This window comes from Amia ocellicauda, chromosome 12, assembly GCF_036373705.1.
Source record: "Amia ocellicauda isolate fAmiCal2 chromosome 12, fAmiCal2.hap1, whole genome shotgun sequence".
NCBI classification, from domain to species: domain Eukaryota; kingdom Metazoa; phylum Chordata; class Actinopteri; order Amiiformes; family Amiidae; genus Amia; species Amia ocellicauda.
In genome coordinates this window covers 26906569-26978657 of record NC_089861.1, presented here as the reverse complement: position 1 = coordinate 26978657, position 72089 = coordinate 26906569, and the positions used below count along the sequence as shown (strand labels likewise).

General features: G+C 41.0%; 2 protein-coding genes and 1 pseudogene across 2 annotated transcripts; all 3 read left to right on the top strand.

Annotated features, from left to right (window-relative positions):
* The first annotated feature begins 8241 nt into the window (after positions 1–8241).
* Positions 8242–20383, top strand: LOC136764802 (sialic acid-binding Ig-like lectin 14). Its single transcript, XM_066719124.1, has 8 exons — positions 8242–8339; positions 10370–10432; positions 11581–11952; positions 14305–14574; positions 18038–18322; positions 18616–18715; positions 18878–18923; positions 19099–20383. The coding sequence occupies exons 1-8, from the start codon at positions 8321–8323 to the stop codon at positions 19189–19191; spliced, it is 1248 nt and encodes a 415-aa protein (XP_066575221.1). The 5' UTR covers positions 8242–8320; the 3' UTR covers positions 19192–20383.
* Positions 20384–24922: 4539 nt separating this feature from the next.
* Positions 24923–38028, top strand: LOC136764801 (sialic acid-binding Ig-like lectin 14). The gene is made up of 8 exons (XM_066719123.1): positions 24923–25082; positions 27143–27205; positions 28354–28725; positions 31070–31339; positions 31957–32241; positions 34678–34792; positions 35044–35122; positions 36281–38028. The coding sequence occupies exons 1-8, from the start codon at positions 25064–25066 to the stop codon at positions 36593–36595; spliced, it is 1518 nt and encodes a 505-aa protein (XP_066575220.1). The 5' UTR covers positions 24923–25063; the 3' UTR covers positions 36596–38028.
* Positions 38029–38796: 768 nt separating this feature from the next.
* On the top strand, positions 38797–55981 carry LOC136764039 (uncharacterized; annotated as a pseudogene).
* The last annotated feature ends 16108 nt before the right edge of the window (positions 55982–72089 follow it).

Genomic DNA, 72089 nt, shown 5'->3' with positions numbered 1-72089 from the left:
TTTGTTAGAAATTGCTGTTAATAATAAAAGATGGCACTGTGCCAAAACAGCCCACAGCTGTTTGTTATAAGTTTGTTTGTGGACTTAAATTGCTTCTCCAGATTGGCAGGAACTGTCTTTTATAATGATTGAGGGACAGTTGTAAAAGATGACCGTGAGACCGGACTTCTCGACAAAACATCCATTTGGTTTGCGGAACCCACATCTCCCCCCGGGAAGACAGATCGTAAATGGACTCGGACTTGTACCTTTTGATTGGATGAACGGCCACAACATTTTAGGTCATCTTCTTATAAAGCTTCACTCATGTTTGTAAGAACAAAGTTCTCACTGAAGGAATTCCCTGACGTGGTCCTTCCAAGCTAGCTTATGTAGCGTAAGGTACACTTATAAATTTCAATTAAAGAAGTGAATTTATAGTATCACCTTATCACGAATCCTGGAATCTTGTAGAACTCAATTTCTGTAATAATTGGACGCAGACACCAATTCCAAAGATATAAATTGTCAAATTTATTCAAAACAAAGACTAAATGTAGCACTACACTAATTATACAAAAGGGAAAAACTAATTAAAATTCAACTCTAGATCAAGAAATCAAAGACAAATCACTTCCGTGACCAAATCAAAGACCATGGGATCGCATATGATAACACAAATCGTTAAACAAAAAAGGTTATAAACACATTGACTACAATACCGGTTAGTAAGACGAAGGTGAGTCTCTCGTTAGTATTATTAGTCAGACATTAAATAACTACGCAGGTTAGTATTTATGTCAGGTAACTTCTCGTTATATATATATCAGTCTCATTTACGTTTAGGTGCCGAGAAAGATCCTATCATTACTTGTTACCACAATTTCCCTTAACTGATTATTATTCAATGATTAAGGATAGGCAGGGCCACCAATAATCTAATGTCTATTAACGTGTGTCAATTTCAGACTAAACAGTTAAACACGAATGAGAAGATATTTCTCGGCGTTGACAAATTTTATTTCTAAAATTATCAACAAAACAGTTTAATGCAACACACATTTATATTTAAGAAAACTAAATGATATTACACATTCTAGAGTTATGAATCACAGATTAACATTTCTAATTGATTTCTCAAATGTCATGAATCATCAACTCCAAACTGTTAAACTTATCTGAACTTCGTCGCAGAGAGGCCTCTCTGGCTTCGGGCTCAGATAACAGCACACGGCATGAGGTCCGTGTGGTTTGGAACAAAGGCAGTCCGGTTCGGCTTTGTCCAAGAACTTCCACTCAGTCGATGCACCTGGAAGTTGGGGTTTCGCGAAAGCAGAGTCGCTTCCAAACAGATTTTCCACTGGTTTGAAGGCTCCAAGGTTGTGCACAAAATCTTCTTTGTAAGCAGGGTTTCCACCGTAGTTACTTGAAGACAAAGTATTTGAGGAAAGCAGGGCCCTGTTTGTTCCAAGGGTCAAGTTTCTTAAGACTCAAATAGCTATTTAAATGATTGACACTTTCGTATTCAGTCGACTTAGTCAATTTGTCCAGCTGTAAAACTCCACTGATCAGGTGGGCACAGGCGGGCAGTGCAGTCTGTAAAGTTCTTTATTTAATAAAGTCCTTTAAAAGGATTCTTCGTACGGCTCAATCTCCTTCTCCCAGTTTAACTCTTCTGTTGCCGGCAAAGACTTGGTTGGTTTCTGGTTCCGGTTCTGGCAACAGAGCTACAGGTTGAGCTGTGGCAGCGAGTTTCTGGTTCAGGTGAGAGAGAGAGAGAGAGCAAAAGGCCGTGTTCTGTTCCTTATAGTCTGTCAGATCAATAGGTGATTGGTCCCTGAGTTCTTGAGATTGGATTTCGGTTTCAGCCCCCAGTGTCCTATTGGAGGGGGGCTTGATTCATGACTGATGTCAATCCACGCCATCTTTTGGAAATGCCGGTTGGCCTGGGTTCGTAGCTCTATGTCGGGATTTCGGCTCTCATCCACTTCAAAGAGTTTTTATCACCTACAGGCCCCTTTCTCCAGACATCTCATAGCAGAATTCCAAACTATTTGGCCTCTTCTCGGTACCATCCTCCCCAAAACTGTCACTTTGATGCAAACCAGTTCCAAGCTGATGAGCTAAGGAAATCTGATAACTTTGGGGGGGAGAGGTCTTCTTTAGATCAGTGCTTCAGCCCAGAGCCCAACATGCTCCTCTCAAAATACACCCAACATAACGCTACACTTATTAATAAAGTTTCAATTTACTTTATCTCAACAAACTTTTCCAATTATTTCTGAGACGGGTTCAATAGATTGAAACTAAACTTTCAAACCTAGCCTTGGTATTTCCTGACATTCGCTGAAATAGTAAACTGCCTATACTGATTGGAACAAACACACTTGATATACTGTACGAACAGTGCTATGAAAAAACTATTGGAACAAAACTCGGCTCCCTATGGCTATAGGGAAATCCTGAGAATTCTTGAGCTGAGAAGGAATCAGAACAGTAGTGGCAGACTTGGATGGGTGCAGCTGCGAGGAAAGGAAAGGAAGGTCATTCCAGCAGGTCACAAAGTTCTTTTAGAAGGCTTTGCATGCGTGAACAGCATAAACACTGAAAAGTGGGCATTATTAGAACAGCCATGTTCGTTTTTTAACCAGGTGGACTTTTCCCTAGTAGCCGTCTCCTCTCTCTACCAAAATACTCTACATATATGTCACAAGAGGTGCTGGGAGGGGTGATTGGTGTTGCCTATTAATTGGTGTTATTTATTATGTTTATTTTATTATGGAGTTCATGGGTTTTTATTTTCACTTGTCATTACTTTTGTATTTGTAATATTGCTTGTTAATTTTCACTTGATTTGCTTTGCTTTTTTCACTTAATTGTTTTCACTTAAAGGCAACATTCTCACCAACTGCAGACACCAATTAAGGACACACCATTCTGATTGGGCGGTGTCCCCCACTCCTTTAATTAGCACAACTGTTTTCATTCATCTCCTGAACCCTACTGAAAGACCTGACCTGCTTTAAAAAGAGTGCAGAGAGCAGGAAGAGGAGACCTGGGACTGAGAAGGAAGGAGGACAGCACTGTGGGTGGGGAACAAGCCTAGAAGAAACAGAGGAAGCTGCAGATGGGAACAGGGGAATTGTTCATGGCAGGATAAGTACTCTGATGTCTTATTGGAAAACTCTCCTTGGTTTTGACAGGCTTTATTTTTAGAATAGTTTTATTGGGGATTTTCTTAAGAATAGTTTTAGTATTTTATTTTTGCCTGTCTTTTAAACCTTTCCTGTTTCCTTTTTTTTTCGATTTGCTAGCGTTAGGGTTTCTAATTTTAGGTAATAAGGCCTCTAGGCCGGTGGACTTCGTGCCCCGCCTGGCAACCATTGTAATAAACTTGTGTTTTAATTCCAAATATTGACTCTGTGGTGTGTACATTGGGATCTTGCTAAAGCCTGCGCGAGGGAGAGGGGGGAATAGTGAGACCCCCTCCTCACTGGAATAAAATAAGGGTTGCGTGGTCACGTGACGGTGGCAATTGTTCCCCCCTTTGTCATCGTCACACTTTAGTTGCCTGTCTTCTTAAAAAATGAAACGGACCATGATGTAATTCTACCTGCTAATTGCATCATTGCTGACTTAAATATACCCTACTGTGTGATCAATGGCACTTTTGATAAAAGAAGCCAAGTTCATTAGCTGAATTAAATTTTGATTTTGGTGACTCTCCTTTGCCTGAGTGTTGGAAAACAAGAATTGCACAGAAGCTGGATGAGATGTCTACGGTGGCCCTGAAGTGCAAAACAGAAAAGCAAAAAGAAACCTGTAACTGCAAAAATAAAAGCACCCTGCAAATGCAAAAGGAAGAACAGAAATGCAAAAGAGAAACACAAGAAGCAGAACACAAATGCAAAAGGAGAAAACAAAAACCAGAACACAAATGCAATAAAAAAAAAAAAAAAATAGATTGCGTCATCTAGAGTCCTACCACTAGAAAAAGTGTCCCGCCTCTTCATCCCAAACTGCTGTTATGGGCAGCTACACGACCACACAGGACTGAAGCACTGTTATTGGTCAGCGTCTCTTCTCGCTGCTATGTGCTGCCTGCGCTAGAGAAGTGCTCGATTTAAAGTATAGTATTGATGCAGACCCGGAAATCAGACGGCCCCTGGAATTACAATTATTTTGAATGTCACTCTCGCTTCACTTATTAAAAACACAAAATACGAATAATGACTCTATTGACTATAAACTCTTTACAGGGAAGTATAATTAGAAGTGGAGGTGCACTGTATAGGGAGACAAATGTAGGTCCTGTAGGTTAATTTCATATCTCGAGCAAGACCTATATTTGTTAATACAGAATTAAAAAATACCAGCTTTGGGACCAAATCTCTTTTAATATCAGAAATAAACACTGTAAACAGAGAGCTTAACTCTCATTCATTGCACCAATTATGTGTGTGTTCCCTGTAGTGTTTACAGTGAACACTGTCCTCATATGTATTAAATGTATGCGCACACACAGAGACACACATACACACAAGCAGTATTGTGTGAACTGAAATGTTCTAGTGTTCAGCTAATAACAGCATGATGGTCTTCATTAATGAGAAATCAGTCCACTTATTTCTGTCTTAAAATCTGTGTTTAGTTGTTTCTGTTAACTTGCCAACACTCCATGTGCATGGAAATAGCATTAAGAAACCCTTAAAGGAGGATAACGTCACTTTCTAAGCTTTGTAATATAACCTGCATCAACACTTATACTTGAAATCGATCGTTTCTCTCATGCTCAGAGCACAGAGACGCTTCAGTCCTTTGTGGGTGTGGAGATTGCCCATAACAGCGGTGGGCTTCAAAATAATGCGGCTGGTGGATGAAGAAACTAAAAAAAAAAAAAAAAAAAAAAAAAGTGATAGTGTTTTTCTTTTGGCATTTGTGTTCTTCCTTTTGCATTTGCGTGGTGCTTTTTGCAGTTGCATTTATCTTTTTGCATTTGTGTTTCTCGTTTTGCAATTGTGTTTCTCGTTTTGCAATTGCGTTCTGCTTTTTGTTTTTGTGTTTTTCTTTTTGTAATTGCGTGTTTCTTTTTGCAGTTGCGGTTTTCTTTTTACTTTTGTGTTTTGCACTTCAGGGCCACCGTAGATGTCTGATGTTTTTGCATGTCATGATATGGATTTTGGACACACATCTAAAGTGAAACATCACATTAAACCTAAAGATGAGACCCATTTAAACAGAGAAGACGTCCAATCCATCCCCAAGACTTTGAGGTTGTCCGAAAACATCTGCAGGAGCTGCTAGATGCAGGTGTAATTCGAGAATCTCCATTCGTATCACCAATTGTGGTTGTTCAACAAAATGAACGGAGATGTCAAACCGTGCATCGATTACAGGAAACTGAATCTGCAGACTATAAAAGATGCATATGCCGTCCCAAATTTAGAAGAAACCATCTCTGCTCTCACTGGATTTAGATGGTTCTCCGTAATGGATTTAAAATCAGGAAATTACCAGATTGAGTAAGAATAATATGACAAGCCAAAAACTGCCATTGTATGCCCCCTTGGATTTGGGGAATTTAATCGCATGCCACAAGGAATAACAAATGCTCCCAGTACGTTCCAACGGTTGATGGAGAAGTGTATGGGGAACATGAATTTGAAGGAGGTATTAGTGTTCTTAGATTACCTCATTGTTTTCTCCAAGACACTAGAAGAACATGAAGATAGACTTCTAAGTGTTCTGCATCGCCTAAAGGAATACGGTTTAAAACTATCACCTGAGAAATGCAGGTTTTTCCTAACATCTGTACGCTATTTAGGACACATAGTAACTCAGGACAGAGTTGAAACTGACCCAGAGAAGGTGTGTGCTTTAAAAACATGGCCACGGCCCAATAACTTGAAGGAATTAAGGTTCCAAGGAATTAACCATTCCTTGGTTTCCCTCCAAATAGAAAAATAATTTTAAAAAACTAAAACCTAAATTGTAAATACTTCAATCCCAAAGAGCTGTTTGCTGATCACTGGACACCTGTCTGTCAACAAGCATTTGATTCCATCATTGAAAAACTTACCTCTTCTCCTGTCCTTGGGTTTGCTGATCCGAGACTGCCCTACATCCTCCATATGGATGCAAGCACAAAGAGAGATTGTTAAGAGAGATTAGGAAGAGCTAAACATGTATAGACAACATTTTATTCAGACAAGCATTACGTTACCGTAAGAAAACGTTTCGATGTGCAACAATAAAATAAAATATTTGCTATTTGTTATTATTATTGTAATCATCATCAAGATATGTGCTAGTAGATACACGGATCAGCCATAACATTATGACCACCTGCCTAATATTGTGTAGGTCCCCCTTTTGCCACCAAAACAGCCCTGACCCGTCGAAGCATGGACTCCACTAAACCTCTGAAGGTGTGCTGTGGTATCTGGCACCAAGACGTTAGCAACAGATGCTTTAAGTCCTGTAAGTTGCGAGGTGGGGCCTCCATGGATCGGACTTGTTTGTCGACCACATCCCACAGATGTTTGATTGGATTGAGATCTGGGCATTTTGGAGGCTAAGTCAGCACCTTGAACTCATTGTTGTGTTCCTCAAACCATTCTTGAACCATTCTTGCTTTGTGGCAGGGCGCATTATCCTGCTGAAAGAGGCCAATGCCTCAGGGAATACCATTTCCATGATAGGGTGTACATGGTCTACAACAATGGTTATGTAGGTGGTACGTGTCAAAGTAACATCCATATGAAGGGCAGGACCCAAGGTTTCCCATCACACTGCCTCCGCCGGTTTGCCTTCTTCCCATAGTGCATCCTGGTGCCATGTGTTCTCCAGGTAAGCGACGCACACTCACCCCGGCCATCCACGTGATGTAAAAGAAAACGTGATTCATCAGACCAGGCCACATTCTTCCATTGCTCCATGGTCCAGTTCTGATGCTCACATTGTAGGTGCTTTTGGCAGTGGACAGGGGTCAGCATGGGCAACCTGACTGGTCTGCGGCTACGCAGCCCCATACGCAACAAACTGCGGTGCACTGTGTGTTCTGATACCTTTCTATCAGAACCAGCATTAACTTTTTCAGCAATTTGAGCTACAGTAGCTCGTCTGTTGGATCAGACCACACGGGCCAGCCTTCGCTCCCCACGTGCATCAATGAGCCTTGGCCGCCCATGACCCTGTTGCCGGTTCACCGCTTTTCCTTCCTTGGACCACTTTTGATAGGTACTGACCACTGCAGACCAGGAACACCCCACAAGAGCTGCAGTTTTGGAGATGCTCTGACCCAGTCGTCTAGCCATCACAATTTGGCCCTTGTCAGTCGCTCAGATCCTTACGCTTGCCCATTTTTCCTGCTTCTAACACATCAACTTTGAGGACAAAATGTTCACTTGCTGCCTAATATAACCCACCCACTGACAGGTGCCATGATAACGAGATTATCAATGTTATTCACGTCACCTGTCAGTGATCATAATGTTATGGCTGATCATTGTATTTCTGAAATGACCGCTGGTGTCTATATTGTAACCCAGAATCATTGAAGGGAGTTAATCTCTAAATATGTGGTATTTTTAAAACTTAACTCAATAGCTTTTTGCATTTAGAAGCACTTAACATGATCTCTGGAGCTTCTAAAATTTTAGTGGCAATCAGAGGTTTGAACACTTAACTTTTTCAACAAAATCAACTGGAATCTACAAAATCTATAATGGATAACTATAGTGTAACAAATAAAATGTATACAATCTAGTTTTAAAGGTCAAATGAAGGTTGTAATCCCTCTGGACTATAAACTACAACATGGGTGTGGAAGAACTGTAGAGGAAATGAGAAAAATACTGTAAGCAGTTTTCTGCTCCGTTTTTAGGTTAGGCCTATTTATATGAGCATCCATATATAGAAATACGCTCTACAGTTTGCTATGAAGATAAACCAAATAAAGCTCTAGACAGGGAATTTCAAAGCATGATTTTCATGTAAATAAACTGCTGTATTGTGAGAGTACGAGAAGGAAACTGCTACAACAGGCAAACAAATGAAAAAGGGTGAAAGATATGGAACAGCATTAGCTACAGTGAGAAAAAGAAAAATACTGAGAAATCTTATCCATGAAAGTCTTTATACTTTTCAAGATGTGTGACTGCAGGAGCTTCATAGTCGGTCAGTCGTGATGTTTAAAACTCTCGAGAAGTGGCTCAGCGTGAGGCCCAGCTGTGACACTCACTTGTGGACAGGAAGCTGTTTGAGTTCCTCTTTGCACCGAGAGCCACAGGAGCCTGGCTGAAGAAGAGCTGTGAGCACGTTGTCTCTTTGCACCCAGCAGATGTGTTGCTGTTATAAAGGTAAGGTGACAGTAAGTCATATTTTCCTTTTATAAAAAACATTATAGAATTTTTAAAGGACTTACGTCTGCACCAATTCAAAGTTTGATCCACCTACATTGCCAGTGAGTAATTGTACTAGACAATGGGATTTAATTAGGCAAAAGACAGAATCCATTGGTAACCAAAAAGCTGCCATTGTGTTTTGATATTAAAACTTCTGATTGGCTGGTGGGTCAGGTTTGGGCATGACCTTTTCACAACATACTCACAACATCACATAATATAATATATTGTTTTCATATTTGGAGAGAGAATGCACTTCTATAGTGCTACATCTGAAAGTAACAGGGCTGTTAGTATGGATGAAGCCCTGCACAGGTTTAACAAGATGATCATGCATTGTTTCCTGGAATTTTGTATATTGCTGATCTGGTTGTACAATGAAGCAATGCTTTCAAATCAAGGCTTATTAACAGAAATTAGAGGCATGGTGGTCATTGTGGTCAATGCTGTATCAGTCAAACACAACCCAGTGCCTGAATTTAGATTTAATCTGTACTGAAACAGCTGAATGTGTCCTGTGCAGATACATTGTCTTTAAACATTGAACCTGAAACTGTGAATAACTGTGTGGAGTTCAAGCCAGAATATAATCAATTTTAACCAACACAACAACGACAACAGAAACTACAATACATTGAACGTTACATCACTGAATGCACATGTACTGTACTTGCATGGTTTTGTATATGATACAGCAGGTTGTTCACTATTATTATTATAATGCCCAGAAAAATGTTTCTTAGCCAGGTTTCTAAATGTGTTGTGATATAGTTCTGTGATCCTTTGTCTAAAATTTGTGTTTAGTCATGGCTCCAAGGGCTGGGGTCAGTTTTAACACATATTACATTTGACCCCATATACAAAAGTTTTTTTTTGTGTGTGTGTGTGTTTGCAGATTTGTATTATGGTCCCCTATTAGATTAGCATAGGATCATACATTTCTTTCTGTAACACAATGTTGGACTTAAAACCGGAGAGAAAGTGGTATCCTTTTCATTTATTGAAACTGAACAGTTGGAAATGTGTTTTACTAGTTAAAAAAAATAATGCCTAATGGATAATGAAAAGCAAATGAAACAATATAGAAAAAGTATGTGTCCAGCACTGGACCCTTTAGCAGCTATATGTACATATGAACTGTGAGTCAGAATAAAACAAGATATCAATTAGGATTTTTAGTTTCTGAGTTAAATATATGGAGTGTCTCTTATTTCATGAATTTTGCACAACTTGTAAATTTGGTCCTGGCTCCTGTGCACCCATTCATAATGAATTATTGTCGAAATCCAAGAGGAAAAACATTAATTAACTTCTGCTGTCAATCACATGCATTGGCCCCAACCCCAGTCTGTAACCCTGACCCTAACCTTGTTACACATGTAAATAACAGCAGAGCTCAGGTGAAGTGCATGCAGTATTCATCTGTCACTCCTGTGGAATTCAGACATTAATTCACTAAGAATGGTTCCCCATTATTGTAAAGTGTGACCAAAAAAGACAAAGAGCTTATAGTGGGGCAAAACAGAAGGAAAAACTACTTGTGATTGGAAAACAATGTAACAGGTTTTCCATAAGTCTTGGTAACAAAGCAGCACTACATTAAAACTGTATGAACATGTTCCATATCTCAATCTGTACAAAAGGGTCCCCATGAGAAGAGCTCACACTGCAGGCTTGCTAGTTAAAGCAGCTATTGTAGATGTGAGGAACTGGGCTTCTTCCCCTGCCTCTCATGCCCAAATACAGTAACTGCAGAGCATCACAGATTCACAGCCTTCAAAACAAGAACAATGTGTGAAAGTAAGCGGTGATTAAAAAGTAAACCTATCAGATCTGAAATGTACATGAGCAGTTTCTAAACGACACGACTCAAACTGTGCAGTGAATGTGTGCAGAGGAAACAAAGAAACAAGTTATTTCAGAATCTGCTGTACGATGTGCCTCTGCATTGCCTCGCTGATGTACTATCTGCTTCATTTTCACAGATCGATGTCATTTTCTGAGAAGGATGCCTGCAGTGGTTTTCATATTGATCTTCTGTGTCACAGGTAAACCTGCAGGAGCCCCCTGCTCTCACAGCTCTACCTGTACAGGCCGTTAGTTCATCCTTCTCTATCCAGTGCCGACACTGAGAGGAGCTTTGAACACAGTCTAACCAAAATATCTTCATTTCTTTTTACATCTCTCCCTTATCTGTCACACATTGGGCTGCTAATGTACCAGATGACCATCAACTCTGCTCATCATTTGTGATTTTATTTTCACAAATGTGTATCTATTTGTGAATTCCAGTAGATCTAAAGCAATATCTCTAAGCCACTGCAGATTTCAAGATTCAGTCATCCTGCCCCAAGATGCCAATCTATCTTCTAACTATATTAATCTAGTAACTAGAAGTCACGTAGCAATCACATGGAGTATACATGATATTAATCTACATGAAACAGTATAAATGTTATTAATTTTGCCTGCCTGTTTGTTTGGTTGTTAAGTAGAAACCCGAAGATGTCAAACCAGCTACACAAATGAAATGGATATAGAGAATAATAAAGTAATCAACACATCAAATAATAATATTCCCCAATACTGAACTGCAGTTATGGCTGTTCTGTATCAGTGGCCTTTAAAGAGATTTACTACAAACTAGATATTTCAATGAACAAAACCCCTAAAGGAAAAGATTATTGCAGTTAATTATTTATAGAGAAACAAACAAAAAAACTGAAAACAAACACACTGAACATACTCCCAGAACAGTTTTAAGTCGATGGGAGTTTGTTTCATTGCCAATATCTTCTTACAGATATATGAAGACACACATTAAACAATAAAGTAATACATTAAAAACAATGAAGCTACCAAGTGTTATAATCCAAACAAGTGTAATAAACTGGGTGAATTCCTGCAGTGAACTGGTATGAGAAGTTTACTTACTTTGTGATGGTTGTGAAATGGATTTTAATTCACCACTTTCTTCCCCTGTAATGCCTGTTAAGATTAAATACAAGGATTGGATGCATGCCTGTATACTGCAGTTTCAGCAACAATGCAGTACATTAACAGTTGCACTGAAAGATATCCTATGGATAGGGAATTAATACATATAGAAGTGTCAACATCAACCCCAGCAGATCCTGACATACTAGATTGCTGAGGAATCTATTTATTTATGTATTTAAATGTCATTACTTTTCAGGGACACAGAGTGAAACCACAGATTGGCCTATCAATCTTCCTCAGAAGCTCACAGCAGAGGAGGGTCTGTGTGTGATCATCCCATGCAGCTTCAGCAATCCAGAGAATAAACTGCAGCCCCCCTTTACTGGAATATGGCTTAAAACAGAACAACCCCCCCAAAAAACTGTTTTTCACTCCAGTGGCCCCTCTAAAGTGAGTGAGGAGTACAGAGGCCGTGTTGCCCTGCTTGGCAACCTCACTGAGAATCAATGCACTGTGATCATCAGTGACCTGAGGAAGAGCGACGGGGGCACTTATCAGTTCAGAGTGGAAGAGAATGGGCAAAGTGAAAAATATACCTATCAACAGAGGGTTAAACTCAGTATAAAAGGTAAGCAGAAGAGAATAACTGATGGAATTAAAACCATTTAAGCAGTTCACCCAAAACCAGTGGTGTAGTCTACGGGGTACGCAGGTATACGCCGTATACCCACTAGCTCAAGGATTGCTGTATATCCACTTAAAAAAGCGCCAGGATATGTACATCGGTTAGTGACAGAACTTTCACACCTTCATTCATAAATTCACACCATCTGTGTTGCAAAGCGCTGACCTTTGGACCATTGTGGCTTCCGTGGCAAGTGACCTGGCTCTAACGTCACCTACCAAGGAACAACAACGCAGTTGCTTGGCGGTCATTCTCGAAACAAAAGCAAACTCAAACTCCACTCTTGTGCCAGATGAGGCTGATGCTATCCAACGCGCTACAGAAAACGAGCCCGATGCCATCGTAATGTTACTGTAAAAGTAGCATATACGTTATCATTAACGTAACTGTAACAGCAGGGGATTGTTGGTATATTGAATTGTATCTAGAACTAGCTAACTTCACTAACGTTAGTGTGGTGGATCAACGAATGTGGGAGCAGGGGAGAGATCACTTAGATACTGTGTGTGTGTGTGTGTGTACAGTAGTAAACGGAATACAATGTTTAGATCTCCTTGTTTCAGATGATGAGAGATGAGAACTCCTGGCCAGCCCTGTGGACTGAAAGTCAGGCTAGGGAATTTAAAAACAGACATCCTTGGTTAGAGTGGAAGGACAGAAAGTTAGGTAGATATCAGCACACATGCAAAGCTGATGTTAAAAACAATTGAAATTCATAAAGTCAATGACTATGCAAATGAGTTAATTCATGGTCATCTTAAATGTGCATTCATTTAAAACATTTACACCATTAAATTACTATATGGTAATGTTAGTTATCAATAGTTGTCAGATAATTAGCTATTGAAAGAGAGGAACATTTTTCTCCTTTGTTCTGCTTTTCATGCATTTGTTAGCCACAGTGTGAAACTTATTTGTTCATTAACCTTGTTTGTTTTTTCTTATTTGAAGCTTATTTGTTTTGTAGCAGTTCCTGGATGCTTTCTCATGCATTTAAGCTGATACAGTACATAGCCTAAGTTTGGCAATGGTTTTGGAAGCTAAGTGTGCTCGAGAAGATGTGGACCACTTCTTGTGTCCTCATAATTCAGTTCATAATATTCGGTAATGAAGGAGTGTTGGTGATAAAACTGCACAAATGTTCATTGTTAATATTGCTACTGATAAGCCTCAGCTTTCCATTATTGTTGATAAAACCTGTGCTCCAGGGACCATATTCATATAACATCTAAGGCTAAATGTGGCTTTTAACTGGCTGAGTTAGATGGTGATTAACACTAAACAGTAGAAAATCAGTCCAGTCTCCCCAGCAGTAAATGTCATTGGCTGTTAAAGTCTTGTGTTATAATAAACTGACATGTTGATAACACATAAGCAGTCTTTCAGAATGTTCTCAATTGCATGTAGATGCATACTGTATGCATTAGTGAGTGTGGTGGTGCTTATGGGGTGTCGCTCTGGGACGGGTGAGTATGAGGCTGGGAAGGAAAAATCACTGTATACTCACTACAAAAAACTAGACTACACCACTGCCCAAAACTGCAGTTTTTAATATTGATACTGACAGGTCAAACACTGCCATTATCACATGATATTTTAAAAAACAATTGGTTCAGCTACACATTACACAGGCAGACAAAGATGACAGTTCTCTGTAGAACATTTTTTCATTGAAATATTGTATTTGGAGAAAAAGCAGGTGTTCAACAGACGCATGAGACCCATGAACACTGCGGCTTTCAGGATGGCGAGTTGCTTTGGAGATCATGGTATGACTGCAATAACTGGAAAGAGAACAGGACCTCCGTTTCTTCCATAACAGCAGCATACTCGGATTAAAACTAAATGCAAATGAATTAACTTTGTTAGGTTCTCAGTATGGTTAGATTGTTTTAATCAACATTTGTTTTTATTTTACTTGTGATGCAGGTACCTGTCACATATGTTAAATACATGTCCTTTCAGATCTGACACGGAAACCCACTAAACTAGATAAATTAATAAATACATTTACACAAATTCACACACGCACGCACATGCACAACACATATCTTTATACATATGCAAATCAAACTTCCAGTTTCATTGGATGACACTCAATGCAGAAGTATTAAACACAAGACAAAAATATAAAACAGATATCACTATTGTCTTTGTTGTATTTTATTAAAGATTTCCTCAATTCAGATATCACTGATTTCTATAGCAATTGAAAGGCAAAATATTTGACACAGGGAAAGTATGAAATCTCAAAGGCAGCATTTACTGATTTCAATCAAATGTTCTGTATTTCAGATTCTCAAAGGAAGCCTTCAGTCAGTCGCAGTCCAGAAATGGTAAAGGAGGGTGAAGTTCTAACTCTGACATGCAATTTCTACTGCAATCCACCATCTACTATTTTCTGGATTAAGGCTGGAAGAGCACAGTCAATCATCAACAAGGAGAACGTCACAGAACTGAAACACACCATTAATGTGACGCATACGGATGCTGGGGAATACACCTGTATAGCACAAGATCATGCCAACAACACTGTGAATGCTTCCATCATGGTTTCTGTATATTGTAAGTAAACCGTACTGATCTTAGTACAAAATACTTGTAATAGATATTTTTAATTAACAACAGAACATACACACAACACCTAAATCTGTCATTAAATGTAATGTATACAACAAGAAAAGCATATCAGAGAAGTGGGATCCAACAGGGCAGAACATACAGGTGAAATAAGTCAAGACATTGTCTTATATTGGTTTTATGTAGGATAAGCTGGACATAATAAGCTGTATGAGTTGATGACAGTAAAATGTTTCATGACAAATCTGACCCTGAATGAAGGACAATGACACAGAGTTTAATTTCACTTAGGTTAGACTGGATGATGGTCAAAGCAGTGTTTCCCGACCATTTTACAAGGGGAGCGGCCTGCCCCGCCAAGCGCACCTTAAAAATGACAGCGCAATAGTGAACATGCTCCACCCGCTGCTCTCGTTCGCTACGACCCCCTCCCATCAACAATCTGCTAGCACCACCCCGTAGCACACTGGTAATACAACACACTGCCTATGCAAATGTCTGGGGGAAACACTTCATACTAGGGCTGGGCGATTTGGGGAAAATATCTAATTGCGATTTTTCTGGCAGATATTTCGATTGCGATATGATTTGAAGTCAAGCTTCAGCTCAAATATACTCAATAGTGTGCAGCACACACTCTAAATTAGAGAACAACATGCCTTTAACTGTAGACCCCTCCACTACCTTGTACAGTTTTGCATTTGCCAGACTTAATGTAACTCACAACAATAATAATTAAAAACTTGTATATATTTTTTAACAAGAGCAGAGTGCTTCACAGAAAGCAATGCAATTAACAATAAGTGAAATATAAATCATAAAGCAGGTAATTAAGTTTACCTTACAAACAATTCGTCTCAAAGTGATTATATTCAATCAATAACATCTAAAAGACAAAAGCAACACTTAAAGATAATAAACAAGAATAAACACTGCCTTTGTCCATGGGCAATACTGTGTCCCGTGTGGTCTACAGGGAAGTTGCCGTTTGCAGACAGCGAGTCCTCATTAATAAAAGTGCGCAGTGAGACGCGGGTGTTCATTGATAAAGTGCGCAGTGAGACTCAGACATATGGAGGGTGATCAGTGCCAAAATTAAGATGAACGTGATTATGAACATGAAGATGATTATACAATGATTATGATTATGAACATGAAGATGATAATGATTATGAACATGAAGAGGATTATGAGCACTGGATAGGACAATAAGCGCACTGGTACCGCCCACCAGCTCTGATTGACAGAGTTCAATGTTTTGTCATATGGAAAAAAAAAAAAAGAATTACAAGAGACGTTACGAAATGTAGAAGCGCATTGAGAAATGTGAATAGCAAAGAGACAAACGGGAAATAAATATATACATGTTGAAACGAATGAATGTATACATACATGTTGAAATAAATAAACAAACAAATAGACGAATAAATAAATAAATAAATACACCTAAAAAACATCATCCATACATCATAATTTGGACACAAAAAATACCACTGATGAAGATGCAGACTGTGCGCTTTTACAAAGTTGCCATTGAAAGTGGTCGGCAGTCAGACGCAGAGCTATGGCGACAGACGTGTTTCAATGGAAGTTAAAACTGAATAGTTTCCATATTGTGTTTTGTTTGTTTTTATTCGGGAAAACTTACAGAGACACATCTACTCGAACACACGGTATCTATATATAAAGGGAGGTGTTAGATTAAGTCCTAGATTTTACTGTATTGCAATAATTTAAGGCTTTATACAATGTATTGTGGAGCTATAGTACACATACATAAAGATATAGGAAGGCGGTATTCATAACGTAACGACTGGGCGGGACTCGAACCCCGCTCTCCCGCGTCACAATGCACATTCACCGCAGCGCCCATAGCGAGGCTCCAGAGTAGTGGGTAAGGCGCACCACTGTGAGACTGGTATTTTTGGGTCCGAATTATGATGTATGGAAGATGTTTGTTAGGTATATATATTTAAAATAAAATAAAAAATCATGGAGTTACACGGTTTCAGAGTATGGAGGACTATCCAAGCTTACATTTGAAATACATACACAGAGAAAATAAATACACGATTATACAAATACATGGACATTTAGGGCTATCTATTTATGTATTCATCCATTTATTTGTTTGTTTATTTCAACATTCATTCGTTTCAACATGTATATATTTATTTCCCGTTTGTCTCTTTGCTATTCACATTTCTCAATGCGCTTCTACATTTCGTAACGTCTCTTGTATTTCTTTTTTTTTCCCAATATGACAAAACATTGAACTCTGTCAATCAGAGCTGGTGGGCGGTACCAGTGCGCTTATTGTCCTATCCAGTGCTCATAATCCTCTTCATGTTCATGTTCATAATCATCTTCATGTCCATGTTCATTATCACGTTCATCTTCATTTTGGCACTGATCACCCTCCATCAGACGCGTCGCTCGTCCTGCTCGACCACAAGTCTGCAGCTGTGGGTCATATTGCACGTGTGTCAATTCCTCTCAACTGTATTCCTGCTTTCAATGCACAGATCTGCGGGGTTGCAACTCGGCTAAAATGTGGAGAGGGATTGTACATCTCCTGTCCAGCGCTCGGATGCGCTTTTTAAACCCTTCTTTGCTCACTGCATTAAAGGCACGATGTCTTTAGCGAGGTAGTGGGTTATGGCGCTAGTGATCTCCTGGTGCCTTCGTGGGGTCTTTTCAGATGGTGTAACAGCCGCAAACGACTCTGAAATTGTGCTTCGCCGTTGCTCGCTGCTGCACTGAGTGTCACTGGCGGGACTTCAGTCGACTTTTTGCGGTGTGTTTTTAATGGGGGCGTGTACGCTGTTGGCTGGGCAGCGCTGATTGGGCAGGACGGAGGTGCGCTCACTCTATTGGTTAGTAAGATGCCACACAAAGAGCGCAGTCATGCTTTTGCTCTGGGACACTCTCTGCATATTGTTCATATCGCATCCACATCGCAGCCTTTGCGATTAGCTAATCGCAACGTTTCAAATGGCGATTGCGATTCAATTTCGATTAATCGTTGAGCCCTACTTCAGACAATGGATTAGGCAGCACACTGTGATACAACCAACCACAGATGGGATATTATATGTCACATTCATTTCTTCATGGCATCTCTAATACAAACCAAAGGAGCTTGTTAATGTTATTACTAATATTATTATTATGTGAAAAGCAAAAGAGCCATCAATTCATACATCAAATATGGTCAAATTTAAATATGAAATGGAAAAGCGTGCAAACCTTACTGTAAAAACATTTTAAAAGAAGAAAGAGTCAAATATTGAATCAAGTTCCCAAGGGGATAAAACATGTTTGGAGTGTGAATTAACTGAGATCTGAACAAGAGTGATACCATTATTAACACACAGCCTTCGAACAGGACAGCACTGTGCAATGCGTGTTTACCTGTCAGTTCTCACTGTATACTTTCTCTCCTCAGATGCTCCTCGTATTCTGAACGGTTCAGGATGCACCACTGAGGGAGATCGGCTCACCTGTGTTTGTATCAGCCAAGGTCACCCCTTACCCAGTATAGAGTGGCGTGAAGTGACTGTATCCACAGATACACCCCTCAGTGTCTCTACAGCTTCAACTAACCAGAGCATTAACAGCACCATAGTCCTGTCTGCAAACGCAACAGCAAACAGTGTTTTGTGTGTCAGTAGAAATGAGATGGGTGAAGTGACGAGGCAGCTTTATGGCAGCAACACCATAAATGGATCAGGTGAGCTGGTAGAAAAGGGAGGGATGCTATTATAGTGTCACTTGTTTAGGAAATTGCTTGAATCAGGTGAAGTGGTTAACAACTGTAACCCTGGGGTTTACACCGCAATGCACAGTGAATTCACAGTGGCCTCTTAAAACATTCTCCTCATCAACCTTGCTAGTGAAGGGGACATCAGACAGTTGATAAGAATTCTTGGCCCGGGGGGGGGGGGGGGGGGGGTTATACAGTACTGAAAGCTAACCTTGACATCTAAAGCAGGAATAAATAATGTGCTTGTGTGTGTTTTGCAGGTAACAAGGAGTGTGGGCTGATAACCTGGCCAGGGGTGCTGCTTGGACTCTTCCTACCTTCAGTGCTCCTGTGCTACTGCATAGCCAGGGCCCGTAAAAGGTACACACACCATTTATAATAAGCAAATGATTTTGAAAGGTAGGGACTGGTATTTCATACATTCAACACAAACTTCACAGAGGCTTTGGCAAAGCTCAATGTCAAATTAATCAGATATGTTGCTCTGTAGTTTAAAGATGCCTTTTTGTTTTATCATTTTAGCACTAGGAAAAATCAAACTGATCAGAGGGGTCAGGACACCTTGCAGGTGAGGTAACATCCACACAGCACACATGGTTCTCCTTTCTCTTATTATTATGAAAACTGTCCTTAAACTACAGTTCAATACGATCCACAAACACAACCGCCATCAGCAAAATTCTCAGGAGCTCCAGGATATTTAGTGTTCTTTGCAGACTTTAGTAAATCGCTTTTCTCCGCAGGTTGGACAGGCTTTGGTGGGAGGTGAAGACACCTATACCTCACTTGACAAGTCAGCTGTTTCTTCAGACTATGACACCATTTGCAAGAAGTAATCGCACAAGGACCTTATTTCCAGTAGAAGTGTTCTCCAATTTATAATTCTGATGAAATAAGTGAACAAAGTAGGCCACTTCCCCATTCCACGTTTAAAACATGGTCTCAGGCAAGCAGTATTGTGTCGAGATTATTTTAGCTTTCTTCAGTTGTATCACAGATTAAGCTTTTACTTTTATAAAATGTTCTAAATACACAGTCAATGGACAAGACTGGAAAAACAAACATGGACACATGAACAGAGTACCCTGGTTTCCACTGAACTTCAGAAATCAGATATTAGAGTTTACCCTCAATATACAAAACAGGCCCAAATGAATTATTGAATGAATTGCAGTCAAGAGATGCTCAATGGTAGGATGAAGGGATCGTTTTGAAGACAAGTAGTAGTCCTGCTCTTTCCATAAATAACACCATATTGTTCTGCTGGGAGGGGCAAAAACTGGCCACCATACAGAGAGGAGATGCACAAATAAGGCAGCCCTGTGCTGTGCGTCTGCGGCTTGACACACTTCCCAGGGATGTAGTGCCCTTCGGGGCAGCCAGTTGTCGCCCCACCCAGCACTGCACCACCATCCCTTCTATGGTGAATATCTCATAGTATTTAAATTAAAGAATGACCCAAGTTAAGTATATTGTATATATAGACTTTTATCAATTGTAGTGAAAAATGACAATGAATTTCTTTACTTGTTCATTGTGTAACACATCATCAGACTTGTCTACACAGAGGGCAAGGGTCATAGTGAACTCGGGTGCAGAAAGAGACTTGGTCGGAACAGGCCTGGTTAGGCAGCTGGTAAACAGTGCAATAAAGGCAAGGCAAGAAATGTCATAAAGCAGGAGGTCAGTCGATCAAGCGTACAAGACAGCAAAAGGAAATCCAGGAAACGAATCACAGGAAGGCAAGCGATGGTCCGTCAACGGAAGATCAAGAAACAGGAACACTGCTTATAAATGCAGTAAATAAATAAACAAGACTTAGCCCTGAGCGCTGAACCAATGGGAGGAGAGAGCGACTGGACCAAGTGCACAAGGTGCTGAGGAATGTCAGGGTTAGTATTCTGGAGATGATGACCTCGGGAGACAAACTGGGAAAGTGTGGAGAGCAGATGTAACACATATTGTAAATGTGCAGTTTTGTTTTAAGGTTTTCAATACTTATTAAAATAAAGTACATTCTATTCTGTATTTCTTGACTAAAATTAACACTTCTCTAGGATTTAATTACACACAACACCTATGACACTTTTTTAAAACTATGTGAAAGTATCTATTTTGTAGAGGACAATGTTCACAATAGATGCAACTAAGGATATAAGGAAGAAACACAATCGCACAAGGAAACTCCACAAAAAAGTTTGAAGATTAATTGTGACTATGAAGGAAAAACATTCTAAATATAGTTATAATCATAATAATATGGTTAGGTTAATCTAATGCTGCTTAATATTTTCCCCAATTACAGGAATTGTAGAACCTTTTCAATCCAAGTACTATGACAATCTTGGCTTTACTTTAATCAAATAAAATGCCACTTTTCATATGGCCATTTTGTGAGATAAAGCTACAGGCAGAAATTAAGCATGATCTATCACCGAAGGGTGATTTCAAATATAACTATTGGATCATGATTAAGGTCTAATGCTTTAAGCAAACAACAGGTGTGGGTCTGTAAATGTGTGTATACAATTGTGAGTGTGTGTATGGATGTGGTAATGTCATTGTTGCCTTTCTGCCGAGTTTAATATAAAACAGAATTTTTTTATTCTAATTATTTTACAGTCGCAGTATATTAGCTAATGTACAGCTCTGGAAAAAAGTAAGAGACCACTTAACATTGATTTCTGAACTTGGAGGGGTCTAATTTTTTTCCAGAGCTGTATCTGGCCTATCAATAGTAAAAACAGATGAAATAAGAATGACCTTGAGAGGGGTGTTGTAATACAATATCACAGCTGGGGGACAGTAAAAGTTCCGAGTTAATAAAATAAAAAGCAATACAGATGTGTCACGGGCGGGGCGTGACGGCAGTTTATCACTTTATTGATTGATTAATTATATTATATCACTTAACTAATTATAATGTGTGCACTTTATTTTTAATGATTTTGATTGTTTTCTTTCTTCCGTATATTGTTTGAAGCACTTTGCTTGTGTTATTGGTTTATTGGTGTTATTGATGGTCTCTGCCGAGCGCACGCCACCCGCCGCATCCTCCCCTGGACTTCCCTGCGGGTCTCTAAATCGCCATCACCTGCAGCCTGTGGATTTAAGAGACCGAGTCAGTGAGGTAAGATGGGAGGCCGGACGGACGAAAGCGCTGGAGGAGCTGCATGCCTGCGGTTCAAGATGAGGAGGACGAGCCAGTGCTGGAGAGGTGAAAGAGGGAGACCTTTGGAGCCGGATCGTTCGTTCAAGAGCCACGGAAGGCCGAGCAGCAGCGGGTCTGAGGGTTTGTGTCCGGGGTCGCGTAGCAAGGGGGCAGTCGCGGTCATTTACTACAAGAACCTGAAGAGACTTTCGACCGGCAGTTAAGAGACTTGGACAGTTGTATTTGAGGACGGTTTTATTAAAGCAGCCAGATCATTCTCCTGGTTTTGCATCTTTTGGGGATTATTCTGTGTGGAACTGCCTGTGGAGAGAGAAAGTATAAGATGTTGTAGTAGTGTGGTAAGATATTGATATTGAGTACTCCATCTGCAGGACTGCCACTGTGACCGGTTGATTCAGGAGCTCTAACTCTCTTCTCACCTTAATGTCCTTTGTTTCCAGTTTGCCGGGGGGGTTCTCCTTATTTTTAGCGCCGGGGGTTTAAAGGCGGTTTTAGCTGGGTTATTTGAATTTACTCTTTTGTAAACTCCAGGACAGCCTTCGTACCCTGCCTGGACCTGTAATAATAAATACTGTTATTATTGTTCTTCCTGCTGGTGTGGAGTTTGTCTCGGGATTCTGTCGAGCCATCGGGGAGAAAAGGGTGGGTGACCGAGCTCCTCCCTCGTTCAAAGGAGGTGGCGGGTCTTGCGTAGTCGCCCCCTAATCACCCACTAGGTGGTGACACGCGGGTGATGGTTACCAAGAAACTACAGACTTGGAAACTACATCCTGTACCAGTGTAAATAGACTAACATTAAACCAACATCAGGACACAGAAACATTTGATTACAATCTTGAATCTTTCAAAGGTTGACATTCAGTTACACCTTTAGCCAAAATAGCAGACATCAGATAAAACCTACACCTAAAACTGAATTACATTAAACTTCATAGTATTGTCTAGAGGTGCAGACAAGGATCCACAGAGGCCATCAGGAGAAACCCCCACTCATCCCAGTTTATCAATTACAGTCGAACTGGAACTTAAACCTGCCAGCTTGACCTTATTTATGTCAGAAGTGCCACAAGTGGTCCCTGGATTTCACTCATGAAATACAATGTGCCTGTTATACAAAAAGTTAAAGAATGTCATCCCAAAGCATTTGCCACCACCTTCCTGTACTCCTGCACATAAGAGACACCTGCCTCTATTCACACAGACGCCATGCTTAGTTCAGTTCTACTTATTAGAACAAAGCAGACATGGCCAGGGCAATCCACAGTGCTGAGCTTCATATTGCATGCATAACCAGCCAAATGATTCACCTGCAACTGTGCCGGTCTCTGTCTGCAAACTGAATGCCAAAACCACAAAAAAGCTACTCTCGATCAGCCATAACATTATAATCACCTGCCTAATATTGTGTAGGTCCCCCTTTTGCCACCAAAACAGCCCTGACCCATTGAGGCATGGACTCCACTAGACCTCTGAAGGTGTGCTGTCATATCTGGCACCAAGATGTTAGCAACAGATCCTGTAAGTTGCGAGGTGGGGCCTCCATGGATCGGACTTGTTTGTCCAGCACATCCCACAGATGCTCTATTGGATTGAGATCTGGAGAATCTTTAAGCCAAGTCAACACCTTGAACTCGTGATTCATCAGACCAGGCCACCTTCCTCCATTGCTCTGTGGTCCAGTTCTGATGCTCATGTGCCCATTGTAGGCACTTTCGGCAGTGGACAAGAGTCAGCATGGGCACCCTGACTGGTCTGCGGCTATGCAGCCCCATATGCAACAAATTGCGATGCACTGTGTGTTCTGACACCTTTCTATCAGAACCAGCATTAACTTTTTCAGCAATTTGGGCTACATTAGCTCGTCCGTTGGATTGGACCACACGGGCCAGCCTTCCCTCCCCACGTGCATTAATGAGCCTTGGCCGCCCATGACCCTGTCGCCGGTTGACCGCTTTTCCTTCCTTGGACCACTTTTGATAGGTACTGACCACTGCAGACCGGGAACACCCCACAAGAGCTGCAGTTTTGGAGATGCTCTGACCCAGTCGTCTAGCCATCACAATGTGGCCCTTGTCAAAGTCCTCAGATCCTTACGCTTGCCCATTTTTCCTGCTTCTAACACATCAACTTTGAGGACAAAATGTTCACTTGCTGTCTAATATATCCCACCCACTGACAGGTGCCATGATAACGAGACTATCAGTGTTATTCACGTCACCTGTAAGTGGTCATAATGTTACGGATGATCTGTGTGTGTGTGTGTATATATATATATATATATATATATATATATATATATATATATATATATATATATATTATCTCAATACAGAGAGTTATAAGTTATAAGTTAATAATAATAATAATTATATCTTAGCAGATGCCCTTGTCAAGTAACAATTACAAAAACATGATAATTTCTAAAAGGAAGGAAACAACAGTTTGGTCGATTGTGTACTGTCTTCATTTCACATTACTGCAAATCATGCAAATAATGTTAAGTGTAAGGTGTATTCTGAAATGTATTCAAGCTGATGCACCATATGGAATTGTAAAAGTTGCTTATTGAAATGATTTTCTCAAATTGCTTCTCTTTTTCTTACCCCCAAAATACCCTACATATCCTCCTTGCTCCACCTCCACAGGGGTCTGTAAACTTCAGAATGTAAATTACTTATTACATTTGATTTCATATTGAAAAGTATTTCTGAAATGGCCGCTGGTTTCTATATTGTAACCCAGAATCATTGTAAGGATTTAATCTCAAAATATGTGGTATTTTTAAAACTTAACTCAATACTTTGCACGTAGAAGCACTTAACATGATCTATGGAGCCTCTAAAATAAGAGTGGCAATTGGAGGTTTGAACACTGAACTTTTTCAACAAAATCAACTGGAATCTAAAAAACATACAATGGATAACTATAGTATAACAAATAAAATGTATACAAATTAATCACCAGTTTAAAAGGTCTAAGGAAGGCTGTAATCCCTCTGGACTATAAACTACAACATGGGTGTGGAAGAACTGTAGAGGAAATGAGAAAAATACTGTAAGCAGTTTTCTGCTCCGTTTTAGGTTAGGCCTATTTATATGAGCATGCATATATAGAAATAATCTCTACAGTTTGCTATGAAGATAAACCAAATGAAGCTCTAGACAGGGAATTTCAAAGCATGATTTTCATGTAAATAAACTGCTGTATTGTGAGAGTACGAGAAGGAAACTGCTACAACAGGCAAACAAATGAAAAAGGGTGAAAGATATGGAACAGCATTAGCTACAGTGAGAAAAAGAAAAATACTGAGAAATCTTATCCATGAAAGTCTTTATACTTTTCAAGATGTGTGACTGCAGGAGCTTCATAGTCGGTCAGTCGTGATGTTTAAAACTCTCGAGAAGCGGCTCAGCGTGAGGCCCAGCTGTGACACTCACTTGTGGACAGGAAGCTGTTTGAGTTCCTCTTTGCACCGAGAGCCACAGGAGCCTGGCTGAAGAAGAGCTGTGAGCACGTTGTCTCTTTGCACCCAGCAGATGCGTTGCTGTTATAAAGGTAAGGTGACAGTAAGTCATATTTTCCTTTTATAAAAAATATTATAGAATTTTTAAAGGACTTACGTCTGCACCAATTCAAAGTTTGATCCACCTACATTGCCAGTGAGTAATTGTACTAGACAATGGGATTTAATTAGGCAAAAGACAGAATCCATTGGTAACCAAAAAGCTGCCATTGTGTTTTGATATTAAAACTTCTGATTGCCTAGTGGGTCAGGTTTGGGCATGACCTTTTCACAACATACTCACAACATCACATAATATAATATATTGTTTTCATATTTGGAGAGAGAATGCACTTCTATAGTGCTACATCTGAAAGTAACAGGGCTGTTAGTATGGATGAAGCCCTGCACAGGTTTAACAAGATGATCATGCATTGTTTCCTGGAATTTTGTATATTGCTGATCTGGTTGTACAATGAAGCAATGCTTTCAAATCAAGGCTTATTAACAGAAATTAGAGGCATGGTGGTCATTGTGGTCAATGCTGTATCAGTCAAACACAACCCAGTGCCTGAATTTAGATTTAATCTGTACTGAAACAGCTGAATGTGTCCTGTGCAGATACATTGTCTTTAAACATTGAACCTGAAACTGTGAATAACTGTGTGGAGTTCAAGCCAGAATATAATCAATTTTAACCAACACAACAACGACAACAGAAACTACAATACATTGAACGTTACATCACTGAATGCACATGTACTGTACTTGCATGGTTTTGTATATGATACAGCAGGTTGTTCACTATTATTATTATAATGCCCAGAAAAATGTTTCTTAGCCAGGTTTCTAAATGTGTTGTGATATAGTTCTGTGATCCTTTGTCTAAAATTTGTGTTTAGTCATGGCTCCAAGGGCTGGGGTCAGTTTTAACACATATTACATTTGACCCCATATACAAAAGTTTTTTTGTGTGTGTGTGTGTGTGTTTGCAGATTTGTATTATGGTCCCCTATTAGATTAGCATAGGATCATACATTTCTTTCTGTAACACAATGTTGGACTTAAAACCGGAGAGCAAGTGGTATCCTTTTCATTTATTGAAACTGAACAGTTGGAAATGTGTTTTACTAGTTAAAAAAATCTTAAATAAAAAATAATGCCTAATGGATAATGAAAAGCAAATGAAACAATATAGAAAAAGTATGTGTCCAGCACTGGACCCTTGAGCAGCTATATGTACATATGAACTGTGAGTCAGAATAAAACAAGATATCAATTAGGATTTTTAGTTTCTGAGTTAAATATATGGAGTGTCTCTTATTTCATGAATTTTGCACAACTTGTAAATTTGGTCCTGGCTCCTGTGCACCCATTCATAATGAATTATTGTCGAAATCCAAGAGGAAAAACATTAATTAACTTCTGCTGTCAATCACATGCATTGGCCCCAACCCCAGTCTGTAACCCTGACCCTAACCTTGTTACACATGTAAATAACAGCAGAGCTCAGGTGAAGTGCATGCAGTATTCATCTGTCACTCCTGTGGAATTCAGACATTAATTCACTAAGAATGGTTCCCCATTATTATAAAGTGTGACCAAAAAAGACAAAGAGCTTATAGTGGGGCAAAACAGAAGGAAAAACTACTTGTGATTGGAAAACAATGTAACAGGTTTTCCATAAGTCTTGGTAACAAAGCAGCACTACATTAAAACTGTATGAACATGTTCCATATCTCAATCTGTACAAAAGGGTCCCCATGAGAAGAGCTCACACTGCAGGCTTGCTAGTTAAAGCAGCTATTGTAGATGTGAGGAACTGGGCTTCTTCCCCTGCCTCTCATGCCCAAATACAGTAACCGCAGAGCATCACAGATTCACAGCCTTCAAAACAAGAACAATGTGTGAAAGTAAGCGGTGATTAAAAAGTAAACCTATCAGATCTGAAATGTACATGAGCAGTTTCTAAACGACACGACTCAAACTGTGCAGTGAATGTGTGCAGAGGAAACAAAGAAACAAAAAATAAAATAGCAAGTTATTTCAGAATCTGCTGTACGATGTGCCTCTGCATTGCCTCGCTGATGTACTATCTGCTTCATTTTCACAGATCGATGTCATTTTCTGAGAAGGATGCCTGCAGTGGTTTTCATATTGATCTTCTGTGTCACAGGTAAACCTGCAGGAGCCCCCTGCTCTCACAGCTCTACCTGTACAGGCCGTTAGTTCATCCTTCTCTATCCAGTGCCGACACTGAGAGGAGCTTTGAACACAGTCTAACCAAAATATCTTCATTTCTTTTTACATCTCTCCCTTATCTGTCACACATTGGGCTGCTAATGTACCAGATGACCATCAACTCTGCTCATCATTTGTGATTTTATTTTCACAAATGTGTATCTATTTGTGAATTCCAGTAGATCTAAAGCAATATCTCTAAGCCACTGCAGATTTCAAGATTCAGTCATCCTGCCCCAAGATGCCAATCTATCTTCTAACTATATTAATCTAGTAACTAGAAGTCACGTAGCAATCACATGGAGTATACATGATATTAATCTACATGAAACAGTATAAATGTTATTAATTTTGCCTGCCTGTTTGTTTGGTTGTTAAGTAGAAACCCGAAGATGTCAAACCAGCTACACAAATGAAATGGATATAGAGAATAATAAAGTAATCAACACATCAAATAATAATATTCCCCAATACTGAACTGCAGTTATGGCTGTTCTGTATCAGTGGCCTTTAAAGAGATTTACTACAAACTAGATATTTCAATGAACAAAACCCCTAAAGGAAAAGATTATTGCAGTTAATTATTTATAGAGAAACAAACAAAAAAACTGAAAACAAACACACTGAACATACTCCCAGAACAGTTTTAAGTCGATGGGAGTTTGTTTCATTGCCAATATCTTCTTACAGATATATGAAGACACACATTAAACAATAAAGTAATACATTAAAAACAATGAAGCTACCAAGTGTTATAATCCAAACAAGTGTAATAAACTGGGTGAATTCCTGCAGTGAACTGGTATGAGAAGTTTATTTACTTTGTGATGGTTGTGAAATGGATTTTAATTCACCACTTTCTTCCCCTGTAATGCCTGTTAAGATTAAATACAAGGATTGGATGCATGCCTGTATACTGCAGTTTCAGCAACAATGCAGTACATTAACAGTTGCACTGAAAGATATCCTATGGATAGGGAATTAATACATATAGAAGTGTCAACATCAACCCCAGCAGATCCTGACATACTAGATTGCTGAGGAATCTATTTATTTATGTATTTAAATGTCATTACTTTTCAGGGACACAGAGTGAAACCACAGATTGGCCTATCAATCTTCCTCAGAAGCTCACAGCAGAGGAGGGTCTGTGTGTGATCATCCCATGCAGCTTCAGCAATCCAGAGAATAAACTGCAGCCCCCCTTTACTGGAATATGGCTTAAAACAGAACAACCCCCCCAAAAAACTGTTTTTCACTCCAGTGGCCCCTCTAAAGTGAGTGAGGAGTACAGAGGCCGTGTTGCCCTGCTTGGCAACCTCACTGAGAATCAATGCACTGTGATCATCAGTGACCTGAGGAAGAGCGACGGGGGCACTTATCAGTTCAGAGTGGAAGAGAATGGGCAAAGTGAAAAATATACCTATCAACAGAGGGTTAAACTCAGTATAAAAGGTAAGCAGAAGAGAATAACTGATGGAATTAAAACCATTTAAGCAGTTCACCCAAAACCAGTGGTGTAGTCTACGGGGTACGCAGGTATACGCCGTATACCCACTAGGAAAGCTCAAGGATTGCTGTATATCCACTTAAAAAAGCGCCAGGATACGTACATCGGTTAGTGACAGAACTTTCACACCTTCATTCATAAATTCACACCATCTATGTTGCAAAGCGCTGACTTTTGGACCATTGTGGCTTCCGTGGCAAGTGACCTGGCTCTAACGTCACCTACCAAGGAATAACAACGCAGTTGCTTGGCGGTCATTCTCGAAACAAAAGCAAACTCAAACTCCACTCTTGTGCCAGATGAGGCTGATGCTATCCAACGCGCTACAGAAAACGAGCCCGATGCCATCGTAACGTTACTGTAAAAGTAGCATATACGTTATCATTAATGTAACTGTAACAGCAGGGGATTGTTGGTATATTGAATTGTATCTAGAACTAGCTAACTTCACTAACGTTAGTGTGGTGGATCAACGAATGTGGGAGCAGGGGAGAGATCACTTAGATACTGTGTGTGTGTGTACAGTAGTAAACAGAATACAATGTTTAGATCTCCTTGTTTCAGATGATGAGAGATGAGAACTCCTGGCCAGCCCTGTGGACTGAAAGTCAGGCTAGGGAATTTAAAAACAGACATCCTTGGTTAGAGTGGAAGGACAGAAAGTTAGGTAGATATCAGCACACATGCAAAGCTGATGTTAAAAACAATTGAAATTCATAAAGTCAATGACTATGCAAATGAGTTAATTCATGGTCATCTTAAATGTGCATTCATTTAAAACATTTACACCATTAAATTACTATATTGTAATGTTAGTTATCATTAGTTGTCAGATAATTAGCTATTGAAAGAGAGGAACATTTTTCTCCATTGTCCTGCTTTTCATGCATTTGTTAGCCACAGTGTGAAACTTATTTGTTCATTAACCTTGTTTGTTTTTTCTTATTTGAAGCTTATTTGTTTTGTAGCAGTTCCTGGATGCTTTCTCATGCATTTAAGCTGATACAGTACATAGCCTAAGTTTGGCAATGGTTTTGGAAGCTAAGTGTGCTCGAGAAGATGTGGACCACTTTTTGTGTCCTCATAATTCAGTTCATAATATTCGGTAATGAAGGAGTGTTGGTGATAAAACTGCACAAATGTTCATTGTTAATATTGCTACTGATAAGCCTCAGCTTTCCATTATTGTTGATAAAACCTGTGCTCCAGGGACCATATTCATATAACATCTAAGGCTAAATGTGGCTTTTAACTGGATGAGTTAGATGGTGATTAACACTAAACAGTAGAAAATCAGTCCAGTCTCCCCAGCAGTAAATGTCATTGGCTGTTAAAGTCTTGTGTTATAATAAACTGACATGTTGATAACACATAAGCAGTCTTTCAGAATGTTCTCAATTGCATGTAGATGCATACTGTATGCATTAGTGAGTGTGGTGGTGCTTATGGGGTGTCGCTCTGGGACGGGTGAGTATGAGGCTGGGAAGGAAAAATCACTGTATACTCATTAAAAAAACTAGACTACACCACTGCCCAAAACTGCAGTTTTTAATATTGATACTGACAGGTCAAACACTGCCATTATCACATGATATTTTAAAAAACAAGTGGTTCAGCTACACATTACACAGGCAGACAAAGATGACAGTTCTCTGTAGAACATTTTTTCATTGAAATATTGTATTTGGAGAAAAAGCAGGTGTTCAACAGACGCATGAGACCCATGAACACTGCGGCTTTCAGGATGGCGAGTTGCTTTGGAGATCATGGTATGACTGCAATAACTGGAAAGAGAACAGGACCTCCGTTTCTTCCATAACAGCAGCATACTCGGATTAAAACTAAATGCAAATGAATTAACTTTGTTAGGTTCTCAGTATGGTTAGATTGTTTTAATCAACATTTGTTTTTATTTTACTTGTGATGCAGGTACCTGTCACATATGTTAAATACATGTCCTTTCAGATCTGACACGGAAGCCCACTAAACTAGATAAATTAATAAATACATTTACACAAATTCACACACACACGCACAACACATATCTTTATACATATGCAAATCAAACTTCCAGTTTCATTGGATGACACTCAATGCAGAAGTATTAAACACAAGACAAAAATATAAAACAGATATCACTATTGTCTTTGTTGTATTTTATTAAAGATTTCCTCAATTCAGATATCACTGATTTCTATAGCAATTGAAAGGCAAAATATTTGACACAGGGAAAGTATGAAATCTCAAAGGCAGCATTTACTGATTTCAATCAAATGTTCTGTATTTCAGATTCTCAAAGGAAGCCTTCAGTCAGTCGCAGTCCAGAAATGGTAAAGGAGGGTGAAGTTCTAACTCTGACATGCAATTTCTACTGCAATCCACCATCTACTATTTTCTGGATTAAGGCTGGAAGAGCACAGTCAATCATCAACAAGGAGAACGTCACAGAACTGAAACACACCATTAATGTGACGCATACGGATGCTGGGGAATACACCTGTATAGCACAAGATCATGCCAACAACACTGTGAATGCTTCCATCATGGTTTCTGTATATTGTAAGTAAACCGTACTGATCTTAGTACAAAATACTTGTAATAGATATTTTTAATTAACAACAGAACATACACACAACACCTAAATCTGTCATTAAATGTAATGTATACAACAAGAAAAGCATATCAGAGAAGTGGGATCCAACAGGGCAGAACATACAGGTGAAATAAGTCAAGACATTGTCTTATATTGGTTTTATGTAGGATAAGCTGGACATAATAAGCTGTATGAGTTGATGACAGTAAAATGTTTCATGACAAATCTGACCCTGAATGAAGGACAATGACACAGAGTTTAATTTCACTTAACCAAATGAGCTTGTTAATATTATTACTAATATTATTATCTGAAAAGCAAAAAAAACATCAATTCAGACATCAAATATGGTCACATTTAAATATGAAATTGAAAAGCATGCAAAGCTTATTGTCAAAACATTTTAAAAGAATTAAGAGTCAAATACTGAATCAAGTCCCCAAGGGGATAAAACATGTTTGGAGCATGAATGAACTGAAATCTTAACAAGAGTGATACCATTATTAACACAGCCTTCAAACAGGACAGCACTGTGCAATGCATGTTTACCTGTCAGTTCTCACTGTATACTTTCTCTCCTCAGATGCTCCTCGTATTCTGAACGGTTCAGGATGCACCACTGAGGGAGATCGGCTCACCTGTGTTTGTATCAGCCAAGGTCACCCCTTACCCAGTATAGAGTGGCGTGAAGTGACTGTATCCACAGATACACCCCTCAGTGTCTCTACAGCTTCAACTAACCAGAGCATTAACAGCACCATAGTCCTGTCTGCAAACGCAACAGCAAACAGTGTTTTGTGTGTCAGTAGAAATGAGATGGGTGAAGTGACGAGGCAGCTTTATGGCAGCAACACCATAAATGGATCAGGTGAGCTGGTAGAAAAGGGAGGGATGCTATTATAGTGTTACTTGTTTAGCGTCTCAATAGGTGACTTGGCACAGAAGATGGTTTGATATTCACACTGTACATGTAAACATGCATTCTTCACCATTACAATCTCATTAATCTGTAACTGGTGAATGTGAGCAGAGATTGAGAGTGAGTGACAACTGGTGATTTCTCCACACGTACATAGCAGTGGCACTGAAGGAAAAAAACATAACAAAACTTGAATGTTAAGTGTTTATGGAGCAGAAACACAATGTGGACCACATGGTACACTTAAATTATAGTGTTAAAATATCTGTGAATGGGGGGGAAGGTTCCCCTGGGGACAGGAGAAACCCCCAAAATCACGAGAAGCACCCCTCACAGAAATCCTAATTTTACCATTTCCCTTGATTATGCCACTCCCTTTTATTCTTTATGATGAGAAGGGAGAACCTCATGTCACCCTGATACATTCCCCACGCAGGTTAGACCCCAACCAGTCTCCCAGAAAGCCACTATATGGAACCAATTAAAAATCAAATCATATTTATTTTCACAAATTAGGACAAAACGGACAACTCCGGAAGCTATCAAACAAACTGTGTACTAGAACTAAGAGAATAAAACTAGCTAACAGAATACTAAATAATCCCTAAACTTGGCTGCAGACTATTAGCACACATTAGTAAATCTGTGCAATCACTGGTTTGTACCCTATCAACTCAGTGAACCCATTATAGTTTTATAGAAGGAATAATGGATTCAGTTATTCAAGCAGGTTTATTCCCAATTTCTAATTATGTCCGAATGTTTTAATAACCATTTTCCTATTGGTCAATATAGCCTACATCTCTTAGTCAGGTTAGGGTAGGTAGCTAGCTAGAGTCACCCTTAGAAATAATAATATTGGCACTATCAAATGAGTCAATTAAATTCGTAGACAAGCAGCAGCAAAAATACAACAATAGGAATATGCTAAGCTAACTCAGCCTTTTATTTGTTTATAATAAATTACACAAAATAATAAACGTTTCCCCATCATTCCTTCATTACTAGGCACTATTAAAATGCTAGCTTAATTTAATTCATAAATCAAAATAAATACATATATGCTAAAACATCTTACAATGTAACACTATTTATCCTTCTGTTGTAGGAAATTGACCCCTGGTCACAGGTGGAAACACTGGTCACTGTTGCCAGATCGGGGGATTTTCCCCTAAATTTGGGGGATTTTTAAGAGCCCAGGGTGAAATATTGGGGCAACATTTGTATGGGGGAAATTTTGAACTTGGGGGAATTTAGGGGTTTAGGCGGGAAAAAAAAGAGAGAGAGAGAGAGAGAGAGAGAGAGAGAGAGAGAGAGAGAGAGAGAGAGAGAGAGCTACAGCAGTTAATGGAGCACAACCGGTAGCTGCCGATGCCACACAAAACGCGACAAAGTCGGCACAGTTTCCAAATCGACCCTATTATTTGAAAATATATTCAAACTCACCATTTACGCTTTCAAAGGAGCGCAATCCGCCGGTTGTTGTGGTTGGATCGATCCATAATAATGTTAGCAATGTTACAATTTCCCAGATCACTCAGCTGGCTGGCGTTAACTGACGTTAACTCATTTGGCTCAGACTACACTCACGCAGCAGTGACGCAGTGACGCAGATGGAACGGGCTGCGCCGATTCTGCGCGGTGATGTTCTTTGTTGTTTCATGGTGCTACTGAGATGGGGTAACACGGTTGTTGGTGGGGCTGTAGCGCAACCAAGCCATACCCCGCCGCCGCCCCCGATAGTGCTGTAACACATGTCGTTTCACGGAGGTGCACTGACCCCGTCTTCTAATTACTGACTAACTAGTTAGGGTACGTCGTGAGGTCTCCTAAATATTGACCGAGCTAGGAGTACTTTTAATTGTAAAGAATCTTTATGAATGATCAATTTCACGTCACTCTCACTTTTCCAGCACTTCTATATCACTCTCAGATACGTTATGAACACGGACCCAGAGGCGTCGCAGTCCCACCTTTTAGGTTTGATCAACTTGCCTAATGACCAATCAGACCTCCGAATTTCTGCGGGACGCGGGAACTGGGGTGGCCAATCAGATTTCAGAGCGGACCACAGACACCCCCCTCCTCTGGGAAGGCTCTCTGGGAAGAGGGCGGAGTCCAGATCATAGGAGCCGCAGGCCAGTAGTGGAGCTTCAATTAGTTAGGTGCAGGTGTGCAACATTGGCAACATTATTTCGTGCAGAAACAAATATAATTAAACAGTCGAACAGTTCGTGAAATAAAATTGTAAAACAAGCAGTTTAATAATACAAGAAATCACACCTTATATAATAAACCCCGATGAAGAAAAATACATAATGCATCAAAACGTGATACAGAGCCTTAGTCAACCAACCTGACATATCATGTCCCACTTTCTCTTAGATCACTGGCTGCTACTTCTCACACATCCCAACACCATTATTGGATTCATTTCGGGGGTTTCTGCAGCTGCTTCCGTTGTCTTTATTTGGTGTTGTATAGCATGCATATGTAAAAGGTCAGTATTTTTTTATAATTATATATATATATATATATATATTTATATATGCTGTAACCCACCCCTCCATAATTTGCAATGTTTTTAAATGGTTCTTATGTACACTGTAAGTCGCCCTGGATGTGGACACCTGCTCAGAAAGAAAGATACATTATGATAATTATTAAGTATGAAGCAATGTCATCAAATATCTCTTTCACAATGAAATTGTTCATGTAAGAAGCTTATTAATAAATGTTGTTGTGATGTAGGAAGAAGCCAAAGTTAAAGCAAGAACCAGCTGATCAGAAACTGGATCACACCCTGGAGATGGTCACAAGCATCCAGCAGGTACAGCTGTTTAGCAAATCTGTCTGTGATGAGAAAAGAAAACTGCTTATAGAAGATTTGACCTCCCCCCGCCCCCCGAACTACCAAAATTAGGTGTGATTAGGACCATAGTTTACAAATCTTGGCAATGCATATTAACTGATAATAAACTGGTCTCATGAGAGTATGACAGTCTGAGGGAACCACTCCAGTAGCAGGTGATCAATTCTACCCCTAACAATGCATGAACATTTTGTCATCAAAAAAATGGGCAAGCGTAAGGATCTGAGCGACTTTGACAAGGGCCAAATTGTGATGGATAGACGACTGGGTCAGAGCATCTCCAAAACTGCAGCTCTTGTGGGGTGTTCCCGGTCTGCAGTGGCCAGTTCCTATCAAAAGTGGTCCAAGGAAGGAAAAGCGGTGAACCGGCGACAGGGTCATAGGCGGCCAAGGCTCATTGATGCACGTGGGGAGCGAAGACTGGCCCGTGTGGTCCGATCCAAGAGACGAGCTACTGTAGCTCAAATTGCTGAAAAAGTTAATGCTGGTTCTGATAGAAAGGTGTCAGAACACACAGTGCATCGCAGTTTGTTGCGTATGGGGCTGCGTAGCCGCAGACCAGTCAGGGTTCCCATTCTGACCCCTGTCCACTGCCGAAAGTGCCTACAATGGGCACGTGAGCATCAGAACTGGACCACGGAGCAATGGAGGAAGGTGGCCTGGTCTGATAAATCACAAGTTCAAGGTGTTGACTTGGCCTCCAAATTCCCCAGATCTCAATCCAAAGAGGAGTCATTATTGGGGCACGAATGGCAGGAGCTTCAGTCAGAAAGACGCTCAACTGGCTAGTGTTCTTGACAAGTAGGCAAGTGCATGTGTGGCAACACCAAGAGAACAGTACAGGCCTGACTGCTTGACCCCTACAGTGAGGGGGTCCGGAGGCTCGGTTATGCTGTGGGGGAAATTTTCCTGGAATGGTTTGGGTCCACTTGTCCCGTTAGAGGGAAAGGTCACTGCAAATTTGTCACCCAAATGTATGTATATAGATATAGATGTATATTACAAATCTGTAAGAGAATTTCAGTCCGTCAAATTGATAATTGTTGCCTGTTCCCACAAATTGAGATTCAAACCCTGTGTATTATATCTGAGATGGCTGCTATTTCTGTGGCTCAGGTTCAGCAGGATGAGCAGACCCCACTGCAGGAGGACAAGCCTGTGGCCGGTGAAGAGCCTTTAGAAGTGAATGCCGGGGAAGAGAAGGACATGCCGTACGCCAGCATTGACTTCGCTCGACTCCCGGGGAAGAGCAGCCCGGCGGAGACAGAGGCAGAGGCTGGCGGGACGGACTATGCAGAGATAAAGCTCAAAGACAAGAACAGGCATGAAGACAACACAGAGGAGCAAGAGCAGGACGAGGAACACAACAGGTCCGATCCCACAGAGGCGGATTCGTGTGTATACTCCCAGATAGAGGAGAACAAAAAATAACAATGGAAATCTCATAACATCAAATAAGAATTTATTATTTATCTTTATTTCTTTTTGGTTTTACTATGTTTGATTTTACTTTAATAGTATATTTAAAATTATATCTTTAAATAGTTTTCCTTTTCCAGACAGACTAATAAACATAGACAGAGACTTTTGGAGAGTTCTTGCCATGTTGAGTAGGCCCATTTGTACAGGTTTTCTTAGTGCCGAGTTATTTTCAGAGAATACAATATTGATTACAATATTAGAATAGTTATTTTAATAGAATATACATTCTAGATATTTAATAAAATATATTTCTGTACAGTCAGTTATACAGATTCGGTCCCCTGGCCTCCTGGTTACAAATCAGTTATCTAAACATATTCATGAAAATATGCTAATATTATAGAAGTTAATTTTCTTTATACCAATATATCTGTATTGATCTGCTTTTTCTATTTCCTGGTCATGTTATGAATACAAAATTACATAAACCACCTCTACCTTTCTAAGGTCTGTTTTATTATTCAAAATATTCTGAAGATATTTTGTTATACATAGGGGGGCAGCTGATATGGTTGATTCTATTTTAATGAATATGTAACAATTGTATTGACAAAGATACAGTGGCTCAGGAGTTTTTGCCACTGATCAACACAGGAAATGTGCATCATGTCAAAGTGAAAAATATCCTGCAAATTGTTCTAAATTGACTACAAATACAAAATAGAAAATAATTGAATGCATAAGTAATCAGCCCCTTTGCTATGTGGTGAAACCAATTGTCTTTAGAAGTCACATAATTAGTTGAATGTTGAGTCCACCTCTGTGCAATTAAGGTGTGTCACATGATTTCAGGTTAAATACACCTGTCTCTGGGAGGTTCCACAGTCAGTTATTACAATTGCTAACAAAAACTACATCATGAAGATGAAGGATCATTCAAATCAAATCCGGAATAAGGTTCTTCAAAAGCACCAATCAGGGTTAGGATATAAGAACATTTCCAAGGCATTGAACATCCCCCGGAGCACAGTGAAGTACATTATTAATTAATGGAGAGAATATGGCACAACTGTGAATCTGCCTAGATCAGGCCATCCTCAAAAACTGAGTATCCGAGCGAGAAGGGCAGTAGTCAGAGAGACCACCATGAGGCCTTTGGCAACTCTAAAGGAGTTAGTCTTCCATGGCTGAGCTGAGAGAAACTGTGCAGACTGTAACAATAGCCCGGGTGCTTCACAAAAGTGGAGGAAGATTCTTTGGTCTGATGAGACCAAAACAGAGGTTTTTTTGGCCTCAACGCTAAGCGCTACATTTAGCTCAAGCATAACACCACACACAGGTGTAGTGGAGTCGGAGCGGAGCGGCATGGTGCTCCGGCACTTTTTTAATCACATGTTTCTCAATTCAAATATTTAAAATTATTAATAAATGCATTTTAAATATTTCCTTGTTCTATTTTTTTGTGTGAAATAATATGATGAGAGCATGGCCGTATGCAGGGTTTAAAAAATACAGAGGTCCAAAAACTAAGTTTGCTAGCGGGGTTGGGAGGCGAAGAATATTGATTTCCCTGATTGACATATGTGCATTTTAAGACGTTGGATAATAATAGCTTTAAAACCATGTCAATGTGCAGTAGCATACATGATCTCTCAAGCAGTAATACATGAGAATCAGGTTTAATGTTGCAATGAATCATCCACACAACAGTATGGAAATACAGAAGAGGATAATCTATATGAATGTTCATTGTTGAGAATACACCATCTGTTAGTGGCTTATTTTTAAACTGGGCTGCATCAAATTCGTGTAGAAATGTGTCTCTTTGACTGACATCAGCTCTATCACCTCTCATCTCAGCCTGGTCTACTCCAGTATTGTTCTGCTTGTGTGGTCTCTCGGAGTCTTTTACTTTTGTATCTCTCTACTCTCCATAACCTTCTCCCTGTTTCTCATCTCTTCTTGTCTCCCTGCCTTCAACATTACGATCTTTCTGTTCATTTTTCTCTCTGTCCTCTTCTTCTCTCCTTTTGTATTCACTGCCTGTCCCTTTCTTTGTGACTCCTCACTTGACTAGACGTATAGTAAACTTCTCTAGTTTCCTCATAACGCTTGGGTGGATTAAGGTGCTGCCCTGCCCGGTGTGTTGACAATTATTTTATGACTTTTAATATACACCTGGAAAAAAATACAGAGGTCCGGTGTCCTCAATGGTGGACCCAGCCATTGATGAGAGTAAGTAACAAAGACTGATTATCAATGTAACAATTTACATACAAACAGTGCCAGCGCAATGAAGTGCACAATCTTACAAAACATCTGTCTTGGAAACTGATCTCCCAGGAAAATCAGTTCACAGTTATGATTGGATTATTCCACATCTAGTAATGAAGTTTTAGCCAATCAGAATATAGAACTGTCGGGTTCCTCGGTAGTTTCAGACCAAAATAGATAGCAGTTTATGCGAGTTGATTATTACGGTAAAAATTTTAAAATAATCAATACAAAATAAAAGTATATATATACAATACAATTTGATGGACTGAGGGAGATCGTGAAGAGACGGCACTGTGGGAGGAAGGCCTCGCTGCACACCGTGACACAACTGAAGATAAAGGTGCGGGGAAACAAGACAGATCACAAAGTCCACGGCCAAACATCTGGAATTCAGAGGTATGGGAGGAAAAGAAAAAACTACACTTTCCTCGACTGTGCCGATGGTAATCTGAGGTGTAATGTAAGTAGAGGTGTTTCTGCTTTGTCAGTTTTAAAAAGTCAGGGCGTCTTTGCGTCTGCTGCATGGAAAACTACAGTGTTGGGAAAATGGAAAAACTCGAGAGTAACAGTTAAGATCTTTGCAAAAAAAAAGACAGCTGAACACAAGAAATGCAGCAATCACAACAAGGCCACTATACACTGCTACAGCACGATTCAGATGATATAATTGGGAACTGTGTTGACAATGCCAAAAGGCGTGACCATGAGCCTAAATGTAAAATATTTTCTACTGCTTACTACCTTGCAAAACAAAATCACCCCTATTCTGATCAGCAGGCCTTACTGCAAGAAATGAGTGGGGTGAATGGTCTTCATTTCTGATACAACCCAATCAAATTATCAGCCACCTCTCTGAGGAAATGGTCAGAAAAATCCTGCGAGAGAATAAAACACATTGATGGCAAAATTGCTGTGTTAACTGATGGCTCGGAACGGCTCCCCGGCAGACATTGCAGACATGTACCCCAACATGTACCCAGAATTGGTCGCGTAATGGACGTGCGATGGGTTTCCAGTTCATTCAGGACTGTCTCCAATGTGTGGGAAGGTTTTGAAGTTCTGGCGGCTCATTTTAAGTCTGCAGCATTAAACGATAACGGACTTCTGCTGAAAGGGCGACATACAACGGGTTTCTGAAGAAACTGTGTTCGCCAGAAATCCTCAGATCTCAGAGTCTGTACGATGCCTTGTATGAGCTTTGTATGGCACGTAGAATAATACGCCTTTTGAATCATGGAAGAGGATGGGGACAAAGACAGTTGCCAGAGCTCACCTCCAATCACAAACGTGTGAAAACAAATAAAAAACTATTCCTCATCAGCCTCACCAATCACACGAAAGACCCACTTTTTACAGCCACTGCATCAAATGAGAAGGTATGTTCGTGTATTTTGTACCAAGTGAAATTTGATTGTTTAATTAATTGCGGGGAAGCTAATTTAACTTTTGGACAACATGTTTATACAACTGTAACTCAAAAGTATAAAACACAAATATATACAATTAATATTGAGTACATAAATGCTACCATTCATTTTGAATAATTTTACTTGCAGGCTTCTTCAGAGGAAAATCGTCCAAAATACGAATTAGTCCTGGATCCACAGCACTGGCCTGCAGGATTACCTCAGGGTTACGGCGGAGAAGAAATCCTCACTGTCCCGGTACCGTCGCGAACTGAACTTGGCCTGTCCCAAAATTAAAATACTTTTTTCTTGCATTTTGACATGCCGACATCTGTCTAGGTTATTTGCAACACTATTTAAGTAATTTGTGTATTTCTGACACAGACAGCTAACATTACAAAAACTAAATGTGTTTAGAAAAAGACAATGCATCTTAATAAAAACAAACATCCATTACATTATTAATCATTTAATGTATTAATTGAACTCTAACGTAAACAATATTCCATGGAGATGTTCTGCCCCGTTAAACAACACAACACAACAGTATACTAAAAATAATGTTTCAGTGTGTTCGCATTCACTTAAAGACATTTCTTAAAACTCACATTTTTACAAATTTGTTGTTTTTTAATACTCTTGTTGCCTGTTTGATCTTGTTTGTTTTGACTGTTTGACTTGTAGCGATATTGGGTATAGGAAAAGCGGGTTATAAATACAAGTGATTATTGGCAAAATATTATATATATATATATATATATATATATATATATATATATTTTTTTTTTTTTTTTGTAGTTGAGTAGTTAAAGAAACAGTGGTTGTGTACTTAGTGAGGTTTTAACGGATCCAAGGGGCAATGTCCTTGACGGACAACTTTTCGGATTACGGACTAATGAATTCAAAGTTTAATTCATAAACTTGTCAGCAATACAGTATAGTTTTGTGAAAGGTTTACGATTGCCATTGAATTATTAGATCGGTAGATGTTCATACAGCCGCCCAGTCTGACCAGCCGGTTCACGTCAATAGGAAACTGCGGAGTCACCGCCCGCGCTGCTCAATAACCGGATCAAACACCCTGATCAGCGGAGCCGGATCACGATCTGCTTCACAGCGCCTGTTCATGATCCGGATCCAGTGAGCCCGGATCCGATCCTGTTTCTGATCCTGTAGTACAACCGGCCCAGTTTCCACTAGCAGAATGACGCAATGCACATATTTGGACAGTGAGGAAGAAGTCAACATTGTCTATGTCATATGCCACTAAAAAACGAATGCCACAGCAACGCCAGAAAAACGCAGATCCGCCTGCAGACGGGCAGGGAGAGAGAGTGAAATTCACATTAATATGCCGATGTCCAACGTTAGAATGATTACACATTTACATAACCTAAATAATTACATAATGATGCCTAGCCAGACATCACTGTTTGAAACCTGGACGTTTTACATAGCCTACCTTAGCTTGCTTTTAATAACCCATAGCCAAAATCTGACCATAGAAAAAATGCGGATTATTTTTAAGACTTCCTGGTTTACCCTTGTAAACATGTATTAATTAACATTAACACGTTTATTGGACTGTCAAAAGCAGTAAGGCACAATCCTATAGTTGTATCTTCAGATCTTTCCTGTTTCAAATGTTTTTACCGTACAGTAGCCAGGCCTGTCCATCTGTCACATCACATCCCAACCCGCTGCATCCAGTGCGCATGTGTGAGAGTGTGCTCTCCCGACGCGCCCCATCCACCCGACGCACACACGGCAGCGCTTGTAATATGAATTAATTGTTCATCGTTTATGAACTTTTAAGCTAAATGTGATGATCTGTTTCATCAGCCTTGTGTTTAAGCATGTTAGTATGGAACCACTGGTGTATGCATTTTATATTTTTATTGCCTATCGTCCAGCAATCGTCCCAAAGTCTGTGTTGAACCTTCCCAGACATATTTTTTATCGTCCCGGATCGTTAATTTCGAGCCCTGGTTAAGTGTATTCATTATTTAAAGCACCATAAACCAATTAAGCATAGCTATACGAATGGTCTCCTGCTAAGAGCAGTACTACTGTTACAAAGTTACAGCAGGACTTCGTAACACATTTGTAACAGTTAGGACTAATGAAAATTTATTAAATTAAAACATTTTTATAACAAATACGCTATATGTTTTAAATAACTGATTAAATTGTGTTAAATGGAAAGGGGGGGTTATTGTATCTTCTTTTACTACGTTGATGGATTCTGATTGGGACCGCTCCAGTAGCTTTTTTCTACCACTACACCACTGAACACACATCCTGAGAACGCCATCCTTACCGTGAAAAATGGTGGTGGCAGAATCATTATGGGGATGCTTCTCTGCATCAGGGCCTGGAAACCTTTTAAAGATAGAGGGCAAAAGTACAGAGAAATCCTGGAAGAAAACCTGCTGAAGTCTGCAAGAGACCTGGGACTTGGGAGAAGATTTATCTTCCAGCAGGACAATGACCCCAAACATACAGCCAAAGCCACACTAGAGTGGCTTAAAAACAAAAAGGTCAATGTCCTGGAGTGGCCCAGTTAAAGCCTGCACCTCAATCCACTTGAGAATATGTGGAAAGAGTTTAAAATTGCTTTTCACCAATGACTTATCCACATAGACTCATGGCTATTACTGCTGGCAAAGGTGCCTCAACCAAATATTGACTGAAGGGGGTGATTGCTTATGCATTCAATTATTTTCTGTTTTGTATTAGTAATTCATTTAGAACAATTTGCAGATTATATTTTGACATTATGGACATTTTCTGTGTTGATCAAGGGGTTGAATACTTTTGAGAGACACTGTATGATAAAACAATAATTTAACAATATAAATGTCATCCAGAATTTTCATTTTACAGTTGGTGTTGTCTGCCTGCAAAAAGCAGTAGAAACTGAAACCTGTAGACAGAAAGAACACTAGTGAGGAATAATTAAAAAGGAACTTGTGGTTTGCTTTATTTCTGTGTTACTACCAAAACAAAAAATATTATTTAAGCTTTTACAAGTAAGGAGGTGAAACTAAACATTGTAGTTGGTTTAGATTTCATGGTTCAAGTTCCTGTCTCAAATAATTAGAGCAAATACAGTGAGGGGGAAAAAGTATTTGATCCCCTGCTGATTTTGTATGTTTGCCCACTGACAAATAAATGATCAGTCTATAATTTTAATGGTAGGTGTATTTTAACAGTGAGAGACAGAATAACAACAAAACATTCCAGAAAAACACATTTCAAAAAAGTTATAAATTGATTTGCATGTTAATGAGGGAAATAAGTATTTGATCCCCTATTAATCAGCAAGATTTCTGGCTCCCAGGTGTCTTTTATACAGGTAACGAGCTGAGATTAGGAGCACTCTCTTAAAGGGAGTGCTCCTAATCTCAGCTCGTTACCTGTATAAAAGACACCTGTCCACAGAAGCAATCAATCAATCAGATTCCAAACTCTCCACCATGGCCAAGACCAAAGAGCTGTCCAAGGATGTCAGGGACAAGATTGTAGACCTACACAAGGCTGGAATGGGTTACAAGACCATCACCAAGCAGCTTGGTGAGAAGGTGACAACAGTTGGTGCGATTATTCGCAAATGGAAGAAACACAAAATAACTGTCAGTCTCCCTCAGTCTGGGGCTCCATGCAAGATCTCACCTCGTGGAGTTTCAATGATCATGAGAACAGTGAGGAATCAGCCCAGAACTACACGGGAGGATCTTGTTAATGATCTCAAGGCAGCTGGGACCATAGTCACCAAGAAAACAATTGGTAACACACTACGCCGTGAAGGACTGAAATCCTGCAGTGTCTGCAAGGTCCCCCTGCTCAAGAAAGCACATGTACAGGCCTGTCTGAAGTTTGCCAACATCTGAATGATTCAGAGGAGAACTGGGTGAAAGTGTTGTGTTCAGATGAGACCAAAATCGAGGGACAGGGACGGGGACGGGGACGGGGCCATGTACCGTCAAATCTTGGGTGAGAACCTCCTTCCCTCAGCCAGGGCATTGAAAATGGGTTGTGGATGGGTATTCCAGCATGACAATGACCCAAAACACACAGCCAAGGCAACAAAGGAGTGGCTCAAGAAGAAGCACATTAAGGTCCTGGAGTGGCCTAGCCAGTCTCCAGACCTTAATCCCATAGAAAATCTGTGGAGGGAGCTGAAGGTTCGAGTTGCCAAATGTCAGCTTCGAAACCTTAATGACTTAGAGAGGATCTGCAAAGAGGAGTGGGACAAAATCCCTCCTGAGATGTGTGCAAACCTGGTGGCCAACTACAAGAAACGTCTGACCTCTGTGATTGCCAACAAAGGTTTTGCCACCAAGTACTAAGTCGAAGGGGTCAAATACTTATTTCCCTCATTAACATGCAAATCAATTTATAACTTTTTTGAAATGCATTTTTATGGATTTTTTGTTGTTATTCTCTCTCTCAATGTTAAAATACACCTACCATTAAAATTATAAACTGATCATTTCTTTGTCAGTGGGCAAACGAACAAAATCAGCAGGGGATCAAATACTTTTTTCCCTCACTGTACAAATGTTCTGTCATTTGACTATGTTACCATCTTAGTAGTTACTAGATATGAAAAAGGATGTACAAGGCCACATTGCCTGCATGTTTGTTTAAAGAACTGCAGTGAAACTTTACGTGTCTGTGTAGAATAAAATAAGCCAATAGTTCCTGATATTATCAGCAAACACAGCAACAACAATATTATTGTGTGTTTTATACATTTCTAAGAATTTGGTCTCAAATCAGCCTCACTTCCTTTCTAAACTGAAAGCTATGAAAACTGAGGCCTCTGACCACATTGGTTTCATGCTTATTTTCACTCATCCTGCTCTTCATCGGTTTCCTCAGGTAGTCTCCTAAACTGTGAACAGAAACAATGCATACAACAAATGATAATCCTGATCATGATAAAATTCAAAGCTTTATCAGAGTTGGACTTGAGACAATCACCAGACCAAACCACAGACTCGCTACAGAGCAGTTCTCCAATAGATCAGGCTCCCAGTACCCATAGCAATCTGTCCTCAGAAATAAATACAAATGTATTAGATGAGTCAGGGTTCATTCAATTGGTTTTATTATCAGAGCATCACAGCTGCTGCAGATACAGCACTACTGTCTCCTAGCTTCTCTCAGTCTTACTGGGGCATCTCTATATACCCTTGCCTCCGTGATCCCCTCTCCCCAGTCATGGCTCCCCCTCTTTTCCCACATGGGGCTGACCTTTGACCTGAGAAGCCACCATAATTCCACACTCAACAATTTGGATCCCCAAACAATCTGCCCCGACAGAGAACTGACAGACAGACACACACAAACACACTGCAGTTCCTGCGTTTAACATCACAGCCCCTACAAGTCCCAGATAATGCATCTATCTTCCCTTCTGAAGCAGTTTTGCAGTCTCATTTACAGCCACTACATTTCTCTATCAAAACAATCGTCCATTTTCCTACTTTTTTTTATATTGTTGTAAGGTACCACAGAAAAAACAAAGGCCATTCCAGAGGAAAACACTACAAGAACCCAGAGGAGATCTACCTCAGGACCGGCAGAGACCACCTTCTGTTCATCTGCCTTTCTTAGGCCAAACATTGACACTGTTCATAAGGAAACTGAAGACACTGAAGTGGAGAAGCATATGCTTAGATCTGGCAGAAACACTCAGTTTGTTTACTTGATAACCACAAGACCCACTTCCTTTATTTGTCATTGAGTCAGAAAATACAAAATACTTCATATTTCCATATACTGCACATTTCCATATTTCTTGGGCTGCAGAGACATACACATCAACTCTCAGTATAACTCAGTGCTACAGCAAGATATAAAGGCGATATAAAGCTCAGACCCCCTCCTGCCTTCTGCAGATGTCACACAGATATTGCACATTGTAGCAGAGTGATGCACAGACTGAGACTTGAAGGACACAAGTGGCTCTTCTGTCTGCTGTGGCTCTTTGCAATACATTATACTGCATGAGTGTATTGTGTTCCCTGTTTACTGAGATTAGGGCTACATTATAGTATATACTCATTGCTCTTGGTAAAGGGTTTGTGTGAAACTTGCATATTTTAAGACAGTTGTAAGTTGCCAAGGTCAAAACATCTGCTAAGTAATCAGTAGATTAAAAAGAAGAAGAGGAAGAGAAAGAAAAAGCATTGCGATGTAGTTCAGTTAGAAGCAATTTAAGAGTTTCAAACGTACATTTCCACATATGCATTGCTAATTTGCAATTATAAAAGTTTAATAGCCATACTGTATATATCTATATATTAATGTATAGCACTTTGGAACTGTAATAAATTAAACTTATAGGGCCATATTTATATGGGGGGAGTAGTTTGGAGCGAGAGCTTGTGTTTACATTTTTTATATATATATTTTTGTGTACATTTGGGACTGGGGGCTGTAATTGTCTATCTGTGTGCTGGGGGTGGGATAGTTCATGTGTTCTGTGTATAGTTAGCCAGGAAATGTTAGTTCCTGGGGTCAGGGGTTAGCCCCATATGGGTACATGGGGGGCACCATGATTGGGGGAGACAGTCATGGGGAACAAGGTTATAAATAGTGGTGCTCCAGTTCCTGCGTAGCAGAGAGTTTACAATGGTAGTGTAGGAGTGTTGCTCCAGTTACCTGCCTGTTCCATGAAGTCTGCTATCTTGAACACAACTCCCTCCTGTTATTGTGGATTAGTGCCGAACCCATTTGTTTAGTCAAAGTGGCATCTCCTTCCACCACACACTGTCACACACTCCTTTCAATGGGCTTTTACACTTCTCAAATCTGGCTTTACCTCTGTAACTCTGTCCCCTGTTGTGAAGTACATTGAAATGCTCCCAATCTAGGGCACATGCTGTACCACCAATAAACGCATCGAGAACATACATGCCACTGCTAATCAGTTACTGGGATTACAGGATTACCTCCATAGAAGAGAGACATACACTGCCGCACAACCAGAAAGACAACATATACACTATAGACATTTACTTCTGTTCATCACAGGCTGCATGGTGGGGAAGAGGTTAGGGGTCTGATAAGGTTACAATACTGTCCAAACAGGATGTGCTATAACATGGACTGGCATGAGGAAAACTAGCAGATCTTCACACGGCTAATATGTTTTTGTATTCCTTCTAGTTTAGGCCACAGCAACCCTTATCTCCACTCCCATGCTGCAGTTTGCATATATTCTCTGTAGATTTTCAATATATATTTCACTGCTGTCTTAGGAGAGTGGAGATAAGTAACAGAACAGAAAACAGTATTTTTTAAGAATACTTAACCAAAGGGAAGTGTTCTTACTTTTTTTTTTTTTTTTAAGTTATATTGCTGATATACTGTATTCTGTATTTGTGCACATTTACATGATTTTGTGTATGTTTGAAAGAGTGAGAAAATGAGAAATAATACAGAGAAAGAAACACAGAAATTGTCATTTATTGGGTAAATCCATCCTGACAAATAAAATTTATAAATTGTGTTTCAAAATTGTAATTAAAAACCATGTACGTTAAATGTACTTATTTTCAAATGTATCTAGTCTCTTCAGACGAACTTATCTCCACAAATAAATTAAAAGAAAATGAGAATCAGTTTGACTTTCAATGAAGATGCCAATGTGTTCTATTTCTGTTGGAAAGACAAGACTCTTAAGAGACTGAACAGCAAAATAAAACAAAAATGTTAAGATGATTCATACCAGCCAACGACATTAAATACTTTAAAATGGTCACAAATGTATAATTTCTTCCTCCTGAGGGGCAAGTGGTCTGATGCTGTGTTTTCAGCTCCCATCCATCCCAGTCTGCCACCTACAAGGTATGTATGGTATGTACGGCGAGGTATTCAAACAATCAGGGGATAGGAATGTCCTTTTCTTTGCTTGGTTAGGCAAACTACATCTTTCCGAATATTGAGTTCTCTTATAGAAATTGCAGTGGCCATGTTATATCCTGCCCCATGTCTTAAAAGTCAATCCCAATTTACTACCTACATAATACATACATTTTGTTGCTTCAGCCACATCTGTTATTTTTACAAATTCAGTTTACATATAAACATTGCACATTCTACAAATCTCTCCCTTAGTCAATCTAAAGAGAAGGGCAATGGACTTATTCTCACTTCAAAGCTTTAATTGTATTAATTTGAATAATATTATATCTCCACCAAAAGTACATTATAAATTAAACTATCAGTCCTCAGTCCTCATCCTCCTTGATCTCTCCGCAGCATTTGACACTGCCGATCACTCAACCCTCCTCTCCTGCCTCACTGACCTTGGAATCTCTGGGACTGCTCTCACCTGGTTCTCCTCCTACCTCAGCGACCGGTCCTACCAAGTGACATGGCGAGGCTCGTCATCCACCCCCCAACCTCTCCTCACAGGCGTACCCCAAGGCTCCGTCCTGGGCCCGCTCCTGTTCTCTCTCTACACTCGCTCCCTGGGCCCCCTCATCGCTTCCCATGGTTTCTCCTACCTCTTCTGTGCCGATGATGCCCAGATTTTCCTGTCGTTTCCCTCTTCTGAGCTCCTCATCCAATCTCACATCTTTTTCTCTTTGTCTACTATGTCCACCCAGATCAACTCGCACCACCTCAAGCTCAACCTCTCCAAATCAGATTTGCTGTTTTTCCCCACTCTTCCTCACCTTCTGCTGATCTCTCCATCTCAATCCCCTTGGAATCGACCACACTCTCTCCTTCTTCCGCTACAAATCTGAGTCACCCTCGATCCTGCGCTCTCCTACACCCAGAACATCACCATGCTGACACGCACCTGCAGATGTTCCTGGGCAACATACGCCGGATCCGTCCCTTCCTCACCGACTACTCGGCTCAGCTGCTCGTCCAGTCACTGGTCCTCTCCTGCCTGGACTACTGCAACTCCCTCCTGGCCGGCCTGCCTGCATCTACTACCCACCCATTCCAGCTCATCCCGAACTCTGCGGCTCGTCTGGTATTCTCTCTGCCCCGATTCGCACACGCTACTCCACTGCTCCGCTCCCTCCACTGGCTCCTGATAGCGGCACGCATTCAGTTCAAGACATTGACCCTCACCTACCGCTGTCTCGACCACACTTCACCAAGCTACCTTCAGACACTCGTCTCTCCATACATCCCCTCCAGACCACTACGCTCCTCCAGTGCCAGAAGACTAATTCTGCCTCCTCTCCACTCTCCTTCCTCCAGAGCTGCTCCTTCTCATCCCTGGCCCCTAAATGGTAGAACAACCTGCCCACTGAAGTCAAAACCACAGAGTCCTTGACCTCATTCCAGCGCTTACTTAAGACACATCTTTTCAGACAGTACATGTAATATTAGTCCTTTTAATTCCCGTTAGATAGCATGTCACATAGTTTTATTATGCTTCTTGCGTTATTGATTGATTTCCCCCTTGCTCCCTTTCCCATAGCCCTTGACTGTGACCCTACCTCTTGACAGCACTTACATTTTACTTTCCAGGATGTATGACCTCACTTACTGTACTTACCTGTGTAAAATGTATTATATTTTGAATTGCTGTTTTATGTAAATTTACTTTATAATGTTTGATGCCTTTACCAACTGTATTTTTGCACTTTGTTTTGCACTTATGTTGTAAGTCGCTCTGGACTGCCAAGAAATAAAAATAATAATAATAATAGTAATAGAATTTATGCTAATGCGGACGCTATTTGAGCTGTTTCACAATGTATTGCAAATTTCTATAATCTGGAAAACCTTTAATTACAGTACTGTAACTTATTTCTCCATTAAGAAAACCATCACTTCGGCTTTGTGGACCTCAACATCGGTCTGTTCAAAACATTCAGTCTTGAAAGCCGCGCCCTACTCAACGAGAACACCAACGTCTTCTCCATATGTACCTTTGCCACCACGGGTCAGACATCGGTTCCTTCAGGACACGATTCATAATGTGCATATCTCCCATGTAGAATAAATCAGTCATCTGAAGACACAATGCATGATTCACACATCAGAGATCCTCCTTATGAAAGGCATCTCTATCACATGTACAGTAGTTGACATTTGCACAATCTATCAGGTTTCCAGTATAGGGACAATTGAAAACTATTATAATCTTGGTTCTAGTTAATCACAAATTATTTCAGTACAGCACTCAGCTGTTGTCAGCAGCATCATATCTCCTGTTTACTGAATCAACTTTACTTCCTAGTGTAGAGACGCTTTTGTGTGGAGCTGTCAAACTTTCAAAACAATATGCTTATCTCTTTCCTCTTTTTATCCAACTTATTTTGGATATCTTTATTTGTATTTTACCTGTTAATGGACATTCATTGTCTCAATATATATATTTTTTTCTTCAAATAAACCTTGATCTTTCATAATGAATTTCATAATTCCATTCTTATTATTATTTTTATTTCTTGGCAGGCGCCCTTATCCAGGGCGACTTACAACATAAGTGTAGAACAAAGTGCAAAAATACAGTTGTGTAAAGGCATCAATCATTACAAATTCAATTAAACTAAACATAGCAATTCAAAATACATTTTACAAATTCAAATTTACAATTTAAACAAGCAAGTACAGTAAGTGAGGTCCTACATCCTGAATGGTAAAAGCTAATTGCTGTCAAGATGTAGGGTCACAGTCAAGGGCTACGGGAAAGGAAGCAAGGAGGAAAACAAAATCAAAAACACAAGAAGCATGATAAAACTGAGAAGTGCTATCTAGCAGGGATAAAGGACTAATATAACAAGTACTGTTAGAAAAGATGCGTCTTGGGTAAGCGCTGGAATGAGGTCAAGGACTCTGCGGTTTTGACTTCAGTGGGCAGGTTGTTCTACCATTTAGGCGCCAGGGATGAGAAGGAGCGGCTCTGGAGGAAGGAGAGTGGAGAGGAACAGTCTTCTGGCACTGGAGGAGCGCAGTGGTCTGGAGGGGATGTATGGAGAGACGAGTGACTGAAGGTAGCTTGGTGCAGTGTGGTTGAGACAGCGGTAGGTGAGGGTCAATGTCTTGAACTGAATGCAAGCTGCTATCTGGAGCCAGTGGAGGGAGCAGAGCAGTGGAGTAGCGTGTGCGAATCGGGGCAGAGAGAATACCAGACGAGCAGCAGAGTTCTGGATGAGCTGGAGCGGCGGGTAGTAGATGCAGGCAGGCCGGCCAGGAGGGAGTTGCAGTAGTCCAGGCGGGAGAGGACCAGGGACTGGACGAGCAGCTGAGTCGAGTAGTCTGTGAGGAAGGGATGGATCTGTCGTATGTTGCTCAGGAAGAATCTGCAGGTGCTTGTCAGCATGGTGATGTTCTGGGTGTAGGAGAGCGCAGGATCGATTTTTTAGCGGAAGGAGAGAGTGTGGTGGATCCCAAGGGGATCAAGATGGGGAGGTCAGCAGAAGGTGAGGAAAAGTGGGGGAAAAACAGGAGATCTGATATGGAGAGGTTGAGCTTGAGGTGATGCAAGTGCATCTGGGTGGAGATAGGATACAAAGAGAAAGAGATGTGAGATTGGATGAGAGGGTCGGAAGAGGGAAACGACAGGAAGATCTGGGCATCATCGGCACAGAATAGGTAGGAGAAACCATGGGAAGCAATGAGGGGGCCCAGGGAGCGAGTGTAGAGAGAGAACAGGAGCGGGCCCAGGACGGAGCCTTGGGCAACGCCTGTGAGGAGAGGTTGGGGGTGGATGAGGAACTGCCCCATGTCACTTGGTAGGTCTGGTTGCTGAGGTAGAAGGAGAACCAGGTGAGAGCAGTCCCAGAGATTCCAAGGTCAGCAAGGCAGAAGAGGAGGATGGAGTGATCAATGGTGTCAAATGCTGAGGAGAGGTCAAGGAGGATGAGGACTGAGGAGAGGGAGGCCACCAGAGCAAACCTGAGGGAGTCAGTGACTGCCAGGAGAGTCGTCTCAGTGGAGTGAGCTGTGCGGAAGCCGGATTGCAGCTGACGGTGGACAGTCCGAGAGTCTTTGAGAGGAAGGGGAGTAGGGAGACGGGGCGGTAGTTCTGAGGAGAGGTGGTGTCAAGGGTTGGTTTCTTGAGCAGTGGGATGACAGCAGCTTGTTTAAAAGCAGAGGGGAAACAGCCAGAGAGGAGTGAGGAGTTGAGGAGGGAGGACATGAAGGGGAGAAGATCAGGAGCGGTCGCTTGGTAGAGGCGAGAAGGGAGAGGATCCAGGGTACACGTTCTACATTCTACATTCTACAAAACTAAACCTTGTGATGACTGATGTACAAATCTTTGTAAAAACATTAGCATCTATAAATTTCCCAAAAGTTAGTAACAAATTGGCACTGCTCTAAGGCCAACTCTATCAACAAATAGATGTATTATGCTATAAACCATTTTTAACTAGAGCAGATATGTATAATTTGTGTATTACAAAGTATTGGCTTTGTTACCACATACAATTATAGAACTAGGTTTTTCACACTATTCCATATACAACACAATACACCATAATAGCATTATTCAGTGTGTACCAACTTACAGTTACATTCAAACATTACATATCATTTCACATTTCAGTCATACTGCCAAACAGCACAATTCTTTAAATTCAGTAGTCAATCTACTAAATCATAGAAAATTTAGTTAATGAAATGCCCATAGTCCCACCAGACTCTATATCCTTCAATTGCGCTTAGATTAAAAAGAGGTTGAAGTTGTATGACTATACAGATTACTTTTCATCATTATTGGTTTGCAATTCCCTTTTCAATGTATTGTCTTTTTCTGAGATTTCTTCAGGCCTTTCCCCAATTTTCATGAAAGATAAAATTATGTTATTTCAGCACCTGTAGAGACATTAAATCGTAATGCTCTCGGTCGGTCTATTCTTGGAATCAGCAGAGTTAGTTTCTTAATTACTTTTACCAGAGTATGGTAAAGATAGTATTCTTCCACCATCCCCCTCCCTCCTGTCCATCCACAGTGGCACTGGTATCAGTGGTCATGAGGACGGTATATGGGCCACCCCACTAAGAGCAAAGACTAATGTGAGAGGGGAGAATATGCACCATGGGCGTCGCTAGACTTCAGGTGTTAGGGGGGCTACAGCCCCGAATGTTTTATGAATATGAAGAGGTTTACTACGGTAAGAGCGCGGGGGGGCGGGGTGGGGGGTGCTGACGGTGTTTTCTCCGGTATGGTAATTTATCAGATTACAAATATATTTTTTGATTTTGAATCAGAAGACCCTAGGCTTAAGCCACGGAAACCCAGGTCTAACGATGCCACCGATATGCACTTTGCTGTGTCATGGCATGTGGGTGGAGAACCTGTGGACTAAATGTGAGGGATATTCATTGTTGCTGGTTCCCTTAGACAGATAATAGTAGTTATTTTTCTATTCGTCAATTCATCAATATTATTACCATTAATAATATAACCACTAAATGACCACATTTTTAATATCCTGGAGCACCCGATTATCCATTTATCCGTATCTAGAAAAGCTTCACCACATTTTTGCAGTTTCCTCAGATTTCTATTTCTAAAATGTGCTCCAATTCAATTCTCAACATTGTATTTCGATATCTGGTTTGTAAAACTGATTCCAATAGTATATTTTTATTTTATTTTTCCTTTTCTCCTTTAAATTATTCAATATTATTTAGCTCACTTATTCAATGCTTATAATGTTATACTTCTATAGTATCCTTAAAATTCTTACCCTTTTCCTACTTCAGTCATCTTAAATCCAAAGTCTAATATTAACTTCTATTTCAGGTATTTTAAGCTAGGCACCAATACATTTCTGAAAGTAAGACTATAATATGTCACTAATCTGTTTGCATTCACTTGCCTGGATTTGACATCAGGCTGTCTGTCTCATATTTCCTGTTTTCACAGGCTGTCAGGGCTGCACCAGTCTCTCAGCTCGGTGCTGCTCATTTGGATGCCTTTAAATTTAATTTAATTTGACTTTACAGAATTTATTTGTCCAACATATCATTTTTAACAAACAAATCCTTGTGCTTCTGGGTCTTAGAGGACACTAGGACTATTCATGCAATATTACTATTATTGAATAACTGCATAATTTTTAATATAATTTTATAGTTATTTCCATTCTCAATCATATTCTGGGCTATGCACAATATTAAAAACACATGCATACAAAACAGACATTTACCTTACATAACCTTCAGACTATACATATACATCAAAAGCAGAAAGTACATACACACTGAGATCCAAAGATAATTCAGATATCAGATTTGTGGTGTTTTATTGACCCCGTCTCAAACAGGCCTTATCATCACATTTCTTTATTTATGAAGCTTCTTATTATCTAGAATAACATGTAAAATAATCTCAATTATTTCACTACTTCTGTGTTTTCTTGATCTATAGTGATCAATTACTTCCTTTTCCATTTCAAGTTTAACATTTTTAAACTTCTCTTGTAGGAATTCACATACAGACATACAGATCTTGTAATGCCATTATGCCAATTCACTCACCATTCTGGTCCCAGGAGTGGAGGCAAGTTCAGATTCTTGTTCTTGATGTCAAGTGTTGAACCCTTCTTGGAAATAATTGGAAATGTGGTCGAGATAAAGTAAATAGAAACTTTATTAACAAGCTAGCTTGGAAGCACCACGTCAGGGAATTCCTTCAGTGAGAACTTAGTTTTTACAAACACGAGTGAAGCTTTATAAGAAAATGACATGGAATATTGTGGGTATTCATCCAATCAAAAGGTGCAAGCCCGAGTCTGCTTGTGATCCATCTTCCCGGGGGAAGGTGTAGGATCCACCAACCAAATGGCTTTCTTTGATGCATTTACAAAAGGTCCGATCCCACAGTCATCTTTTACTGTCCCTCAATCATTAACAAAAACAATTCCTGCCAATCTGGGGAAGCAAACAGACTTAAACAGCTGTGGTCTCTCTCTGTTTGGGTGTTCCTCTTATCATAATAAACAGAAACCTGTGGAGAGAGGAATGTCTAGAGGGTATGCCCTGAACAACTGCCTGTTGCTAGATTAATAAATCTATTTTGCTCGGTCTGCATACTATTATAGTCTCTTCAGCCTTCATTGTTACGGTAGCTTCCAGGCCAGCTTTCCCTCTGGAAAGAGATGAGGAGTGCCGGCAAGGCCCTTTATTTCATCCTGCTCACAACCACAAAGGATTCTTCCCAATCCCTGAAGGAGAAAAAGAGCACTAACATGGAGAGTTTGAAGAAGGGGGGAATGGAAGCTCTTCCAGTTTTACTGGTCTCAGGCTTGGCCCTGGAGCAGCTGGAGTTCATGGACTTGCTGGAGGTGATGGAGAAGGAAATCCTGGAGACCTGGATGAACGCCCTGCTTATCTCCCTCCCCACCTTCTCTGTGCCAATGCTCCATAAGAAGAGAGCAGCCTTCAAAGCTATAGTCTGGACTGCGGCGTCGCTTTCCGGAGGGGTCTCTGGCCATCCCCATCCCAATGGTGTCCTCCATGGTGGACAAAAACATGTTCGTCAAGATCCTCACCAAGGCCCGCGACTGCTTCGGCCTGGATGACAGGTCCCTGGAGAGGCTAGCCTGTGAAGGAGCTCAAGGCGGTGTGGACCTCGGAGCTGTCAGCGGAGGTCAGCAAGGACCTGGTCAAGAAGAAGCTTTCCGTAGCCAAGAAGGAAAAGGCCACAGCCACCAAGCATCTGCAGGCCGCTTTGAAAGGGTCTGTGAATCTGCCACCAAGTCTTTTACCATGATGTACTTAATGTTGACAACTTCACTGGATGAGCTTGAGGAAGATGCAGTCAAAATGCTGCAAGAAAGTTGAATGTTGTAAAAGGATCTCAAGATCAATTACTTAACTGACATTTTAAAAATAAGGTTTTACAAAATGTAAGAAGTAAAATGTACACAAATTACTTCAATAAAGGGTTCAGTTAAGTAATTGAGAGCTCTTGTTTTTAAAAAAACAAGGCGAAGTTCTGAATGTCTGCTGAGTTTACAGAGAACAGCTCTCCCTTTTGAATACATAGCAGTGTGTAATGTGCGGTTGATCAGTTTTAAGACCGTTCTAGATGCCGTGTAGGATTTTGGAAGGAAATGATTTAGATGAGCTTGATGGGCACCGTAAAGGAGATGCCGCAGATAATGGGGCCAGAAGACGTTGGCGGGGAATAGAGCAGATTGTTGGAGTACACCAGTCGGCCATTAACAATCTACAGGTTTGAAAATCAACAGCATGCAAGAGATGAGCTGATGCAAAGACAGGCATCTGCATCAAAGCTACAGCATTATGGTTCTCAGACATGTAGCATGGGGGGCCAACTTGATTTCCCCTCCCCCCTAACTGTAGCCCACTTGGCATAAAAATAGGCTTAAATCTACCATCTAGTAAACATTTGTATAAGCACACATGCACAAGTTTTTTCACCAGTCTTAGTCATAGTAGGCAGCACCCCCATCATGTGTAGTCCGTCAGGGGTCTGGATTGATATTACACATCACAGATTTACACAACTATCTAGACCAAGCAACAATTACCAAATCCCATTTTCTGAATTTAACTTGATAATTAGACATTTTGATCATTGATGCTGAACATTAAAGGGGTTGAACAGACCTCTTGCAGATCCTATTCAAGGTAAAAACTCACCATACATGCAAATACACAGCCACCATGTTATAATAAAACACTATTTGGTTGCAGGGAAGGTTAACTTGGACTGGAACTTGGAACTTGGAGCTAAAGGAACAGCCAGCAATCTGGTTTAGTTACACATTACTCACTCATTAATACCATTATTTTAGCCATTAAGCAAGCAAGCTAGCTACTGTACATCAATACAAACTTAGCATAACCATATAGTACAACACCTCTCATGCATGTCTCTTTACTCTTTGAGCCAGATTAGCATGGTCTTAGCCTTTCTCCCCACATTATAATTTGGTCCCCGAATACGAAGGTTTTATTTTTTTCCCTGCCATACACAAACCATTAGGAGACTTATGCAGCTACAGATCCGAGTCAGGTTTCTAGCACATACATTGATTCCATGATGCCACTGGGCATGACTCAGTCAAACAATCTGTACATTTTGATAACTGTTCACTGATTTAGGAAAATTAAATCCAATAGATTTCGATTATTTTCTATATTTTCTTCTAGAGGGCCCCTAGTGGCCGCTTATCCCTAGAAACTGCTCTGGCAAAATACCGGAATACCACGATTTATGAGGGGCCGTACAAGCCATTATTCATTCTGGGCTTCTCACATACATATTCTCCTTTCACATACATACATATATTTTCACTCACACATTCATACTTTTGCTCTCATGCACATGCAGTCAATGTATACATGTAATATATATAATATGGATGCAAGAGCAGAATGTATGCATGCGTGAGAGAGTATAGTGGAAACAGAAGGCAGGTCATTCATCGCGCTGTGATTGGCTGAGCAGCTTGTACTGGGTCATGTTCAGGTCCGCGTGGTCAGTTACAATTAGCACAGAAATACAACTTGTACGTGCAAAACTATACTTACGTTTTTTATTTTACGCTTACAATTAAATTCGCACAATCGATCTCCATTCTCATCACACATGGCTGACCACACGGCAAAAATCTACAAAAGCTTAACGTGGTTTATGCCAAGACTAATGCTTTCCAAACTGTTACACACAGGATTGGATGTTTAAAGTGTCGTGTTAAGCCCTAGCCAGACGTAATTGCGCTTAATGTTGAACTCACGTGTTTTAATGTACTTTATAATGTAAACATTTATATTCAAACTTTATAATTAACTAGACTGGCACCACCCAGGCTGATAGACAAAATATGTAATGTTCAAATTGATATTAAAAGCAAAGGTATCTCGTTAAGCCCTGTTGTAGCGAAGTGTGAATTGTGCTTCATATTGAAAGCTTATGTGGTTATTGGTTATTAAGTGAAGCACTTAGATCCAGCTTTGCTAACAACAAGACCAGCACCTACCAGGCCTTTACAAATGAAGAGGCGTTTAACTTAACACAGTCAATATCAACTTCACATCAGTTTTGTCATTTATTAAATCTGGATATCAATGGTTAAGTTTTAAGTACAGTAAACCACATTAAGCACAATGCAGCTTGGCTAAAATAAAATAGGGCTTAGAAAAGACAACTATGCTTTTTACATTACATTATTTGTCATTTAGCAGACGCTCTTATCCAGGGCGACTTACATTTACCCATTTATACAGCTGGGCATTTTACTGGAGCAATCAAAGTGAAGTACCTTGCTCAAGCGTACAACAGCACTACCCCACCCGGGATTTGAACCCACAACCACTACTCTACAGTGCTGCTTTTAATGTCATTTTAAACATCCAAAAAGTGTAGGTATTGTCATGTATAGATGGGATGTACACGGCTCTGTTAATACTCACGTTGAGCATTTTCTGCATTTAAGTGATATTCACCTTAAGTGAATTAATATACGCAGAGCCTAAGGCCATCATCATTGTTTATGTTAGTAAATACATAGCCATTCTTTATTCATAGTAGGACGTGACCAAGTAATGGTTATGTTTAAAACACATTAAACCACGTCAAGCTTTTTTAGACCGCCTCTGCTGCCATGTGGTCAGCCATGTGTGATGAGAATGGAGATCGACAGTGCGCTGTGTTAGTCCTTGTGAAAACAGTCAAAAAGAACTGCGCATGTGTAAACGAGATTGAACCAGCACAGAATTTAATTGTAAGAGTAAAATAAAAAACGTAAGTATAGTTTTGCACGTACAAGTTGTATTTCTGTGCTAATTTTAACCGACCACGCGGACCTGAACATGACCCAGTACAAGCTGCACAGCCAATCACAGCGTGATGAATGACCTGCCTTCTGTTTCCACTATACTCTCTCACGCATGCATACATTCTGCTCTTGCATCCATATTATATATAATATTACATGTATACATTGACTGCATGTGCATGAGAGCAAAAGTATGAATGTGAGAGTGAAAATATATGTATGTATGTGAAAGGAGAATATGTATGTGAGAAGCCCAGAATTAATAATGGCTTGTACGGCCCTCATAAATATTAATTTAAATGATGCATGAAGCTAGCCGGCTAGGTCTGTACATGTTTGTATTTCATTTTCGTATAGGGCGTGTAGTTTATAAATTGTAGTTTAATGTCATTGAAGAGGGGTAAAATAAATAGAGGGGACCACGTGACGCTCAGGGATCGGTGTAGACTCTGCTAAATGTCTGATGCTGGTTCTGATTACTGAGTCTCCTGTGGCGGACTGGCAGCAATAACATGGCAACCACAAAGAGGAAATGCACAGAGAACCATAGGACTGAAAATAGTTGTCTGACTATGAACAGAATGTACGTGCCTCAGTCTTGGGTGGAAAAAGGAACTTGTTATATAAAGAGGGTAAATGGGAACAGAACAAGTTCTATGAAAGATTGTAGATCAATAAGAAATGCCTTATAAGGAGTTGTTTTTCTTAAAGTGTGTGTGAGCTACGAGGTCTGCAGCTAAAGTGGAACTGAAAGATTGTATACGCCATAATTATATATATGGAGTTTGCAGTTTTTTTAACATGCAACTGCAGCTGTACATCATGTGAAAGCATATGATATGATATACTTGGATTTTCAAAAAGACTGATGATACTAAAATAGGTGGCTCAGCAGATAAAATCTCGGCAGCACAGGCTATTCAAAGGGACTTAGATAATATTCAGTTGTGGACCTGGCAGATTAAATTCAATGTGGACAAGTGCAAGGTAATACAATGCAGGTAACAAAAATGTCAGTAAGGGCAGTAATGATCAGACTGTACAATGCGCTAGTTAGAGCTCATCTGGATACTGTGTACAGTTCTGGGCTGCACACTTCAAGAAAGATATCGCTGCTCTAGAAGCAGTTCAGAGCAGAGCAACCAGACTTATTCCAGGTCTGAAGGGAATGTCCTACTGAGAGACTGAGGAACTGAACCTTTTCACCCTGGAACAGAGGAGACTATGTGGGGACTTGATTCAAGTCTTCAAAATCATGAAAGGCATCAACCACATCAAACCAGAGGAGCTTTTCCAGATCAGCGGGGACACACGCACCTGCGGACACAAATGGAAATTGGGCTTCAAGGCATTCAAAATGGAAAACAGGAGTTACTTCTTCATACAAAGAGTTGTTACAAGCTGAAAATTTGGGAACATTTAAAAATAGACTGGATAGGATCCTTGGATTACTTAGTTATTAATGACATCAAACATGCACGATGGGTCAAATGGCCTCCTCTCATTTGTAAACTTTCTTATGTGTCATGCCTCGTGTATCGCCAACGTGAGTCACATCTGCATAAACTGTCTACCCCAGCAACAGAGGTGGAGCAGACCCTCTTCAGGAGGGGACAGAAGTCTGACGCGTCACAAGCATTTATGTAATACGATTATGAAGTAACAGTGCATCAAACAGTCCGACAAAACACCATCAGCCGCCCCTTGTGTTTTCTCTCAGCCCCCATAAAAATAATACAACAAAAGAAACTAAGAATGAAGAAGCAACTCCGCAAAACAGTCATACTTTTTAACACTATAACAAGGTAATATACTACAATTATAACTCTGAGAAACAGCAACAACTTAACACCACTAGAGATGAGATAGTTTGTGAGAATACGCTCGGCCTGCTGAGACCCGCGCCTGTGTTTCTTCAAAGAAAATCTCTAAAACATCCTGTTGACTTTCTATTTATAATCGACTTATCTAATTTCTGTCCTCTCAAGTCACTCTCCCTTCTCGTCTAACTTTCCTTTAGTAAATTGGTAACGCCCCAACGAAATAAAACCTTCCTGATTTGTTGTTGTAGTCCTTACAGACGCCAGTCATTTATTAACAACCAATAGTTGTTCGGAAAGGCTTGACACAGATGAACAGTCACCTCACACGTCATCACTCATGTCTGATGGCGCTGCAGCACTGCCGGAGCAGAAGGTTAAACTCACACCGGGACTGTAGCTCAGCGCTGGGAAAAGTCCAGTAAAAACTGGATGTATGGTAACCCTAAACTAGTGTAGCTTAGATGTGCGCCCCCTGCCCCCTAAAACTAGAAGTCTAGAAACATCCCTGAAGTTAGCGAATTAGCTATTAAGTTAAATCAACAGATGGGATTTGGCAATTGTAGCTTGGTCTAGGTCAAACTGTGCATTGTGCCTTCCAAGGGGGGTGCAGGAGTGTGTCTTTAGTTACAGTTAAAAAGAAAGTATAAAAAATACACACACATTTTATACTTTCTTTTAATATATTTAACATTTTATATTCTAAAATAATTAAAAATAAATAAATACATACATAAAAAAGCTTTTGCTTAAAGTTCTTCTGTTCCAAAGCAACAGTGACGTTTTTGTACCGTGTCCTGGGGTACCTTGAAAGTTATTATATAACGATAGGTATACAAGTAAATTCAGCAGCGTGCTTTGAGAGAACCTGTGAGAAATTGATCGATTTGTGTGAAATGGATAAATGTTTTTGCAACATATTGCTGTATTATTAAAGTAAGGAGGTGCAGTCATTTTTTGTCATTGCTCAGGGTGGCTCATTTTGATTAAGTTTGAGAACCGCTGGTCTAGATAGGCTTATTTAAACCTGCAAAGTGTGTAATAAATATCACGCACCTCTGTCCAGCACACTACCCTCATGCGCATCATTCAGTGTGTACCTGCGCCACTGGTGTTTCTGAGGAACGTTCCTTGTGTTAAGGGCCAAGCTGTGTTCTTCATCAACCATCAGTGGAGATGTGGATGAAGTAAGAACTGTCAGATGAAATTAAGACGAGCGAGAGGTACGTTTCTTTAAAAAATAAAAACAAAAAGTAAATCAACATAATTGGAGGAATTCTGGGTCAAACATGCTGCTGGAAACTTAATTTAGTGTTCTGGTGGACAGTATGTATAGTATGAGCTCATCTCTTGCATTTAGTTGCATGTGTCTTGCATCTGAATTCTGTAGCCCCTATTTGTAAAACATATAGAAATACACGTTGCAATTAAAATAAGACGCATCTTTAATGCTATGTATAATCATATTTTACAATAGCAAGGCCCGCTGCTCTACTTGTGCAGCTAGGAGCAAGGCCATGTATCTACTTGTACAATATATGGTGCGGGCAATCAAGCAACTTGTGTGCACTCCGTGCATTAACATGGCAGTGAATCACTGATCCTGCAGGAGCGGGGCCACAGACCCACTGAATAACACACAGCTGGCTTGTAAACTGAGTAGCCACAGCTGGACATAACACTCTATACAGCGTGACAGCAGGAACATTCATGCTGCCTCCGCGCAGCACAGGAAAATCAGTACAGAGCGGCCAGCTCCACTGTGCTGTTATAACAACTATACACATTGTGGGGTGCAGGAAGCAGATTATGTCTGGTGATGGAGGGACAATTTCCGGAGGTTGCATGGAATGGGAAGCCACAGTAGAAAGTGAACCACCGATGAAAACAAAATCTGTCCCAAATCATACCTTTTTATTTCCTATACATTTCTGTTAGGGAACATTTATGAACTTTAATTGTTGTTTTATTATTATGCCCCAAATTACATGTGCAATTTGTAACAGATTTTTTCAGAAAGTGTAAAAATATAGTGAAAGTTCAGAAAAGGGGTGGTTGAAGGTTGGCTTTGGGGGACCGCACCAATCATCCTCCAGGGTCACATTTGGCCCCCGGGCCGCACTTTGGGAACCCCTGACTTCTGTAGGTCACCTGGTGCAGCAGCAGGGGCAGGCTCTCAGGACTGTCCTCCCGGGTCAGGCAACTCTCCAGTGCTCTCTGCGTAACATCTGCCTGGACCAGCACAGGCCAGGCTGCAGCCACCTGCAATGCCCAGCACACCACTTCTCACAAATATCGCACCACGCTGACAGAGACTTGCAGGCAAATTAGAAACGCTTTGAGAGCAGGGGCTTTGATAGGCACAATGTTTCAGTTCGTAACACGTTTACATTGTATTACATTTGAGCAACACAGTAACCTTGCAAGGAGAAGCGCCCACTCCCAGCTTGTGTCGGCCCAGTACGGCCCTCTGTTCACAAAACGGCTCGGTTCTCCAATCGTAACCTCGCACTGTACCCGCAATTCTTGCTTGAGCACCAGCTCCCTCCCTCTAACTCTGGAAGTAAGAAATGTCCTGAGGAACGGGCACAGAGCTACAGGAGAGACGGATGCGATCTAAATTCAAAATGCTCTGAGAATGAGTCTGACTAATCCAACCTTGAGTCAATATTTCATGAAAACATGCAAGATGTACTTCTTACTATCAACATTGCTTAACAGAGTTAACTACAAATCTTTGCCAGTTAGATTTAAGATGGATACCATTTGCTTGATATGCCATTCATCAGAAGTGAACACAATAGACAAATCCTTACCAAAATTATTCAATTCTAATATCTTACTTCTGTAGACACTCACCAGAATGCCGAAAAAAGTGTTAACATAGTGTGTCATCACCAAAGCACACAGCCTCCTAAAAAGCCACTGTACACTGTGCTGTGTCATATAAAGTAGGTAAGTGCAGAACATACAAAAATAAGGTAGTATAATGTATACATCCTGTAAAATGCATCCCATATTCCAAAGAAAGTTGGGACTTTGCTGTAGATACGAATGTATACTGAAAAACTATTCTGTGCTATTCTACATATTGTGGCAGTGTGAGAGGCAAGGCTGGGGTCAGTGCGGGTCTTTGGCCATCAGGAGCCCTGCTGGCTTCTGGGGTTTGGAGTCTTGGAGGAGAAGTTTTGTAGTCTCCTCCACTGAAAGACCCGCCCTGACCTCAGCCTTACTGAGGTATTATTGCACTTTGTATTGCGCTTATATTTTGTAAGTCGCCCTGGACAAGGCAGTCTGCTAAGAAATAAATAACAATCATAATATTAATAATAATAAAAAGGCTACATTATAACAATTACAAGAACGTCCACTTCAATCAAAAAGCCTGTCTATTGTTGAGGGAAACGGTATCCATTCATAAACAATGAAATAAACTACAAACATATTTAAAATGGTATATTCCAGGCAAATCCGAGTTTGGAAATTCTGTATTTATAAAACCATATATATAGCCTACAGCACGTTTTTTTAAAACAGCATTCATCCTCTCAACTGAACGGGTACACTTGAGACACATTTCTGTCATTACTTTGACATCCTCTTTAATGTTCAGAAGAAACAACTGTATTTCACGATCTACACATGAGTAGAAAGCGCACTTGTACACATATCGCCTGAGTGTGATATCCGCAGTAGAGCCGCAGTTTGGTCCGGCCGCTCCTGGGCTTTACGTCCTATCGGAGGCAGGCGTGGATTTCCCCGCTAATCCCTCTGGAGACACGATGCCCAGCAAAGCCATCCTAACACGGGCTCCGAAAACACAGACCGAAGCCTGTGCTCAAATGCGATCATGCGTGTGGCAGCGCTGATATAGGGGGAGGCCTGCATCAGACTTGACATGTTGGCCGTTGAAAAGCGCTTTGTGAGCTGCGCTTGTTACACGTACTAATTGACTTTTTAATATGTTCAATATTGTTATATACAAAACTACTGCTCGACGGGTCTTGAGGGTTTATTGTTCTAGTCACCTGCACTGATGACGCCCGGAATCGAGCCGCCGGTCGGCCCGCTCTCACGCAGGCGCTCTGCCACTGAGCCGCGTCAGCACACAGGGTGACCGGATCTAGAAACGCTTATAACTGACGTGTTTCCGGTGCCGCCTCGGCAGCTCGTTTACTTCCGCTTCGGTCTCTCCACACCGGTGACAGATATTGGGGGTGGCGAAATGGTTTACTAACACTGTGAGCTATAACAATAGGTTATTATCATAATACCGGCTCGCTGAAAAAGACAGCCATTACCGAAAGGGAAAAGCCTTCTGACCTGCCAATCATTGAAAACATGTACCAAAGCTGCCCAATAGGGGCCCTGCTGTCAGGAGGAAGACACGCCCCCAGCGTCTGTAAAAAGTCTCCTCCTGACTGCAGCTCCCTGACATTTCTTCTTTCACCTGCCTGTGAATGTGCTTATGCTTATGTGATTGCTTAAAGCTTGAGACGTGTGCTCACCTACTCTTAGGAGTGCGGTTAATTCTTACCTTTTCTCTTCGGAGTATCCTTACAGTCTTGTCTCTTCAGAGCTTGGACTACGGTATTTTTCATTATATTATTTGCTTCTCGATTGGAGCCGGCCTCGGTCCCTCCACGGAGATCTACTGTACAGATTTTACCTTCTTCTACCATTATTCTCTTTTACAGATTAGAGTGTTGTAGGAGAGGACAGAGCCGGAGACTCCTCCTCTCGAGCACCCTTCCTGTGGCTGGTCGGCGACCACCCTGTTCTGTCCCGGATTCTCTCGACCTCTGTCAGTGAACTTTAAACCGCTCGATTCGTCCAGAGCAATGCTTGACCAACACCTTGTCGACCTCTATCACATCGACCTCGACAAACTGTCGATCCCTTGACTCTCGTCAATATCGACCTACCCTCGACCATTCTGCATCCTGTGTCGACCTTGACCGATCTCGTCGACCTTCTTGTTCCCTCGTCCTCTCGACAACACAACCTGCTCTCGACCTCTAGATGCCCTTGTCGACCTCTCGGACCTCAACGTCGACAATCTCGACATCAAGGGGGACAGTATCAGTGCTGAGGAGTTTGGCAAAGTCCATCTGCCACAAGAACTGTCACTATACCTAGAGGGTCTGGATGAGAGAGACATAGACACAGATCTGCTGACCGGGATGAAGCTGAAGGGGGCTTTCCATCGTTGTTCCGGATGTCAGGGCAAGCTGTCCTCGAATGATGAACACAACTTATGCATGCACTGTCTTGGGGAGGAGCATGCCCAGAGCGCACTGACAGGAGAAGTGGGCTGCGTGCACTGTGCGGCATTTACAGAGGCCACACGGGGTAAGAGGACCAGGAACTACCCATCCATGGCAGTGGAACCTGCCACTCTTCTGTGGGGTCGGCTCCGCGTGGACCCCTGGTGAGTGTCTATCCAAGAGGCGGCGGTCGTCTTTTCCCTGACCTTCACGAGCGAGGGTGCAGTCTGTCTCCCCCCCTCCACCTCCTTGCAGGCGCTCCCCCGGGAGGAGAGCGTGATCCCCAGACGAAGGTCCCCGAGAGCGAGGTCCTCCCGCTCCAGATCCGCCAGACGCTCCGTGAACTCCTCCACGTCGAAGGAAGTGGACAACATCACATCTCTAATCAGAACAGTGACTATGACTTCTAGGCAGGTGGATGCCATGTATGCAACGCCGGGGGTGGAGGTGATGCGACTGGGATCTTTTCCTCCGATAGGAGACTCGGTGTCCAGGCTGATTCAGGTGAATGCTATATTGGGCAAAGAACCACTCTGCCCTAATAAACAGTGCAGAACAACGGACGCTATGCTGAAAAAGGCATATTCGGTAAAGGCAAAGGAGACAGCGTCAAAATATGCTGATCTCCAGCAGGTTAGGCGCCAAAGGGGATCCCAGCAACCTGTCAGGCCATGGCCGAGGCAGGGGAAGCCTCAACCCAGACCACAACAATCTAGTGGCTTGCAGCCTGAGCAACCCTGCAGAAGTCAGCCACAGGCGAGAGGGAAAGGTAGGCTCTCCTCCTCCACTAGGGCCCAATATACTTAGAAGTGGTCAGTTTTTCAGAACTGGTGTATAGAGAGGCGTGTGGATCTGGTGTTGTGCCCCATATCGACAATCCTGTGCTTCCTGCAACAGCTGCTTGAAGACAGGAAATCTGCATCCACGCTGAAAGTTTATCTGGCTGCCATCTCCGCATGTTACAATAAAATTGACAATGTCTCCCCAGGAGCCCATTTCCTGCTGATCCAGTTTCTGAAGGGTGTGAGATGCTTGAGACCACCCATAAAGGACACAATTCCAGCCTGGGACTTGGAATTAGTGCTGCAAGGACTTAGCGGTGCTCCCTTTGAGCCCATCTCCACAACGGAGCTCTGCTTCCTCTCGCTCAAGGTAGCTTTTCTTGTAGCAATAACATCGGCAAGGAGAATTAGTGAAATTCACGCCTTGTCTGTGGATAAAGCCTGTCTGATCCTCTCAGGATGAACCCGGCCTTTCTGCCCAAGGTCATGTTGGCATTCCACATAAACCAGCCTGTTGTCCTCAAGTCTTTCCATCCTCCTCCACACGAATCGTATGAGGACTGCAGACTACACACACTAAAGGTGCTAAAGTTTTTTGTTTTTTATTATATGGTTTAATGTCATTTACTGCAAAGTTACTAAATTTGCCAGTATGACATTATAGTTAATCCAATATTGAATTTATTGTCCATGTGACTGGAAATGACGCTCATGGGAAGTTGGGCTTGTTTTGGGCTTGTTTTTACAACCAAAGTTGCTTATTTCTTCGCAAAAATCTTGCAACCCTGCTTTCTGTAGTTCAACTCTGTGTTCAGCTTTCATACTTTCCCTTCCCACAGAGGACAGAGCATTTTCATCTTGTCGAGTAACAATAAACAACTAGAAAATAAAGTTTGAAGCCAAATAGTGTCATTAAACAGCTATACGCATTACATCTTGTCACTTTAATACAACTTTCCACCCTTTTAAAATGTCTGCGAATTACTTCACACATTTGGAACCATTTATGAGAAAATGGTTCCTTTCTTCATTCATGGAACCCTTTTCTCATAAATGGTTCCAAATTTGGTAGCAAGAACAAAAAGGTGCTAAATAGAACCATAAAGAAATTTTTTACTTGGTAAATCAGACTTTATTAATGGCTGATATTATAAGATTTCAAAAAGTTTTTATTGAAAAACAGAGAAGGCATTACATTTAAATTACAAGCAGATATACATTACATTTATTATACTATATTCTATATACATATGAAAACAAAACAATTTCAGGGGGGCACAAGCCACCTTTAGGCCTCAAGACAAAAACAACAATCCTAGTCTTGAACTTGACAAAATTTCAAGTTTTCTACCAGCAGTGGGTTAAGGATCCTACCTTCTGCATTTGTTCCAATATCGGGACTACCAATGGAGGAGATAAAAAGAGATCCACCTTGAAGAGAGGACCCTGAGACAGACTCTCCTGACAAAATAAGTCTTCTCTTTCTTTACCACTAACATAGGAAATGTGCCAGAAACTGATGTGGAAAACTGGACAAAATAGCAATTTGGTGGCCAAGTTTTTATATACAAAATTTGAAATGTAATTAAATCAATAACAGAAATCCAGTGATGGGGAATTGCTTGCTAATAAAGCACAGCGATTAAAGTGCAGATGAGAATTCCACTGAGGATGGTGCAAGATTTATGTAGATATATATACAGATATGGAAGGATGACTGAAGGAGTTAAGTGGGCTGTTTTCAAAGCAGCAGAACACATTTTAGAAGGTGTTCAATTCTTTGCCAGGGGTGCCAGTGAACTTCTTCATTTGGTTAGGACATTGTTTACTCCAAATAAGAAAAGTATATAATTCAATCTTCACAGACAACTATAATCAACTGTTGTGAAAACACTGTGATCGGTAGCAGACAATCGTATTTTACTTTATTGCCAATCAAATACAGCGTTTGCAGGAATATACATTTCAACAATCTAACAGCAGCTTTGAATGGAGCAATGTACTCTTTCAGAAGTAGCTAAAAGTATAGGCAGATCCAAGATTTGAAAACAAAAACAGCTCAATGCTTCAGCACATTTCAGCCTTTGTCATGGTGTGTCCAGAGGCTAGGACTGAGAGCCGCAAAGACAAAGAGCAGGATCAGAGCTCTCACTGAGACCCAATGGTCCTCTTGCCAACAGCAGCAGACAGCACCTTCATACCCAGAGACAGCTCAGTGCTCAGAGTGGAGGCGACACGCCAGCCACTGCACATAGATGACCATGTCTGCACCGCGTTGATGGGATTGACCTTGCCCGTCAGCACCTTCTCCCTGGACACGGCCAGCCTGCCAGCCCTCTGCACTGAGTCCTCATACTCTCCCATCAGGAGGCCAACCGGATTCTGGGATCAAATCACCACAAAACGCAGTTAATCAAGTATATTTTTAGCATTCACTGAGGGGGTTAGGATCAGGGTTATTGTAATTCAAATCAGATCAACTCAACATTCAGGTATTCAGTCACTACCACACTCACTACTGTCCAGTTACACTGTTAGAAGAGTAAACCTCACTTCTGATGACATAGGGTAGTTGTAAATGATTAACCTTTTCTAGCCCACTTTGTACAGAGGACAGAGCTGCTCAATGACACTGGAGTGTCGACAAAACCTTCTCCATCACAGCATGTACTGGTATTTGCACGGCGCCAGCTGGCAGCTCTGCTCTGCATAGAACTGAAAAGATCATCATTCGTACAAGACAACAGGAAAGTCAGCGATAGACAAGTAATAATGTCCAAGTTGGGTTTCAATTACCCGAGATAATAGCCTTGTTAGAAAACAACTATAGAAAAAAACAAAAAGAGGTTTGTTTTAATATCAAGATAATTGTTTTCTTGTTTAGCTGTGTGTTCTGGTGGATTGATGGGGGTCTTATGGTTGGTCTCCCCTGCTTGCATCATTCACACCCAAGTGATGCTGGCATACAGCAGACTGTGAAAAACTTCTAACTTCAATCACTTCTCTTCTTGGAGAAGCAGCAAGATGTGTTTTGTCTGTAGTTACTAAACAGTGCCATCTACTGGACCATGGGAGAACATCATTTCTAAAAGATGCTTGTCATACTGTTTCCACTTAGAGCAGGGGTTTCCGATTAGTGTTTCCAACCTGGGGACCCAGGGCACTGAAAAAACAGGCAACTGGGATGATTTCTCAACCTCGCAAGCCCGGGTTTGGTATAGGTATAAAACCGGTAGAAAAAAATACTTGCGTGCACAGTGCAACAGTGAACTCGTATACTTTTGTGTATTTTTTCATTCAGTGAGAAAATCAATGTTCATTCTGTAACCTGTCGTCAAAACCTACAATATAACTGAGCACAGTTGCAAAATACGAGGAGTTCAAGAACAATGTTCCGATCCAAGCTCGGTTTGGTTCTACTTCCTACAAGAACTACAGCCAATCAGCCAAATGCAGAAAGTATGCAAACAAGGTATTGCAAACAGCTGGGGGTTTCAGTTTATGCAAATGATCAATACATAATAACTATGTGGATTAATTAATAATAATAATAATAATAATAATAATAATAATAATAATAATAATAATAATAATGCAGTGTAAATGAGTTTGTGTTTAAGGTGTTCAGGCACCCGGGTACTGGTGAATTCATAGACCATGGTAAAAGTGTCCACAATCCAATGCAAGAGGTGCTGCTTTGAAAGCGCCTGTCCCTGTATCCATGCTCCATAAGACACAAACAGTTGGTCCAAGCACCTAATGTCCAGATAGCACCTGAGGGACCGCGCAGGGCAGAGCAGGTGAAGTCAACTCTCTTGCTCTGAAGCAAAGGGAGAAGGATGAAAAGCCATCAACTCAATAGGCCTGTTGATATGAAATGGAGACAACACTTTTGGGAGGAACCCTGGAACAATCTCCCACAAAATGGACACACGATGGGTGTACGGACAGAGCGTGTAACTCGCTCACGCATTTTGCAGAGGTGATTGCCAGTCAAAACGTAGTCTTAAGTGACACTAGCTTTAGCTCAGCTGAGTTCAGTGGCTCAAATGGGGTTTGGGAAAGTGCGTCCAGCACTACATCAAGGCAGCATGTGGGCAGTGAAAGGGTGGGAGGAGGCCATAGCCATTGAGCTCCTTCAGAAACTGCACAGCAAGGAAATGATAACCAGGGGGCTCGCCATTAATGACATGCGGATACACTTTGAGCGTGGACAGGTACTTACCCTGGTCCAACAGCTCTTAAAAATTATAATATGACCCCAATGGGACAATGAATTGGGTATTGACTGCCGTCTTGGCACCAGATGCTAAACGTCTGCCAGTGGTAGGAATACTGCGACTTTGTAGAGGGAGCTCTCACCGACTGAATAATGGCTACTACCGCATCTGACAGACCCCAGGCAATCAAACGCTCCTGCTCTGGGGCCAGGCCCAAAGCTGGAGGAGGCCCGGATTGGTGTGCCAAAGCATGCCCTGCACCTGGGACAACAAGTCCATTCTCACTGGGAGCTGCCAAGGCTCTCCATTGAGGAGGGCGATCAGGTCTGCAAACCAGGGGCTATCAGCAGAACTGTCACTCGTTCTCTCCTGACTTTATCCAGGACTACTGGGAGAAGGGGGAACGGTGGGGTTAGTGCATCGATCCCTAGGGTTCCTAAGCAATCTTGTACGGGGAACCATAGTGGGCAGCGGGTGTGCTCCACCGAACCAACTCCACAGTTGTTGTATCAAAAGCATGTGGAGGCGCCATTTCGAAACAGGGGGGCCTCCCCAAGAGAAGAGGTCCGCTGCCGTGTTGGATAGGCCGGAGAGGCGAACTGCTCTGATGGAGCGGAGCCGTAGCTGCGCCCACATAAGCAGACAGCGTGCTAGACAGTACAGTACCTTCCAGCAAGCTGGAGTGACTGTGACTCGGCGTGCTTTATTGTGGCAAGGATGTATCTGTAAAGACCCGAACCACCACTGCAGCATCCTCAATCAGAGGAGGCCAAGGGGGAGGGTCTGTGATGCTGCCACTAGGAGGCCCAGCAGCCTCTGGCAAGGGAACACCCTGATGCGAGCTCAGAAGAGGGAGAGACATGCATGTATGGAGACAACTCTCTCTGGTGCCAGCGCATAATTGAAGACGTGGTCCCCCTGGCAACACAAGGAGGCAAACACAACATCCATGCACTTGGAAAAAGTGTGTGGGGCTAGCGAC

Bases quoted from the DNA above. Each gene is read 5' to 3' on its own strand.
- LOC136764802 (XM_066719124.1), top strand. The intron at 10,433-11,580 runs GTAAACCTGCAG...ATTACTTTTCAG, and splicing joins ATTGATCTTCTGTGTCACAG to GGACACAGAGTGAAACCACA. The intron at 11,953-14,304 runs GTAAGCAGAAGA...TCTGTATTTCAG, and splicing joins GGTTAAACTCAGTATAAAAG to ATTCTCAAAGGAAGCCTTCA.
- LOC136764801 (XM_066719123.1), top strand. The intron at 31,340-31,956 runs GTAAGTAAACCG...TTCTCTCCTCAG, and splicing joins CATCATGGTTTCTGTATATT to ATGCTCCTCGTATTCTGAAC. The intron at 34,793-35,043 runs GTCAGTATTTTT...GTTGTGATGTAG, and splicing joins ATAGCATGCATATGTAAAAG to GAAGAAGCCAAAGTTAAAGC.